This window comes from Medicago sativa, chromosome 6 (genome assembly GCF_051527215.1).
Source record: "Medicago sativa cultivar Bolivia chromosome 6, Bolivia_mono, whole genome shotgun sequence".
NCBI classification, from domain to species: Eukaryota; Viridiplantae; Streptophyta; class Magnoliopsida; order Fabales; family Fabaceae; genus Medicago; species Medicago sativa.
In genome coordinates, this window is record NC_140754.1 from 21,418,014 (window position 1) to 21,490,102 (window position 72,089).

Sequence of the window (72,089 nt, forward strand, 5' to 3'; positions counted from 1 at the left end):
AACTTAGATTGTATATGTTGGCCAAACTTTCACCACACCAGGAATCCTTCCAAAAATGTATGCTAGAACCATCTCCTATAAGCCAGCTGGAGTTATCTTTGATATTATGGAATTCCAATTTCGCACTACTCCAAATTGAAGAGAAGATATGATGGTTAATACAGTTGAAGCCTCTTAGAATTCTACTTAAAATTACTGCCCATTCCTCCTTACTTTGCATCAGATCCCAAAAGAGTTTAAGATTATAGGCTTCATTGAGACAAACTAGAGATTTAGTACCTAAACCTCCCTCTTGATAATCAGAAGAAACCTATTTTCATGCTACTGTGATCAACTTTCTCTTGTTGACATCTCCACTCCAGATGAAATTTTTGATTCATTTCTCAATCTCTCTAAGCAAAGCAGTTGGCCAAGAATATATAGAGATAGTGTGAATAAGCATGCTTTGCACTACTGATTTCACGAATTGAATTCTCCCAGCAATTGAAAGAAGATCAGCTTTCCAATTAGCCAGTTTCAACCTTATTTTGTTAGCAATATGTTGGAAATAAGCAGATTTAGGCTTCCCCTTAAAAATAGGAGCACCTGGATATGTAAATGGTGTGGAACCTTTGGAGAACCCTAGAAGGTCAACCATTTGGTTAAGTCTGTGCTGACTTACTCCCCTATCATGTATAGAAGAGTTGCTAAGATTCATTATTTTTCCTGAACATTATGCATACTTGGTGAATAAATCTTTCAGAGATTCCAATCCAGAGATTTTACCTTTATAATAGACCATTAGATCATCTGCATAGAAGCAATGGGAGGGTATCTGTGAATTTCTAGCTGCAGTGATTAACTCCACCTTGCCATCATGCACAAGCTTTGAAATACCTATACTTAGAACCTCTTCTGCAATGCAAAATAGGAGGGGTGACAGTGGATCACCCTGTCTGACCCCGCTATTGCAAGTGAAGTACCCTAGTTGAACTCCATTGATAGATATAGACATAGTTGCTAAATGAAGAATGGAAGATATCCAAGAGCAGAAAGTGATAAGTGTTTAAAGGTGATATATTTCATATAAGAGTTTAGGCATTTTAGTGACTTGTTTTGCAAGATTCTCTATGGAAAACTCCAAATATTGTGTTAATATGTCATTTATGCTTTTGAGCCTTATTCTACCCTTTTTGTGCAGGAAAATACAAGCAAGGAGCAAGAAAAGTCAAAATTCAAGGAAGCCACGCCATTAGCGTGTCCTACGCTATTAGCGTGAGGAAGAAAAGCCCAAGGTCAGAAGGGTACGCCAATGGCGCACCTGGAGCGTGAATCTGGAGTACTTGTGAAGAACACGCCATTAGCGTAAGCTACGCTATTAGCGTAATCACTCCAGAAAGGTACGCTAATAGCGTACCTGGAGCGTAGCAGGCCATGAAGAACCATGCCATTAGCGTGAGATACGGTATTAGCGTAATGAGTCCAGAAAGCTACGCCATTAGCGTGGCTGGAGCGTAGAAGCAGGGCAAGGCCAACGTGGCAGCAGCCCATTGGCCAGATTATAGGCCGACTTACCACGCTACTAGCGTGGCAGGCGCTATTAGCGTAGGTACAAAAACATAGGCCCATATAAATAGCATTCTTACCTCTCTTTTAGGTCATTCACTATTCCATTGATATTTTTATACATTCTAAGAGAGAGGTCAGAGCTATTTCCAAGAGGGAAACACAAAGTAAGTGATTAAGGAGTAGATTCAACCCTAGATTCATTGAGACATCAAGGATCTTGACATGGAATCTTCATCTTTCCTTCATTCCTTGCATTAGTTTACATGTCTATGTGTAACTACCACATTCTTTGTAGTGTTGAGGTAACAATCAAGCTATTATGTAATCTTTTGATCTTTTAATACATAAGGTTCTAGCTTAATGATTCAATATTGTTGTTATTCTTGCTTTTAATGCTTTCAAAGAGATTCAAGATGATTTGGACACGAACTCTTGAATCTAGAACTAGAATAACAATCTATCTTATGTTATATCACTCTTGACAAGTTTGTAAACCTTTGATAATTACTTTTAATCAAGATTTTAATGCTTTCGGATACTTAATCAGGCTGGACACGGTCGATTAAGTTATCCGATCGACTTTGTTATCGTTTAAGGGATTTGGACACGAATGTTTAAACGCTAACTTAGAAATAACGATGTCGCTTTGGACACGAAGGATGTTGTAGAAATGATTGTAATAATATTGGTTATAAAGCTAGAGTCTGTTAATCGATCGAGAGATTGCTGCTGTTATGCTTGCTCGTTATCTTATACCGCAAGCGAAATAGTTCGATCTCTTCTCGTGTTTACTTTATTGTCATCTATGGATATAGTGTTACAAACAAACATTTTATAAATGATACCTTAATGTGAAATATTGTGAAAACGCTTATGATATAACGCAACTCCCTGTGGAAAACGATCCTATATATACTCACGTGTACATAGTTATATGACATGTAGAAAAACTACATCAAAATGGCGCCGTTGCCGGGGAGTAGCGTATTTTATATTATAAGTTTTGAAACAATTTTGTCATGTTAAGTCAATTTGGCACAAAATTCTTTCATGCATATACTTATACACTTATATCATTCATTATTTTTGATGCTAACCACCTGGTATAGTCTTGGTAAACTTTGTTTATGCGAGGTACCGTTTCTAAAGAAGACCTTCAATTTGATCCAGAAATAGAGAAAACTGCTAGGTTACTTAAGAAGCAAGCAAAGGAAGCTAAGAGATTAGCCAGGCTGGCTCAGCCGGAATCATCTAGTTCTATTCACTCTCCTTCGGGTTCGGTTCAGACACTATCTCCGGGTGGTTCTCTACACACAACTCCACCATCATCACCGGAAAGGGAAACTATTGTAACTATGGCTAATGAAGATAAGAATGCTCTTCCAAGTTGGGTTAGTCCAAGAAGGCTTGCTAACCTTGGTAATCAAAATGCCAAGCAAGTCGAGTTGAAATCGGGGTTGATAAATTTGATAACTCAGAATCAATTCACTGGAATGGATCATGAAGACCCTTACAAGCATCTCACAAATTTCTATGTTACCGCCGGTACTCTTGGTATGAAGGAAGATGAGGAAGAACCAATGTTTTGCAAATTATTTCCTCACTCTTTGATTGGTAAGGCTAAGGAGTGGTACTTAGATCAACCTACTTCTTTGATGAAAGATTGGCCTGCATTGGAGAAAATGTTTCAAGAGAGGTTCTTTCCGGAGGATAGGCATCTTGAAGCTAAAACATCACTCACAACTTTTTCTCAAGGTCAAAGTGAGTCTCTATGTGATGCTTGGGAGCGATACAAATCTTTGCTTAGGAGCTGTCCTAAGCATGGTTATGATAGCCAGATGCAAATCTACCTATTTCGTCAAGGGCTTCAAGACATGTCCAAGACGATGCTAGATGCAAGTGCTGGAGGATCTATTGCTTTGAAAAGTCCAGCTGATGCTGTCAAAATCATTAACCAAATGGCTCTCAACACAAGAAAATCTTCTCACAACCGGAATCCTAATCAAAGGAAAGCCGGTATCCTTGAACTAGAAGCAAACGATGCAGTTTTGGCTCAAAATAAGCTTCTCACTCAACAAATAGAAGCCATGCAAAAGGAGATGAGAGCTATGCCAAAACAAATTCTTGAATCTCTCAAACAAGAAGGAGGAACATCTCAGGTTAATGCTTGTGAGCTTTGCACAGGAGATCATCCCACCGGATTTTGTCCCACACACCCGGTTCTTTCGAAGAAGAGGTAAATTATGTGGGAAACCAACAAAGACCAAACCAACCACAACAAGCCGGAACTTCACAACAAGCTCAAAATCCGGGTACTTCCAATTTCCAAGGAAGATATCCGGCCAACCAAAACCAACAAAGACCTTGGAGAACACCTTACAACAATAACTACCAATATCCGCAATCAAACTTCTACCAACAACCTTACCCTCAATTCCAACAACCATTCAATAATCAATACCAATTCCCACCACCAAATAACCCCCAACAACCTAACAATTCCCAAAGCACCGAAGAAACCTTGAAGCAATTCATGCAAATGTCCATGGCTAACCAGAAAAACACCGACGCGTCCATCAAAGGCCTTGAAACGCAAGCTGGTCAGTTAGCACAACAAATGGCTCAAGGTCCTCCGCAAGTGGGAACTTTCATCGCTAACACTCAACCAAATCCTAAGGAGCATCACAAGGCATAGCAGTCAAAAGCTATAGCTACAAGGAGTGGTAGAGTAGTAGGTAAAGGGGTAGGTGTAGATATTGTTGTTGAAGAGAAGGATGATAAAGTTGTCAATGAGGAGGTAAAAGAGAAGTTCGAAGAGGATTTTGTAGAGATAGAGAAGGAAGTGTATATAAAGAATAATGAAGAATTAGTTGAAAAAGAAAAAAATCAAAAAAGAGAACTAGTGGAACAAGAGGAGATGGAGAGAAAGAAGAAAGATGTGGGGAAAGATAAAGGGAAGAAACAAGAAGTTGAGAAGCAAGTGGTGGCTCAACGCTTACCATACCCACATGCTCCATCGAAGAAAGACAAAGAGCGGCAATATGCAAGGTTTCTTGAACTCTTCAAGAAGTTGCAAATTAATATACCATTCTCAGAAGCCTTGGAGCAAATGCCGGTCTATGCAAAATTCATGAAAGATATCCTTTCCAAGAAAAGAAGAGTCAACGATGAAGAGACAATCCAAATTGATGCCAATTGTAGTGCTATTATTCAAAGAACGTTGCCTAAGAAAGAGCAAGATCCGGGAAGAGTCACTCTACCGGTAGCTATTGGCACAACACATGTAGGTAAAGCACTACTTGATCTTGGATCAAGCATCAATCTCATGCCTTTGTCCGTTGCCAAAAGAGTTGGTGACCTTTGTATAAAGCGGACTAGGATGATGTTGCAATTGGCCGACAAATCCTTTGCAAAACCACTAGGTATGGCCGAAGATGTTCTTGTAAAAGTGGACAAATTTATTTTTCCGGCTGACTTTGTGGTTATGGATGTCGAAGAAGATGAGGATGTGCCTATCTTAATGGGAAGGAATTTCATGCAAACGGCTCGGATGATGATTGATCTTGATGATAATATCATGAAGGTCAAGGTAAATGATGAAGAGGTTACTTTCAACATCCGAGAAGCCTTGAAGTACTCAAAAGACAAGGGTGCATGTTTCAAAATGGATGCAACCGAAGAAGTCATCTTGACTACTCGGAAGCAATTGCACAATAGAACACCCCTTGAGAGTGCTTTGGTGGACGCACTCAATGCTATTGATGAAGACGAAGCAAGTGCCATTGAAGAGTGTTTGAAGGAGCTAGATTCCTTGAAGGAGGTTCTTCCTAATCAAGCCATACTTGAAGATTTGAAAGAAGAATCCAAGGAAGAAGCAAAAGTTGATGACACCAAGGTAGAATTAAATGTTTTACCATCTAATTTGAAATATGTTTTTCTTGAGAAAGATGGTACAAAACCGGTGATCATTAGTAGCTCCTTGTCCATCGATGAAGAAACAAAGTTGGTAAAGGTCCTCAAGGCCAACAAGGAAGCGATAGGGTGGAAATTATCCGACTTGAAAGGGATAAGTCCATCTTATTGTATGCACAAGATTATGATGGAAGAAAACTATAAGCCGGTAGCACAACCACAACGCCGCTTGAATCCAAACATGAAAGAGGTGGTGCGAAAGGAAGTAGTGAAGTTGCTTGAAGCCGGCATGATCTATCCTATCTCGGATAGTGCTTGGGTAAGCCCGGTTCAAGTAGTTCCCAAGAAAGGAGGAATGACGGTGATCACTAATGATAAAGATGAGTTGATCCCAACTAGAACCGTCACCGGATGGAGGATGTGTATAGATTATAGAAGACTCAATCAAGCAACAAGGAATGATCACTTCCCCTTGCCCTTCATGGATCAAATGCTTGAAAGACTCTCCGGTCAATCCTTTTATTGCTTCCTAGATGGTTACTCCGGTTACAATCAAATCGCCGTGAACCCAGATGATCATGAGAAGACGGCTTTCACTTGCCCCTTTGGTATTTTTGCTTATCGAAGAATGCCATTTGGCTTGTGTAATGCATCCGCAACTTTTCAACGGTGTGTTCAAGCAATCTTCTCCAACTTTATTGGTAAATGCATGGAGGTGTTCATGGATGATTTCTCAGTTTTCGGTTCATCATTTGATATGTGTTTGAATAGCTTGGATACCGTGCCGAAGCGGTGTATTGAAACTAGCTTGGTGCTCAATTGGAAGAAATGTCACTTCATGGTTACCGAGGGTATTGTCCTTGGTCATAAGATTTCTGCTAAGGGTATTGAGGTAGACCAAGCAAAGGTTGATGTTATTGGAAAGCTTCCACCACCGGTGAATGTCAAAGGAGTTCGGAGTTTTCTTGGTCATGCCGGATTTTACCGGAGATTCATTAAAGACTTCTCAAAGATAGCAAAGCCTATGAGCAACTTGCTCAACAAAGATAAGTCTTTTATTTTTGATAATGAATGTCTTTTAGCATTTGAAAATTTGAAAGAAAGATTGACCACTGCACCAATAATCATTGTTCCTAATTGGAATTTAAATTTTGAATTAATGTGTGATGCAAGTGATTATGCTGTTGGTGCGGTCTTGGGTCAACGTAAGGACAAAATTTTTCATGCTATTCACTATGCAAGTAAGGTTTTAAATGAGGCACAAATTAATTATGCCACAACTGAAAAAGAGTTACTTGCAATAGTTTATGCAATGGAGAAATTTCGTTCTTACCTTGTAGGTTCCAAAATTGTTGTTTATACTGACCATGTAGCTATCAAGTATCTCCTTACTAAGTTCGACTCAAAGCTAAGGCTCATCCGTTGGATGTTGTTGCTTCAAGAGTTTGACTTAGAGATCAAAGATAAGAAAGGCACGGAGAATCTTGTAGCTGATCACCTTTCAAGATTGACAAACAATGAGGTAACCAAGAATGAACCGGAAGTTCGTGAAGAATTTCCCGACGAAAGGTTGCTTGCAATCAATGTGAGACTGTGGTTTGCCGACATGGTGAACTACAAAGCAACCGGGTTCATTCCGGAAGATTTTGAATGGCAACAACGCAAGAAGTTCCTTCATGATGCTAACCACTATGTGTGGGATGAGCCTTATTTGTTCAAAATTGGAGCGGACAATCTCTTGCGTAGGTGTGTGGATGATGAAGAGGCAAAGAAGATCCTATGGCAATGTCATAATTCGCCCTATGGAGGTCACTTCAACGGGGAGAGAACAGCCGCAAAGGTACTTCAATCCGGGTTCTATTGCCAACTCTTTTCAAAGATGCCAATTTACATTGCAAGCATTGTGATGAATGCCAAAGAACCGGATCAATGTCAAAGAGAAATGAGATGCCTCTACAACTCATCCTTGAAGTGGAAGTGTTTGATTGTTGGGGTATAGATTTTGTTGGCCCTTTTCCTTCATCATATTCAAATGAGTACATCTTGGTAGCTGTTGATTATGTTTCAAAGTGGGTGGAAGCCGTGGCATCGCCTAAAGCCGATAGCAAGACGGTAGTGAAGTTCCTAAAGAAGAATATTTTCACCCGGTTTGGTACACCAAGAGTTCTTATTAGTGATGGAGGGTCACACTTTTGCAACACATAACTTGCCAAGGCCCTAGATCATTATGGAGTCAAGCACAAAGTAGCATCACCGTATCATCCGCAAACAAATGGACAAGCCGAAGTTTCCAACCGGGAGGTCAAACGAATACTTGAGAAGACAGTCTCTACATCTAGGAAGGATTGGTCGGCTAAACTTGATGAAACTTTGTGGGTGATGAAGTAGTTTTGCATCAAACACAAGATAAGTATTTTTGTATCGTCTCCACAGGGAATAGTGCGTTATCAAGGACAGTTTAACATCGACTATCATTCCAAGTATTAAGAGTACTTGTTTGTTTGAATTGAAATGTAACTAACTAAACTAATTGCAAAAAGTAAAAGTTGAGATAAATAAGGATTGAAACTTGTTAGGAGTAGCGTTCCTTAACCAAGCGTCACACGTAACCTAATGATCCATACGAATTCTAGCTTTGCAAACAACATTATCACAATCAATTCTAAACTATCCTTCGTGTCCAAAGTGATATAATTATTTCTAAGTTATCGTTTAAACATTCGTGTCCAAATTCCTTAAACGATAACAAAGTCGATCGGATAACTTAATCGACCGTGTCCAGCCTGATTAAGCATCCGAAAGCATTAAACTCTTGATTATGGTGATTATCACAAGATTAACAAAGTTGTCAAAGAAGTTAACCTAAGATATATTGCTACTCTAGCTCTAGATTCAAGAGTTTGTGTCCAAATCATCTTGAATCTTATTGAAAGCATTAACACAAGAATAACAACAATATTGAATATAAATTGCTAGAATCATATATTGCAAGATCAAAAGGATTACATGTTTAGCAAGATCAAGTACCTCTCATCCTAACAAAGAGTGTTTAGCTACACATCATCATGGAAGCCTTGCAAGGATGGATTGAAAAGGAAGGATTCATTACACTTGTGATGTCTCAACAAAGTATTAAGATCCAACTTCCAAAACCAATCTCACTCAATGAAGAACTACCTTACTTCTCTCTATGAAAATATCTAAACTAAAACCTAAGAGAAGCTAAGAAAATATCAAGCTAAGATATGATAAGATCCTCTCCAAAGAGTAGCAAGTGGCTATATAAAGACTTCTGCCCTGCCTGAACTCGCAGATGCGAGCTACATCACTCGCAGATGCGAGTTGCTTGCCTGGACCAATGATACGCTGCCACGTCATAACTGAGGGGATCAAACCGCCCTAACTCGCAGTTGCGAGTAAGGGAGCTCGCAGTTGCGAGTTGCTCGCATCTGCTACTCGCATGTGCGAGTTTGAGTGCGAGCTGCATCTCTCCTGGATCAGCTTCTGCCCAAATAGTGTTTTTTCATGGTTTTGGTCTTTAAGCTCTGTCTTGAGGCTTATTTCTGCACAAATGGATAGAGTAATGATAAGTAAAGCGTAATAAGGCATTTAACGCTTATTTCTCGGCTTTTCCTTCAATAACTTGTAAAACAAGTAACAAAAAGTGTATGAAATATATCATGAATTTAACACTTTTATGACATTCATCACTCTCCCCAACTTAACTCTTTGTTTGTCCTCAAACAAAGGATTGAAAATCAAACAAGTAAACAACAAGACACAAGTACACAAGGCTTTGAAAACATCTTCAGATGAATGATTTAAAAGTGAATGCGCGGGCAAGTCTAAGTTTCCAACTAATCTAAAATTCTACTACTAACATGAGATGAGTCCTAAGTACAAAGTTCATGTCAAACATTTCAAAACAATAATATATTTATTTACGAACCACACCTAACACATTTCTATGAAAGTAGATAAACAATTGAAATCAAATGAATGAGGGTTATGAACACACATCCGGCAATCAAGTTAACATTCCAATCAAGTTATGTGTCCATCCAAATATCGTTTCAAAAGGCATAAAAACATGAATCAAAAGGTCTTTGAGGGTTATAACTTGGCTTGGCTACAAAAGAAATGTCATATGTGGGGCAATTGAAATCAAAAAGCCTATCAAAGAGGAACATTCCTTGTATCAACCATTAAAATTCACAACCTTCCCTACCAATTATTACAAACCCTTGGTGTTTAAATGAAATACACTTTGATCTTGACAACTTATTCTATTTTTTTGGATTTTTCTTTCTTTTTCTCTTTTTCTATTTTTCTTTTCATGTACACATTGTTTTCTTTTCTTTTTGTATTTACAACAACATGTTGTCTTGATCAAAGATAAAATTACACCATTATACTTGACATAAGATTTACATCTACCTTCTCTCCCCAACTTGAATCAATATACCCTATTTGAATGTTCCTTTACTCTAAGGCAAAAGGGACAATAAAACAATGAAATTTTAGGGTTCAACAATTAAAAACATATCAGAGTCTTAAAGTGCGTCAAAAATGAACTGGATATTGAAAAGTTTTAAAGGCAAATTCATCAAGCATTGTGCTTATGAATTGACAGTTCATAATTGAGGACTCCGATTCATTTGGCTCAAGTGGGTTAGCAAATACTCGCTCTTCTCACAAGGTAGGCTATTTGTGGTCAAGTATGTTTCACTCAATAACAAAAAGGTGCCTTGATCACTTCCATGCCTTCACACAATTTAAAACAATTATTGGATTTAACATAAAACAACCGAGTTAATCTATGAAAGCCGGTCTCCTTGCATATGTACAAACATTTGAGGTTTCCTCACTTTAGGCTAGTACTACGTGGTTCACAAACAAATAAATTATTGTAAAGAACTAAATGAAATGAAATTTACGCAAAGTACTCGTTCCATATTCGAGTAAAAACCTAGAAAAACTGGAAACTTGTACCTTGGCTTTGCGCTTTAATCACAACTATGAATTGTTATCAATCATCTGAGATTTGAAATTAAGCAAGAGTGATACGCAAGAAACTTCCACAATTTTTAAATAAAAACCAAATAAAGTACTTGAAAAACGCTTAACACATTATTATACTACAAAATAAAATTAAACCATACTAATATAAATACGAACATAATAATACTAATTAAAACAAAATAAAAGTTATCATACATCAATATCCAAAATACTTAACAAAGTGCTGATAACATAAAATAAAATATGAGTTCATGTGCTAAAATAAAAACCAACAGAATATTGTTCACAAAGAAACAAAAGAGAAAAGAAATAACAGCTAAGGAAGACAGCAAGAAATGACTGAAAGCTTGATAAAATCACTCTTTGAAGAACTAGCTTTCAATTCTTTTCCTCCTCCTCAAGACTGCATGTCATCATCATCTGACCCATGAGGGGTTGAAGTAGCACTTGGCACATTTGCCGGATCATCATCATCATCTAAACCACCTAAATCTTCCTCCATGTTCAAATCCTCATGACCTCTAAAGTCTCCACCCCCTCCAAAAGGTTTTGGCGTGTCCTCAGGCCAATTTGCATATTCTTGAAAAGCTGGAGGTGCCATGAATTGTGCCATAATCTCCGGAGGGTATCCAGATTGCTGCTGCATAATGTATTGAGATTGCTGAAAGTACAAGTTCTCCCGATGAATGGCCGACATCATGTTATAATTGAGCACATTATTCTCATGTTGCCATTGAACATAGCTAGCAAAATCAAAACCAGCTGCTGGTGGGAATGGAAAAGGTCCATCTTGAGGCTCGGATTGTGAGGGAGGTGCCCTTGAGGATGAGGCTTGCTTACCCTTACCCTTATCTTTCTTTGATTCACCCATGATGTACCGGGTAATGAAGACATCATCAATGGGGTTTTTGATGATTTCATGATAATCAGAGGGCATCCGCATGTGGGTGTCTTTAATCAAACCCATGATCAAACCAGGAAAAGATAGGCGAGTTTTTGGCTCACCATGGCCTTGAAGCACAACCTTTTTTAGCTCCCAAGCAATAGTTCGGGCAATGTCCACCTTAATGCCCTTGAGAATGTAGTAAATCAAGGGACAAACATCTATGGTGCAATCAGCCATATGGCTGTTGGGCTTGACATTGTGGAGGATGAATCGAAAGATAAGTTTGGCCGGTGGTTTCATCAATTTATATTGGGCAATGTGCTCTCTACCAGCATCACTTTTGTCATAAGTTTTCCCCTCTAACATTACAAACTTTTTAATCTCATCATAGGTGTCCTCAAGGAGAAAGTGACCTAGGTTTTGCTTCTTGTGAAAATCATCAATCCCATCCTCAGCCTCAACATCTAGGTCAAAAGGATTTCCTAGGAATGTGTTTATGGCATCACGATCAAACTTGATTTGCCTACCCCTCACAAAGGTTTCAAAAGTGAATGGATCAGTTTGGGGGTTTTGAGGAAGGGCATTGGCATAGAATTCTCTCACCAATTCAGCATTGATTTTTACTATGGGATTGAGAAGTCTGGTCCACCCTTGGTCAAGGAAAAGTTTGTGAAAGTGGCCATATGGTCCCTCAGGTTTGATTTTAACGACCCTCTCCAACCACATGGTTTGTTTGAGCAAGGCATTGTACCTGTTCTGGTGGTACCTAGACCTAAATTTCTCCTGGTCATAGGACTGGTTTTGGGGTGGGGGTTGAGATACGGATGACTTGCCTTGCTTTCTTTTACCGGTGTTAATTCTTTTGGGTGCCATGCCTGCAAAACAACCAGAAAAATACCATACAACATAGAATATACAATTAATACCAGTATGGAACAAAATTACACAAATGCAGGTTGAATCACAGAAACATACAGCAAGTTCTGCTGCAACTCGCAGTTGCGAGCAGAAGCACTCGCAGATACGAGTTATGGTTATCACTCGCAGATGTGAGCTGATTTACTCGCAGATGCGAGTTGCCCAGAAATTGGCAGAACTCAATCCTTTCAAAATTTGTTTCAGTTTCATGATGTTCTAACCCTAAGTACAGCATTTTCGACCCTAGTATTGACAAAGAGAAGAGCAAAATCATGCATTAAGCTTGAAATTCGAATTGATCCACAAAAAACCCTAATTTTATTTGAACTTTTTACAAAAGGGGGTGAATCAAAAATTGTGGGTGCAAGTGCAAGGAAAGTGAATATTTGCATGATTCTTGCTCTTCTCAAACAAATGGGTATCATATTTACAGAGTAAGAATCAACAGAATTCTTCTAACCTAGGGTTTAAAACAATGCAGAGAATGATATCAGAGAAGAAACAAACAAACCTGATTGTTTAGCAAACAAGTGCAGAAATGAAAATGAAATGCAAATGACTTGGATTGACTTGAATGACTCCTTGAAGCTTAAGGGTTTGTGTTTCACGTGAGTTCAACAAAATTGAGAGAAAAAATTTGATTTGTTTGATGAGAGAGAACTAAAACCGAAAAATGGGATAAAAATGATGATAATGGGAGTTTAATGTGAGATAATGGGAGTTGGTGGCCTTGGGTTTCGTAACTGCCCAAAACTGCAGCTACTCGCAGATGCGAGCAGCTTTACTCGCAGATGCGAGTGAATTGGCAGTCAACATGGTCAAAGTCCACCTGCTCGCAGTTGCGAGCTATTTTACTCGCAGTTGCGAGTTCTTTTGGTTCAAACTTTTGCTCTCTGTTTGGATTCTGTTTTTGGATGTTTGGATGCATGCACATGACTCTTGTATCTAATTATGCATTTAAAACAATAAATAGACTCACAAAATTGGGTTGCCTCCGAACAAGCGCTTGTTTAACGTCGTTAGCTCGACGCCTTTTCCGTTAGGGTGGCCAAAATGAAACGGATAGCACATCATCTTTCGAAACCCTACGCTTTGGTAGGAATTCCATGAACTTTAGGAACAAAAGATTTGGAGTCCATGACCTCCCTAGCTTTGGTTTGAACAAGGCGTTAATTTCATCAATGGTTCGATCGATTTCTACCTTGTTCATCTTCTTCCCTCTTGTTACCATTAAATCTTCCTTGATTAGTAACCGTTCTTTTTTCTCAACCACCGTTGCTTCTTCAATATCAACAATTGTAACTACCTCATTTTGAACAACAACTTCTTCAACAATCTCTCCGACTCTCTCAAACATGTTTGGAATATTTTCTTGTTCTCCAAGAGTGGATTGATTGTTGGCTTGGTTATCCATGATTTGTGCTTGAATCAACCCAATTTGAAGTGATAAAGTCTTCAATCTTTGGTTGGTATCTTGCATGTTTATCATGGATTGTTGCATGAAGATATTCAAAGTATTTTCTATCACCTTGTATCTCTCATCTTCATAAGAATGTTGCTGATATTGAGGATAGGATTCATACTCGGGTGGAGTATAGAAGTTGAAGTAACCATGATCAGCCATGATTTTGGCTAGGTGGTGATCCTAAAACGGAACAACTAACAAGAAACTTTTCTTTGTTTATCAACAAGGGGTTAGTACAAACAACTATCAAATAAAGAAAAATATTTACGGATTATATACAAATGCTTAAAACGATAAATCAATCGTTCTATCTATGATAACTAAACACCATTCCCCGGCAACGGCGCCATTTTGATGAAGTAGTTTTGCATCAAACACAAGATAAGTATTTTTGTATCGTCTCCACAGGGAATAGTGCGTTATCAAGGACAGTTTAACATCGACTATCATTCCAAGTATTAAGAGTACTTGTTTGTTTGAATTGAAATGTAACTAACTAAACTAATTGCAAAAAGTAAAAGTTGAGATAAATAAGGATTGAAACTTGTTAGGAGTAGCGTTCCTTAACCAAGCGTCACACGTAACCTAATGATCCATACGAATTCTAGCTTTGCAAACAACATTATCACAATCAATTCTAAACTATCCTTCGTGTCCAAAGTGATATAATTATTTCTAAGTTATCGTTTAAACATTCGTGTCCAAATTCCTTAAACGATAACAAAGTCGATCGGATAACTTAATCGACCGTGTCCAGCCTGATTAAGCATCCGAAAGCATTAAACTCTTGATTATGGTGATTATCACAAGATTAACAAAGTTGTCAAAGAAGTTAACCTAAGATATATTGCTACTCTAGCTCTAGATTCAAGAGTTTGTGTCCAAATCATCTTGAATCTTATTGAAAGCATTAACACAAGAATAACAACAATATTGAATATAAATTGCTAGAATCATATATTGCAAGATCAAAAGGATTACATGTTTAGCAAGATCAAGTACCTCTCATCCTAACAAAGAGTGTTTAGCTACACATCATCATGGAAGCCTTGCAAGGATGGATTGAAAAGGAAGGATTCATTACACTTGTGATGTCTCAACAAAGTATTAAGATCCAACTTCCAAAACCAATCTCACTCAATGAAGAACTACCTTACTTCTCTCTATGAAAATATCTAAACTAAAACCTAAGAGAAGCTAAGAAAATATCAAGCTAAGATATGATAAGATCCTCTCCAAAGAGTGGCAAGTGGCTATATAAAGACTTCTGCCCTGCCTGAACTCGCAGATGCGAGCTACATCACTCGCAGATGCGAGTTGCTTGCCTGGACCAATGATACACTGCCACGTCATAACTGAGGGGATCAAACCGCCCTAACTCGCAGTTGCGAGTAATGGAGCTCGCAGTTGCGAGTTGCTCGCATCTGCTACTCGCATGTGCGAGTTTGAGTGCGAGCTGCATCTCTCCTGGATCAGCTTCTGCCCAAATAGTGTTTTTTCATGGTTTTGGTCTTTAAGCTCTGTCTTGAGGCTTATTTCTGCACAAATGGATAGAGTAATGATAAGTAAAGCGTAATAAGGCATTTAACGCTTATTTCTCGGCTTTTCCTTCAATAACTTGTAAAACAAGTAACAAAAAGTGTATGAAATATATCATGAATTTAACACTTTTATGACATTCATCAGTGGGCATATAGGACTGCATACAAATCTTCTATAGGCCTCACTCCTTTCCAAATGGTCTATGGCAAATCTTGTCACTTACCGGTCGAGCTCGAACATAAAGCATTTTGGGCATTGAAGTTCCTAAACTTTGATCAAGAGAAGGCCGGTGAAAGAAGAAAAGTTCAAATGCATGAGCTTGAAGAATTGAGAAATCAAGCTTATGAATCTTCAAAGCTCTACAAAGAAAGGACCAAGAAGTATCATGACAAGAAGATCATTCTGAGACAATTCATGCCGGGGCAAATGGTGTTACTTTTCAATTCAAGACTAAGACTGTTTCCGGGCAAATTGAAGTCTAAGTGGTCCGGACCTTTCATGGTTAAAGAGGTCAAACCATATGGAGCTGTTGAACTTGAGGATCCAGTCACAAAAGCCAATTGGACTGTGAATGGGCAGAGACTTAAGCCCTACTTCGGTGGTGAAATTGATCGGTGTTTATCGACGATTTCACTAATCGAGCCATGATTTCTTCAAAATGCGTCAAGCTCAGGACGTAAAACAAGCTCTTGCTGGGAGGCACACCCAGTTTTGTAAGTATTTTTTATGTTTATTGCATATAGTAGTAGTACATAAGCATTGAAAACTGAATTGAAACAACAAAGAAAAAAACTGATCCTGAAGCATCACGCTAATAGCGTAAATTTCGCTATTAGCGTGGGAGCTACAGAAAGCTACGCTAATAGCGTAGGTTTGGCGTAGGAGAAAATTTTTTGGTGGGCCCAGGGGATTAACTCCCCTTAACTTCCCACAACCCACTCCTCTTCCCTTTTTACGGTTTCATTCTTTCTTTTTCACTCTCACACACAAAAACTTCTCTCACTCACACACTAACCCTAAAACTCAAAACCCTTTTCTTGTGGTTCAATTGGTTCCAAGCATTCATCCTTGCATCATTCATTCTTGCTTGCATCCAATCACTACACTAACAGGTTTGATTCTCCTTCCTTTCCTTGTTTTTGAATTGAGAAATACATGTTATGACATGATTAGCAATGGTTAGGGTTAGGGTTAGAATTTTGCTTTGTGATTAGAGACTGTTATTCATTGATTATAGTTTGAAAAGGAACAAGAATCATAACCCACATGCAACAAACATTCATCTTTTGATTTTGACCCATTTTGTAAAAATTGAAAAATAAGGGTTTTGAATGATTTGTGTGCCAATGTTGTGATTCTGATTCCTTTTCAAGATTATGTTGTGTTTTAGAGACATAGGATGAAACCTAGGGCTGAAAATTGCTGGTTTGTGCTATGAAATTGCAGGAACAAGAATTTTGAAAATTTGAAAATTGCAGGTACGAAGAAATACGCTAATAGCGAAATTTACGCTAATAGCGAAATTTTTCCAGAAAATTTCGCTATTAGCGTGGCAGGCGCTATTAGCGTGGTTCTTCCTACTTGCCCAGATTTTCAAAATTTTTGATGTTTTTAAATGACCAATTCTAGTTTGTGCTAATATTTTCTATGCAATATGTTGGTTTTTCCTGGTTTTGTTGCAGATGGCACCTAAAAATGTTGAGAAAACTACCGGGACCAAACGTCCAAGAGGCAAAGCTGCCTCGACCTCAACCACACCTGTAACCCCAAACCGTTTTCCCACCCCTGTCCACTCTGCCAGGTTTAAGAAGATGGCTCAATACAAAACCTGGCACGAGAAAACTTTTGACATTCACCCCGATGGTGAACATTGTGACCTCCTCTACATTTTCACTGATCGTAAGTGGCATAAACTCCTTTTTCCTACAACTGAGATTAACACTGATTTAGTAAAGGAGTTCTATTGCAATGCTACACCTGATGCTTCACCCACTACCCTGACTGATGCCTTTTCTTGGACTTCATATGTGAGAGGGAAGCAAATCCCTTTTGATAGGGATTCAATCACTCCTTCCACCTTCAGAAGATCCAACTGTCCCTCCTTTGTGTACTTATGCTAAGAGAAATGCTCAAGGAAACTGGACCTATGAGCAAATTGAGCGGGACATCATGAACAAGGGTAGGTTCTTTGTGAAGAATGATAAGGGAGAGATCAGGCATGCTCTCACAAAAGAGATGAATGCTAAGGCCTGCTTAGTGTTCCAATTTCTTGTCCACAATGCTTTACCTCGAGCCCATACATCCGATGCCCCAAAAGCTGTCCTACCACTCATCTGGTGTATTATGAACAAAGTCAAGGTTGATATTGCTCGCATAATAGCCAATGAGTTGAAGGCTGTGGCGTTAAAGGTTGCCACCGGTGCTAAGAAGGTTGCACTATTCTATCCCGGACTTATCATGGCCTTGCTTAAGGCCCATGGAGTACCCATTACTGGACCCTTTGATGAAGACATTGAGGGGACCATTACTGATACTTCTATCTGCACCTGGGAGAAGAGAGAGCAGCGATGTTCCCAAAGCCACTTTGATGATGATGAGGGTGGCCCATCTGAGGGCCCTGGTTCCTTTGATTTTTCAGGTTTGCAGACTTTCATGCTGGAGCAGCAGATGCATAACCAGTACGTGAGGGACCAGAATAGCTTCTTAATGGATCAGAATGAGGCAATTTGGAGGAGCAACATGGGCATACACCAGGACCTCTACAATGCTCACATGTATCCGGGAAATGCTGATTACCCGGTCATGACACCTGACCAGTACCAGAGCTATGTTCATTGGCCTGAGGGCAGGCCAGGTCCTTATGTGGGGGTGGCAGATGCAGTTGACGATGAGGCTACACCTAAGCCTGAAAATGCTGGAGGTGAAGATGATGATGTGGAGGAGGATCTAGAGATGGATGATGCTGATGCTGATGATGATCAGTGATGTGATCATGGCTTCTTAGTGATGTTTTTTCTTTTCGCTTTCGAACTTTTGCTTTCCTTATTTCATGTTGGAACTTATTTAATTGGTTGTATTTTGCACTTTGGTTATATTTTGTACTCTTCGAGCACTGTGGTTTTTAGTGCTCGACCTGATACTTTAGTACTTTATATTATTATGGTTTAATAACTTAGCTTGTGGATTTTAACTTATGTTTTGGATGAATTTTTTGTTTACATCTTGCTTGTGTCTCTCAAAAGAAAATTGCTCATGAACAATAAATTTTAAAGTGCTCCATGGAGCCATGTTTGAGCAAAATCAGGTGAGTGATAATGATATTACTTGTGAGAAAGCGTAAGGCCAAGGTATTGGTTTCCTGTTATTCTAGGTTTTTAATAAGAATTTGAAACTTGTACTTTGCACAAAACATATATCATTTAATTCTTTTCATAAACATAAATATTTTTGAACCACTTAGTACTTAACATAAATGTGAGGTAGCTTCAATCTGTTGTATATATGCTGGAGACCGATAATCACCGTCTAACTTGTTTTAGTTATGTTAAATCTGATAATCATTTTGAATTGTTTGAAAGCATGGAAAGGATCAAGGCACTTTTTGAATTGAGAGTAACCTACTTGACCACATAAAGCCTACCTGTGAGAAGAGCGAGTATTTGATACCCCAATCTGAGCCTAATGAATCAAGTCCTCAAACATGAACTGTCAATATTCATAAGCACAATGCTTAGTGAATTTGTCTAAAATTTTTCATAAATCCAGTTCATGCTTGTCTCTGAAAGGACTTTGATAATTTTTAATTTGTTGAACCCTTAACCTCTTTGTACTTTGTCCCTTGCCTTAGGATAGAGGAACATTCAATTAGAGTTTTGTTGTATTCAAGTTGGGGAGAAAAGGAGGCATTATATGTCAAGTTTATGGTGAAATTGTTAAAATAACCTGACAACATTGAATCAAAGAAAAAATTGTACATTTGAAAAAGAAAAGAAAAGAAAAAGATAGAGAAAAATCAAAAATAGAATAAATTGTCAAGGTTATAAGTTTGATTGTTAACCACCAAAGGTTGTAATTCTTGGTAGGGAAGTATATGGATTTCAAGTTGTGATACAAAAAAATGTTCCTCTTTGATAGGCTTTCTGATCAATTGCCCCACATATGACATTTCTTTTGTAGCCCGGCCAAGTTATAACCCTTGCAAGACCTTTTGATCCATGCTTTTATGCTTTTTGAGACGATATTTGGATGGACACCTAACTTAAATAGGATGTTAGCATGATTGTTGGATGTGTGTTCATTACCTCACTTATTGTTATCATATCATTGCATTTACTTTTAAAGAAGTGTGTTAGGTGTGGTTCATAGATAGATATGTTTATGTTTTGACGTTTATGATGTATAGTTTGTGCTTAGGACATTTTTCGCATTCTTAGTTTGAATCTAGAGTAGCGGAGGACTTCATGCTTGTCCACGCGATCTTATTTGAATCACCATTTGTTTATTTTTGTTTTGAATTGTTTGACACCATGTTGAAAACCTTGTCCAAAGCCTTGTTAGTTTCCTTTTCAATTGATTTGTTTGAGGACAAACAAAAAGCCAAGTTGGGGAGAGTTTGATAAGTGTTTAAAGGTGATATATTTCATATAGGAGTTTAGGCATTTTAGTGACTTGTTTTGCAAGATTCTCTATGGAAAACTCCAAATATTGTGTTAATATGTCATTTATGCTTTTGAGCCTTATTCTACCCTTTTTGTGCAGGAAAATACAAGCAAGGAGCAAGAAAAGTCAAAATTCAAGGAAGCCACGCCATTAGCGTGTCCTACGCTATTAGCGTGAGGAAGAAAAGCCCAAGGTCAGAAGGGTACGCCAATGGCGCACCTGGAGCGTGAATCTGGAGTACTTGTGAAGAACCCACCATTAGCGTAAGCTACGCTATTAGCGTAATCACTCCAGAAAGGTACGCTAATAGCGTACCTGGAGCGTAGCAGGCCATGAAGAACCACGCCATTAGCGTGAGATACGGTATTAGCGAAATGAGTCCAGAAAGCTACGCCATTAGCGTGGCTGGAGCGTAGAAGCAGGGCAAGGCCAACGTGGCAGCAGCCCATTGGCCAGATTATAGGCCGACTTACCACGCTATTAGCGTGGCAGGCGCTATTAGCGTAGGTACAAAAACATAGGCCCATATAAATAGCATTCTTACCTCTCTTTTAGGTCATTCACTATTCCATTGATATTTTTATACATTCTAAGAGAGAGGTCAGAGCTATTTCCAAGAGAGAAACACAAAGCAAGTGATTAAGGAGTAGATTCAACCCTAGATTCATTGAGACATCAAGGATCTTGGCATGGAATCTTCATCTTTCCTTCATTCCTTGCATTAGTTTACATGTCTATGTGTAACTACCACATTCTTTGTAGTGTTGAGGTAACAATCAAGCTATTATGTAATCTTTTGATCTTTTAATACATAAGGTTCTAGCTTAATGATTCAATATTGTTGTTATTCTTGCATTTAATGCTTTCAAAGAGATTCAAGATGATTTGGACACGAACTCTTGAATCTAGAACTAGAATAACAATCTATCTTATGTTATATCACTCTTGACAAGTTTGTAAACCTTTGATAATTACTTTTAATCAAGATTTTAATGCTTTCAGATACTTAATCAGGCTGGACACGGTCGATTAAGTTATCCGATCGACTTTGTTATCGTTTAAGGGATTTGGACATGAATGTTTAAACGCTAACTTAGAAATAACGATGTCGCTTTGGACACGAAGGATGTTGTAGAAATGATTGTAATAATATTGGTTATAAAGCTAGAGTCTGTTAATCGATCGAGAGATTGCTGCTGTTATGCTTGCTCGTTATCTTATACCGCAAGCGAAATAGTTCGATCTCTTCTCGTGTTTACTTTATTGTCATCTATGGATATAGTGTTACAAACAAACATTTTATAAATGATACCTTAATGTGAAAGATTGTGAAAACGCTTATGATATAACGCAACTCCCTGTGGAAAACGATCCTATATATACTCACGTGTACATAGTTATATGACATGTAGAAAAACTACATCAGAAAGTGTCATTGAAACCAAAAGCTTGCAGGACTTTAATGAGAAAATCCCAATTTAGAGTATCAAAAGCTTTTGATACATCTATTTTCAAAGCTAGATTCCCACCAAAACTTCTTTTGTCCAGGACATTGATAGCTTCAGATGCAAGTGCAATACAATCCTTAATGTTTCTCCCTCTGATAAATCCTCTTTACTCAACAGAAATAATGTTTGGAAGAATTCTTGCAAGTCTATCAGCCAAAACTTTAGAGATGATTTTAAATTTGAAATTAGCTAAAGATATTGGCCGATATTGCTCTGTGGTATCTGCTTAGAAGTTTTAGTAATCAGGATGAGAGTGTTTGCATTATAGTTAGAAGCTAACCAACCGAACTGAAAGAACTCTATGACAGCATTTGAAACTTCTTTGTGCATAATCTCCCAGTATGTTTGAAAAAAACAAGCACCAAAACCATCTGGACCAGGTGCTCCATCATAGTTCAGATCAAATATTGCACTTTTGATTTCTTCCTTAGAGGGTATCATGGTGAGAATCTGATTGGTAGGCTCATCAATTAGCTTAGGGATGACTTCTTCCACAAGAGCTAAATCCTGCAAAACAATGTTAGAAGAAAAATGAGTTTTATAATAATTGACAATGTGATAAGATATTCTTTCAGAGTCATAAATGATTTCATCACCATTACTGATTAATGAAATCAGTTTTGTTCTGTTTTTGATTTTTGTGAGTCTATGAAAATATTTGGAATTTCTATCACCATTATGCCAGCTAATTATAGCTTTTTCCTTCCAAAAGATCTCTTATCTGGCTAAGGCTTCATCAAGGTTGGTTTGAGCTAATCTTTCTTCATTCATGAGGGAATCAGAGTGACCTAAGGTTTAAATTTGGGCTTGGATAGTGAATAGTTTAAGTTCTACATCAGTAACATAACTGTGAACATTACCAAAAAAATTCCTTGTTCCATATCTTCAATTTTGATTTCAGGTGTTTCAACTTGGTACTGAGGATATGCATATGGCTACCAACAACTCTTTCATTCCAATTATCACTAATGAACTGTTTGTAATCTTTGTGGATAGTCCACATCTTCAGAAATTTAAAATTGCTGGCAAACTGTATATTATCAGTTTTAAAATCCAACAAAAGAGGATAATGATCAGACCTGTCTTTCACAAGAGTAGTGCTTGCTATAGTGGAACAAAAATCAATCCAAGATTGATTACAAACAACTCTATCAAGTCTCCTTTTAGTGTGTCTTCTGCCAGACCTTCTGTTGTCCCATGTGACGAAAGCTCCTCTAGTGGGGAGATGCAGAAGATCAAAGTTATTTATCTAGTTATGAAAGGGTTGAGATGCAAAGAACATATACACCATAGATTAGGTATAAGATTTCTTCTTTCATTGAAGGAAAAAATCTTAAAATCTAGTCTATGCAGCCATTGTTATCAAAAACCCGACTTAAGTCTCAAAATCCTGGTTTTTGCGACTTTGCGTAGCTTCAACGACTCAAATCCATAGCAAAGTCCCAAAAACAGGCAAAATCCTATCAAAATCGCACAAAATCGTGAAATCCATTCAAAATCGCAGGATTTTTATGGATTTTGAAGGATTTTGTTCATTTTTTTTATAAGGGTCAATTTTTGACCTGATTCGTAAATTGACCCGATTTGAATCCATGATCCGTTCTATAAATACCCGAAAGGCCAAAAATTTTCATTCCTTCACTTCTCCCACATTTATGTATATGTATTTTGTGGACTTTGAACTTTAGACATTTATGACCATATACAATATTTATAACATATATTTAACATTATTTTTGTTTTGGTAGAATCCTCGATTTTGATTGCGATTTTACGAGTCCCGACTTTGCTATCCTACATTGATTCTACAAAAGTCCTTGAGTAAAATCCTTCGATTTTGATTGCGATTTTACGAGTCCCAATTTTGCTACTCCCTTTCGACTTGAAGTAAAGTCCCGATTTTGATAACCTTGTATGCAGCCAAGATGGAAGGAAAGCAGCAAAATCCATCCCGGGCTCAGAAATGAAAACAAAATCAGGACAATGTGTAAGAAGTAATCTTTTGAGAACCAATGATTTTGCAGAACCGAAATTAAATGACTCATTAAAAAGTACACGTGATAACCTATTTTTCTAATCTTTTAGTTTTCAGTTTTTTTGGTTCTCTTTTTCTTTCCTTGTAATATCTTTCTTCTTCACACAAGTCTCACATTCATGAAATTTAAGTGTTCTTATTCATTGTATAAATAAATGTTCAAATAGTTTCGGTTTTACTATACACTAAATAATATATAAATAGCAATGACATATGGTATGAAACATATAAGTTGAAAAAGTGACAAAAGCCTCAAAGGATCCAATTATTTGTTAAGATACTATGCATATAAAATTAAATACAAAATCACCAATTACATTGTGAAGGGTCTTTATCCATGAATATTTTAGAACTGATATATTAATTTTAAAAACAAACAAAAATCATTATTGAAAACATCTACATTTATATACCTTGGTTTCTTATGCTGCAAGTTCGGGAGCTCCACTAGCCACTTTAGATTAAATACATTCACTTATACACATATACATTAATTTATACTAATTATTTATGTATTTGTCACATTATTATTAAGAAAAAAACACGAGAGCAAATAACAAACAACGCTCTTTGTGCTGGGAAAAAAGAGATCCATATTAAAATATCATTATAGGTGGGTCATCCTTTCCCTAGGTTGAAAGAAAAGGTTAGTGAACTTCTTTCATTGATTATATTTTAATTTTAATCAAATATTGATGATAAATTTTTTTCATTTTTTGAGATAAAAACAATATTTTAAAAACTGAACTGAACCAATTAATTCAATTGATGAGCCAAAACTAATTTTTTGTTCACAAATTAAACTAATTAGTTCAGACAAAGTTTTTAAATATTATTTTTATCCCAAAAAATGAATTTTTTTATCATTAATATTTAATTAAAATTAAATTATCATCAGCGAAAGAAGTTTACTAACCTTTTCTTTCAGCCTAGAATTCTCCTTGCTCATCGTTTTCATGTGAAGTTCATGCTCTTGTATTATGGAAGAAGGAAACCACACAAGTTTCACAAAGTATGATATTCAACAATGTTACAAAGATATTTTCAGTTTGAAGCTCTTTTTTCTCTGGACAAAGAGTTTTGTTGTCTTTTTCTTAATAATAATGTAACAAATACATAAATAATTAGTAGATGTAAATGTATGTGTGCATAAGTGAATGTATGTGTAAGTGAATCTGGAAAATGATATATATACTTACAAGAGTATATTGGTTTCTATCGAATTTAAAAGAATGAAAATGATTTATTTTGTTTTTCCTATTTCGGAAACCCTAACTGTTTCGCCAATGGGTTTAACTTCCTTCAATGGCAGCTGCTCATATTCTTTCTCCTTATTCTTGGCGATGCAATCATCTTCTTCTTCTTGGAGTTTCATCAGCCTCTTCCTTTTGCGGAAGTGAAGGAGAAGGTGAATCGTCGCTACTGATTGCTACCATTTTTGTTCACTTCACCGAGTTGCATCATCGCAGTTTCAAAAACTAATAAAGGAAAAGAAAAGAGTAATGCACCGCTTTTGATTCTTGGAGTAAGAATATGGTATGACTTAAAAACATTACATCAAGATTTTAAGTCATACCATATTCCTACTCCAAGAATCAAAATTGGTGCATTACACTTTTCTTTTACTTTTTAGGTTTTTGAATCTTCGACGGCGCGATGCGACGCGGTGAAGTGAACAACAATGGTAGCAATCAGTAGCGACGACTCACCTTCTCCTTCTCACCATGCAAACAAAAGAGGCTCATGAAACTTCAAGAAGAAGAAGAAGATGACTACGTCAACGAGAAGAAGGAGAAAGAAGAAGAGGAGCCACCATTGGAGGATGCTAAACCCATTGACGAACCGTTTAGGAATTCCGAAGAGGAAAAAACAAAATAAATCATTTTCATTCCTTTGAATTTGATGGAAACCAACACACACTTGTAAGTATATATATCAACTTTTCTTTTTCTCCGCATTCGGAGCCAAACTTCTGAACATACATTCCAAAAATGATACATATACTTACAAGTGAGAGAGGAGATTTCAAGCTCATTTTCAAAGTTATTCATCTACAATTGTATTCATTATATGTTTACAATTGCAAAAAATATGAACTGTTTAAAATATCATCAACGAAAGAAGTTTACTAACCTTATCTTTCAGCCTAGCATTCTCCTTTCTCAAAGAGCTTTGTTATATGTGAAGTTCATACTCTTGTATTGGGAAAGGAGGAACCGCACAAGTTTCACAATCCCTTCAGAATTTAGCCGTAAATTCTGAAGCAGACTGGATCGTTGTTAGTTCCTTCAGATACTTCCTCATTAGATTTAATCAATTATTTTTATCACCGTTGCAAATATTAATTAAATATTTTTTGTTAGTTAATCGCAACATTTTGGTAACAAGTTTATATTGGAACTTGTGTATTTTATAGAAAATATAAATTTTTAATAGGTTGGGGTCTATAGAGCCGTTGGAAATTGTAATATCACAAACATAGAATGGTCCAATTAAGAGTAGTACAGTAGACGTTTAGAAACAAAATAAAATAGGAGATATTAGTCAAACATGTTTCACCAAAAAATTAATTTTTTTTCTTTGCTTTGACACTCTAAAAAAGTTAAACATGTATTGAAACAATGTTATCAATGAAGAATTAAAGATATTAATTTTAATTAGAATATTTTTAATTTTTTAAATAATAAATCGATAATTTAAAATAAAATTTCCTGCAAAACCACCTTGTTTTATGGTTAACTTGTATCAAAATTAAATGTTAAATTAAGAGATAAAACTTCAATACTAATTAAATATTTTATGTTACTAATTAATTATTTTTAACAACGATGCAAAATCCAAATTAATATCAATTAATTATTTTATGTTATTAATCAATTATTTTTATCACCGTTGCAAATATTAATTAAATATTTTTTGTTAGTTCCTCTTTGCAGGAAATTGAAGGTTAAATTAAGAGATAAAACTTCAATACTAATTAAATATTTTATGTTACTAATTAATTATTTTTAACAACGATGCAAAATCCAAATTAATATCAATTAATTATTTTCTGTTATTAATCAATTATTTTTATCACCGTTGCAAATATTAATTAAATATTTTTTGTTAGTTCCACTTTGCAGGAAATTGAAGGTTAAATTAAGAGATAAAATTTCAATACTAATTAAATATTTTATGTTACTAATTAATTATTTTTAACAACGATGCAAAATCCAAATTAATATCAATTAATTATTTTCTGTTATTAATCAATTATTTTTATCACCGTTGCAAATATTAATTAAATATTTTTTGTTAGTTAATCGCAACATTTTGGTAACAAGTTTATATTGGAACTTGTGTATTTTATAGCAAATATAAATTTTAAATAGGTTGGGGTCTATAGAGCCGTTGGAAATTGTATCCTTAATCTCTTCGTCTCTCTCGACTTCTTGGCTTCTTGAAATGGTTAGTTTTCTTTTCTCTTTGCAATTTCTTGTCATTTGCATGAATGATGATACTACTGCCTTTCACTTCTGAACCATTGTACTTTACTTTTTTGGGGAATATGAATGAATTTGTTACCAAGCATTTGTTTGTGTTTCACTGTTCCGTATTTATGATTATGTGGTCCTCAAATTTCTATTATTGTTATGATGATTAGTAGTGATAAGCCAACTCGTAAAACAAGGGCATAAGCACCCGAATATCTTTAGTGCATTGAAAGTTTTTATTTGGAAAAGCATTTGTGAAAACATCACATGGGGTTTTAAAATTCAAGATTTTGCTAGGTATTCTATTCATCAATTATGTTGGAGTAAGGATTGCTTCACCCCAAAGATACTTTGGAGCCTTACTTTAAAACAATAATGCCCTATCAACTTCAAGAAAATGATTTTTTTTTTCCGTTCAGCCACTTTATTTTGTTGTTGAGTGTCGACACAAGAACTTTGATGAATAATGCCTTGTTGGAGTAAAACCTCATTGAATTGTTTATTAAAATATTCTCTTCATCATCACTATGGAGAATCTTAATTTTCACTTGAAATTGGGGCAATATCATTTGATTATTTTTTTAAAGATGTTTTCAACTTCAAATTTTGTTTTCATTATGTAAACTCAAGTTATATGAGTGTGTTCATCTGTAAATGTCAACATTTACATAATGACTGGGTTGACTTTGAAAATTCATTCATTGAAATTGAATTGGTTGGGTGGTACCAAGAAAATCGATCGTTAACTTACATTTCTTATTAAATATTAATTAACCCACACACCAAAGGTAATTTCATAGAAATCACGTAGAGCAATTAAATATTGAATGCTCATAATAAATGGAGTAAGAGAGATAAACACAACAATTAAATATTGAATGCTCATATTAAATGGTCCCACCATCATTAATTATTTTCAACCTTTTTCAATATTTTCTGTGTGTTTATCTTTCCAAACTGAGAGAATGGAGAGAATGTTAAAATCTAACTCTTAGTATACCAACTTTTTCTTAAGATTGGAAAAGACTATTTATTGTTATGGGAACTAAAAAGTCACACATTACACATTGCTAATCACTGCTGCTTCAGCGATCCAGTCTGCTTCAGCGTTCCCTCTTTTGCCCACAAAACAAGATTCAAACATTCAAGGTGGGCTAGTTTTTTATTTCTAGTTTTTTTAAAATAAAGAATTCTGTATCTATCTATTGATTGTCCTTAATAGCTAAAAATTTGTAGAGAAAATAGATTTTTTTCCTGCATTTTTCTCTTAAAATAATTTGTTAATAATGGAAGTGGTTCTGAAACAAAAGTTGTAGTAGAAAACACTGAACTCTGGACGTTGAAGGTAAAGAGTTCATTCTGCTCTACTTTTATTCACCACTGCCTAATACACATTGCATATATTGAGAAGACACTTGGTTTGGAACTTCCTCCGCTTGCATTTTTTGGTTAATTTGTCTTGGTGGTATCTGAATGTGTGGTTTTCTTGTAAGTTTTCAAACATTTTAAAGATATTTGCACTGATGATGGTATCTGCATTTTGCATTTTAGGTCTTGGAAGCAATGACCGCAAATTCATGCAAGGAGACCTTTCATTATGAGTCACTAGAGACACTTGGAGATTCTTTTTTAAAATATGATGTTAGCCAACAACTTTTTAATATATATCAAAATCAGCACGAGGGTCTTCTTAGTGTGAAGAGGGAGAAGATCATTTGTAATGCTGCGCTCTCTAAGTTAGGTTGCGATTTTAGACTTCCGGTATTCTTTCTTTCCCCCTCTTTCATATGTTATTCTTCAATCTTTTATGCTTTACATCTCTTATGATGCTATCTTTTCAGCATTTTTCATATTTTATTTGATGTTATTTCATAGAACGTCCACCTGTATATAAATAGAATATTTGATTGGGATATTATGTCCCTTATTTTCTTCAATGTAAATATATTGTTAATTTCCATGTATATATATATATCTCTGATGTGATTAGTTAGGTATAAGGCCACATTTAATCTCTATAATCATGGGATTCTCTCTATACAATTTTTTGTAAATGCCAAATGTTGAGAGCTATTCTTTCAACTATTTAGCACCAAAAACATCATTCTCAACTAGTTGGTGGCAGTTTGTAAAAGATTATAATTAGAATTAGAATTTGGAACCTGTACAATACTTACCATACCAAGTAACGTGTTCTCGAACTGTAATGCTTATAAAATGAGGATTATGTTGAATCATTTGGCTATTCATTCTGCCTTATTATCTTGAAACTGAACTTGTGGATAATAATATTAGTTATGTTATTGATTATCTATTCTTTTGAGTTACAGGGCTTCATACGGAATTACCCTTTTGATCCGAAGACCTGGATCATTCCTGGATCTAAATCAGGAAGTTTTAAATTAGAAGAGACAGTTTTGAATGGGAGAAAAAATATATACCCGCGGAGATAGAGAATTGAAACGGAAAGTTGTTGCTGATGTTGTCGAAGCACTAATTGGTGCATTCCTTAGCGCTGGTGGTGAGATGGCTGCATTGTTGTTTATGGATTGGATTGGGATCAAAGTCAATTTTAATATTAAACCCTATGAGAGGGAATTCATTGCTTGTCCTGACAATCTAGTTAATGTCAGATTTCTAGAATCCCTATTGAAGTATTCGTTCAGGGATCGTTCTCTATTAGTAGAAGCTTTGACATATGGCTCTTACATGCTTCCTGACGTGCCTAGATGCTATCAGGTACGTACTATTGTTATTATTCTTAATATGGAAACAAGACATTAGCTGATATGTATCAATGTAAGACAAAAAAAATTTCAACTTAATACTGATTAGCTTACATTTTTTCAAGTCGTGATGGTCAATTTTAAATATTAATCATTTACAATCTTCATGATTAATCATGTTTTCCTCTTAGGGTCAGTTCGGATTGGTTTATATGAGCATATCTACTGGCAAAAACACTTTTAAGATTGTTTAGGAGAGCTTATGGAAACAGCTTATGACATGTCCATAAGTTTTTTTCAGCTTATTTGCATAAGCTCTCCATGATAGCGCTCTCCATGATAGCTTATGAAAGAAGCTAGTTTAACTTTATTATATCTTTTGTTATAGAGTTAATTGCATAAGCTCTCCAGGATAGCTTATGAAAGCAGCTTATAGCATATACATAAATAGTTTAACTTTATTATATCTTTTGTTATAGAAATAGTTTGTACACAAGCACTTATATGATAAAAGCTTATGATGTAAGCGCTTAATTAAGTTGTTTATCTAAATGTGGCCTTTATTCGTGTTACTTATGTTTTTCTTTTGTCTCACTTTTTGTATGATATATTCCTTTTCCTACAACGACTTGAATACTTGGGAGACTCGGTGCTGGACTATCTCATCATCATGCATTTGTATCGAGTATATCCTGGCATGTCACCTGGGCAGTTAACAGACATGAGGTCTGCCTCGGTGAATAATGACTGTTATGCAATGTCTGCCATTAAGGTTCAATTGCATAAGCATGTCCTTTATGCCTCTCAAGAGCAACATAAACATATTGTAGCTACGCTTGATAAATTTGACGGTCAGTCTTCATCAAGTTTTGGATGGGAATCCGACGCTACATTCCATAAGGTTAGTTTATCAAAATCATTGAATAATGCTATTACTGTCAAATTAGTGTTTTAACACTACTTCAAAGTGAGGTTTTCAATAAAATGTACAAATTAATTTTTATTCTTAAATTGTGTGCATCCTTAGAGAAGATACCACCGCTAAGACATGAACGAATGGAACACAAACTGCATTTATGCTTTTGTTTTTAGTTTGATCTGTGCTATTTGGTATCAATATAAACCTCATGCATTCCTACAACATTAACGGTCTTCAGTTTAAGTAGACGATGCAAACTCAAAGATTTCATAATCCATATAGAGCTCCACAATGGAAACTACTTCAAAGGCAGCGAATATTTGAATGTCCACGAGTACATGGTTTACATTATTAGCAGCATCAAGCATGAGGAATAGAAGGGATTCATGTTAGAAAGACAGGAGCACACCCAAGAAAGTAGTGTTGCTGTTGTTTATGCATCACAACCTTCAGTTTCCCGAAAGATTCACAAATGTTATCATAAATGGTCTTTGCCCAATTAACCTCTTCAAAGGCATTCATGTCTTCGACCATTCCCCAAGAAGATACACGTGTCTTCTGGGGATCGGGGGAGCACAACAAAAATCGCTCAATCAAAAAATAAGAAAGAAGTTGTTTGAAATTAGATTGACTTTGCTCGTCGTCTATCGTCATTTTTTCCAAAAATATCTTAATACTTTTTGTTTTTATTTGTCTAGAACCGTCATGATCAAAATTTTCTTTCAACTCATAAACAAACTCCGAAAATCTTTCTGCAGCAGTGTATTCTAAATTATTCCCGGTATTTTTAATACCGAGGACTTCAGCAACCTCTTCAGCACAGAAAGAAAAGGACACGTTATTGTTGAACACAAAGCTTTTTTTTACCGGGTCATAGACTTCACAAAAAAGGGAAATTAAAGAGGCAGAGCTCTCTCTTCTATAGGTAACTTGTAACAAATTGTAGAAAACAGATTATTTCATTAACACCTTTTTTTCACAATCTAACTGAAGGTCCACGAGTGCTTTTAAACTTGAGGCTACTTTAAGAGGCTGCTTTAAACTTGCAGGCTGCTTCTCTTTTTTATCCTAGAAAATAAAATTAACAAAATTAACACTAAAACTTAAAAAAAGAGTTAAAATCACTAAACAAAATTGGGGTTTATTTCTGGATCTAGTGACTTTATTTCATCCATAGTTGATGCAATATTAACCACTTATGCACACTGAAATTTCTACATTAAACAAATCCTAAATTTGAGCAAATGAATAAATTTGGGGAGGAGGTTTTCACTAGCAACTTTTTGACCATGAATATTAGTAAGTGTTTTTAAGAGGGAAAATCCACTTTGTATAGCCTACAAATTTTCTGAAGTAGAGAAGTAATTGTTAAACGACAGTGAAAACTTCGTACTTATAATATGATAATTTTAAAAAAATTGTTTTTAGAATCTTGTTTTCTAAAATTGAGTCGAGCCTAACTACATTTTAATATGATAAATACAGAGTTATCAAAGATTCATTTAGTCACATATAACACACTTAGATCACACTTCTAATATTGTGTTATAAGTGTGAATTGAACAGTGTTGTTAAATATTCGGTATAGTGCCGGTATACCAGTATAGCGTATTGGAATTTTGGCTATCAAGCATGATACCGGATATTTAACAACACTGTTCAATTCACACTTATCGAGGACCGGCTTTCATATCGGATAGCCAAAATTCCAATACGTTATACTGGTATGCCGGCACTATACCAGATATTTAACAACACTGTTCAATTCACACTTATAAAACAATATTAGAAGTGTGATCTTAGTGTGTTATATGTGACTAAATGAATCTTTGATAACTCTATATTTATCATATTAAAATGTGGTTAGGCTCGACTCGATTTTAGAAAACAAGATTCTAAAAACAATTTTTTTAAAATTATCATATTATAAGTACGAAGTTTTCACTGTCGTTTAACAATTACTTCTCTACTTCAGAAAATTTGTAGGCTATACAAAGTGGATTTTCCCTCTTAAAAACATTTACTAATATATATGGTCAAAAAGTTGCTAGTGAAAATCTCCTCCCCAAATTTATTCATTTGCTCAAATTTAGGATTTGTTTAATGTAGAAATTTCAGTGTGCATAAGTGGTTAATATTGCATCAACTATGGATGAAATAAAGTCACTTTGTTTAGTGATTTTAACTCTTTTTTTTAAGTTTTAGTGTTAATTTTGTTAATTTTATTTTCTAGGATAAAAAAGAGAAGCAGCCTGCAAGTTTAAAGCAGCCTCTTAAAGTTGCCTCAAGTTTAAAAGCACTCGTGGACCTTCAGTTAGATTGTGAAAAAAAGGTGTTAATGAAATAATCTGTTTTCTACAATTTGTTACAAGTTACATATAGAAGAGAGAGCTCTGCCTCTTTAATTTCCCTTTTTGTGAATTCTATGACCCGGTAAAAAAAAGCTTTGTGTTCAACAATAACGTGTCCTTTTCTTTCTGTGCTGAAGAGGTTGCTGAAGTCCTCGGTATTAAAAATACCGGGAATAGTTTAGAATACACTGCTGCAGAAAGATTTCCGGAGTTTGTTTATGAGTTGAAAGAAAATTTTGATCCTGACGGTTCTGGACAAATAAAAACAAAAAGTATTAAGATATTTTTGGAAAAAATGACGATAAACGACGAGCAAAGTCGATCTGAATTTCAAACAACTTCTTTCTTATTTTTTGATTGAGCGATTTTTGTTGTGCTCCCCCGATCCCCAGAAGACATGTGTATCTTCTTAGGGAATGGTCGAAGACATGAATGCCTTTGAAGAGGTGAATTGGGCAAAGACCATTTATGATAACATTTGTGAATCTTTCGGGAAACTGAAGGTTGTGATGCATAAGCAACAGCAACACTACTTTCTTGGGTGTGCTCCTGTCTTTCTAACATGAATCCCTTCTATTCCTCATGCTTGATGCTGCTAATTTTGTCTTTCTTTACAGAATTTTGCCATGTCTGGATTGCGTTGCAAGTCTACGCCTGAAAAGGATACTCCTAGAAAGGGTGAGTTTTTTTTTTTTTGGAATTTTGTTAAGGGTGAGGTAATTAATTGGAATGTTGGTTGGACCTATTAAGCATTTCCATAATTGATTTGTGTTGTTTACTTGCAGAAAGTTTTTCACACTATGTTGTTTGGAATTGTAGAAAACCTCGAATTTACAGCCCCTGGAATGAATGTAACAAACAAGTGTCAGGATTTAAATACAATTCATTTAAAGGGTTTCATTCATTGGAAGATGCCGATGCTGCTTTCTATGGTACAGAGAGCGGTCCTCTTTTTAATGTAAGATTCAATTTTTTTGTTTTTTTTTAAAAATTTGGTTTGTGATTATTGAACACTAATTACTATTCCTCAGATTGCCTTTGAAGATTCTTCCTCAGAGAGGTGCCCAAACTGCGAGAATCTTTCTTTGAAAATTAAGTTATTGCAAATTGAATTGGCCCGCTGCAAAGAGTAGCAGCATCAGTTACCTGATACCTCATCTGATGTTTCTAACCTTTTGGGAGAGCTGGGCCAAATGCTTGAAAAAAAAAAGCAAAGTTGGATCACTGAACTTTTGGGATGTCTTTCCAGCCTATGGATCAGGACCCTTCTTGTAACACCCCATTTTCCCAACATAAAAATTTCACATAAATCAGAGTATTTAATTCATAAAAGGGATGTCACATACTGCTTGAAAGTCATAAGTTAGATAATAATAATTATCCTTCAAAATTTTAACATCATAAAATCTGAAACTACGCAGCGGAAATAGTTCAACATGATAAAAGTCTTGGCACGCAGGCCTTATTAGGAAATCTCATAAACTTTGGTTCAACATTTATTCATGAAAAGACACGTAAGGAATAGATAAGAAAGCAAGCCCCATCCCGTTACGTGTCATAGCACCTAGACACAATGAGGAGTCCACTCACGAATGCCTCTAGTCTTTGTTACCTGCAAGTTACCCATACGAAGGGCAACATTTTCAAGCAGAAGGGGGTGAGATTTCACAGTCAATAAATTAAGCATATAATTCATCAAAATGCATTTAACAACATAAAACATAATTAACATATCAAACATTTATCACTTAGCATTATATCAATTCATAAACAAACATCATCATCAGAGCATCATAAACATCAACAACAATAATCATTTATCATCTTATAATCATCATAAGACATCATGTTCAACTTAGCACTTGACTCGACCACACGACTCAACTTGACAATGCGACTCTTAACAACTTAACAACTTAAACCATCGTGAAACTTCTTGATATGCAAATGCATGTGGTACCATTCAACAACATATATGAGCGTAATTAGGCTCTTCATCAAGTGAGCATAAAGTTGTCGGGCTTAAAGCCCCCAACGTAATTTGAGCATAAAGCTGCCGGGCCTAAAGCCCCCAACGTAATTTGAGCATAAAGCTGCCGGGCCTAAAGCCCCCAACGTAATTTGAGCATAAAGTCGTCGGGCCTAAAGCCCCCATCTTTAATGAGTATGCAATGGACTCAATCTTCCTACAACTTAGACAACAACGTGAACATCTTAAACAATCCCATAATCATGGACAACTTCTTAATTCTTACAACTTAGACCGACTCATGCAATTTTAAGACTTTAAAGGTCAGCAGCAATGAACAGCAACAGATTTACAACATATAACAGTGCTGGGATGTCTCAACATCATTTAAGGAATGAATTACATCAACATAAATATCATAAAACATCATAACATTGTTCATGCAACATTACTACTCATCTCAGTCCTATAAACAGACTTCTGTAACATCTGGAAACATCCTAAACAACCCTCATTCTTACTTCCAAGATCAACTCAGGACTACACGTGCGAAAGGATCGCATCGGAACAATGTTGGGCAACTAACAGCCCAACTCGCAGTGGCGAGTGACTTTGCTCGCAGTGGCGAGTACCTGGTTCAGCTCACAGTGGCGAGCGATCTTACTCGCAGTTGCGAGTGATTGGGTTCCTAGCTCGCAATTGCGAGTGTTACTGCTCGCAGTTGCGAGCGATGAATGTTAGTACGGCCAGAAACCTAAAAATCACAAGTTTTCACCTATCCTCATAGTTCTTTCATCCAAATAGCATCTAATTATCACCCTAGGTAATATCTAAGGTCTGTACACAGGTTTTGCATCAATCTAACATTTTTTCATGGTTCAATCATCAAAATCGATCATAACCTAAATTCCCAATTCTCCCAAAATCTCAACCTAATCATGTTAAATTCATTCTACAGAATTATACCCTTGATAATATTGAAAGTTAGTCTCACCCTTACCTGGTTATTGCAGAAAATCGTAGCCCTCCCCTTGTTCTCCTCTTGTTCTGACTTTTCTCCCTTTTTCTCCAAAAACGCACGTACTCTGTTTCTAACTTATGTCTGCCCTATTTATATTTCCACATTACTCTACTCACCTCTAAACTTACTCATCTCACCTCACAGCCCAACTTCTAATATTTTTATTTTATTTTCATATCTTATTTTATTTAATAATAAAATAAGTCTCAACACCTCATAACATCTCTAAAAATCATAACATCGCATATATCACATAATTTTCAGATAAATCATATATCTCTCATAAAATCACGTAAACCTCATAAATCACTTAAATTCATAAATCATATAAATATACATATAAATATATTTCTAAATAATTAAATAATTTACGACGGGCGTTACAACTCTCCCCAACTTAAAGAATTTTCGTCCTCGAAAATTTACCTCAAGCAAACAACTCTGGATAAGACTCCATCATCTTACTCTCTAGCTCCCACATTACGCTCTCACCAGTTACTCCACTCCAAACAACTCTCACTAGAGGTATCTCCTTGTCTCTCAACGTTTTCACCTTGCGATCATCAATCCTCAAAGGTAAGGTCTCCACCGTAAGGTTGTCTCTAACTTGTACATCATCTCTCTGAATCACATGGGACGGGTCCGGAACATACTTCCTCAGCTGCGACACATGAAACACATCATGTAAATTCGATAAATGCGGTGGTAAACCCACTCGGTACGCCATCGTCCTGACTCTTTCCGATATCTGATACGGACCAATAAACTTTGGAGTCAACTTCTTTGACTTCAATGCATGACCAACACCGGTCGTTGGAGTAACCCTCAAGAACACATGGTCTCCCTCTTGAAACTCAAGGTCTTTCCTACGCTTATCATGGTAACTCTTTTGTCGACTCTGGGACGCTTTCATCTTTTCTTGAATCATTTTCACCTTCTCAGTAGTCTGTTGAACAATTTCTGGTCCTAAAACCACACTTTCACCTGTTTCAAACCAACACAACGGAGTCCTACACCTCCGACCATACAAGGCCTCGAAAGGTGCCTGATGAGTCATAGAATAGTCTAATTTAATGCATTATTTAGTTTAGTTTTAAATAAGATTTGATTTAATTATATTGCATTTTATTTCCTTTTAGAATATTTTACTTTAAATTGTCTTTTATTTTATTTTAGGAATGAATATATGGTGGAAGGTGCCTTGGAGCGAAAGAAAGAGGACTGGAGCAAATACAGCGCAAGAATACGAAGATACGGGACAAAAATATGTTCCCCCATACTCAGAAGCTTGGCACGGCCCGTGCCAACATGTGGCACTGCCGTGCCCGTCCCCAGATTCACTTTTGCTGCTTTTTCTTCGGGCCCAAGTTACCCTATTGCTGCTTTACCGTTTTATCCTTTTAGTTGCTTAGTTTTTAAGTCAATTGTAAAGCTATAAATAGAGTAGCTCTCCACCATAAACATTCACCTTTACTTTGAATATTTCAAGTCTTTATTTCAATAAAAGTTCTTTATTTACTTTCTTCTTTGTAATTTACTTTTATCGCATTGTCTCTTCTTCCCCCATGTCTACGATGAACATGAGTGAGTAGACTTCTTTGTCTTGGGATCGTCGGATAAGTCTAATGATGTAATCCGGATCAAGCCAAGCCTTAAACCCTAATTATTTGTTACCTTAATTCCTAATCTAAATTCACCGTTTTAACATGAATTAATTATTATCAAACTGTGGAAGCGAACGCGGAGGGTTTGATAATGGTTAATTCATCATCACAGATATCAATTCATAAAGCGAACGCGGAGCTTTGATATCCGATCAAGTGAATTTAGACAAGGTTTGCGAAACATGAGAATAGTCTAGCAAACCTTGGGACACATAAAGTTTCGATCTTCAAGGGCCCCAAAGGCAATCACCCTTGAGAATAGGTGTGGTTGTTGGAGGGATACACTCACTGACTTCGAGAGGAGCTGTGATATGCTAAAGAGAAACTTGTCCTTAGTAATTACGATTAACATATAATTATAAGTTTAAGGCTTGCTTGTGAAAAGATTCGTTATTATGATGAACCAATGATCCCGAGGCTTTATAATATTATTGTTATTTACTCTCAAAAACTGCACTCTTCAACTTCTTATTTCTTTCTCCTCTAATCATTTTCATAAATATTTATGCTACTAAGTTAGTTTATAAACATGGATGTGTCCGATGATGCATCGTTACCTAGTCAGGTTGTTGACACTATATCAGCAGCCAGTGAAACTAGTAATCAACCTCCTATGATAGTGGACACTGCATCAGTTACAAGCAAAGCTGTTATTGCGCTTCCCATCAAGCCCGTCGATAATTCAGCCGCCACCAATCAACCGAGTAATCAACTTTCCATTATGGTTGTAGACACTGTTAACGAACTGCCCATTGACACTTCATCCACCACCAGCCAACCAAGTAATCCACCTTCCATCTAGGTTGTAGGCACTGCAACCAATGAAATTAACAACCAAGTTCCCATCAAGGCTATTATAGAGACTGTATCAGCAGAAAATGGATATGGTAATCAACTTCTTATCTTGCTAATTAATTAGATTTAATTTTGAAGCATAACTTGAGCATCTTATATACTACTGTCATCCCTCTTGCAGAAACTCCTCAGACAAAGTCCTCACAACCTGTTGAAAAGCTTTGTCACAAGAGTCGTAGACCTTGCCGTGGTTGGATTTCTGATGATGACGATGAGGAGGAGGGGAAGGTTGTAGGCACTGTATCAGCAACCAATGAAATTAACAACCATGTTCCCATCAAGGCTATTATAGAGACTCTATCAGCAGAAAATGGATATGGTAATCAACTTCTTATCTTGCTAATTAATTTTATTTAATTTTGAAGCATAACTTGAGCATCCTGTATACTACTGTCATCCCTCTTGCAGAAACTCCTCAGACAAAGTCCTCACAACCTGTTGAAAAGCTTTGTCACAAGAGGCGTAGATCTTTCCGTGGTTGGATTTCTAATGATGACGATGAGGAGAAGGGGAAGGCTGTAGGCACTGTATCTGCAACCAATGAAATCAACAACCAAGTTCCCATCAAGGCTATTATAGAGACTCTATCAGCAGAAAATGGACATGGTAATCAACTTCTTATCTTGCTAATTAATTTTTTTAATTTTGAAGCATAACTTGAGCATCTTGTATATTATTGTCATCCCTCTTGCAGAAACTCCTCAGATAAAGTCCTCACAACCTGTTCAGAAGCTTTGTCACAAGAGGCGTAGACCTTGCTATGGTTGGATTTCTGATGATGACGATGAGGATGAGGGGCAGGTTGTAGGAACTGTATCAGAAACCAATGAAAATAACAACCAAGTTCCCATCAAGGCTATTATAGAGACTATATCAATAGAAATAGGATATGGTAATCAACTTCTTATCTTGCTAATTAATTTTATTTAATTTTGAAGCATAACTTGAGCATCTTGTATACTACTGTCATCCCTCTTGCAGAAACTCCTCAGACAAAGTCTTCACAACCTGTTGAGAAGCTTTTTCACAAGAGGCATACTCCTTGCCATGGTTGGATTTCTGATGATGACGATGAGGAGGAGGAGGAGGAGGAGGAGCTAATAGAACTACCTGCATTGTATAAGCTAGTGAATGGGAAGCCCGTAAAAAAAAGCTAGTGAATGGGGTCAAGTAGTGTAAACAGAGCAGGATATTGCATGACTTTCTATTACTAGACTTTCGTCAAACCATCATATGGTTCAACAACAATACTTGTTTTGGCGAGTTAAGTTTTACTATATAAACCTTTTTGGTTTCTTAATTATAAATCTTATTTAATTATAAATGTTACATTCTTTCTTCTTCCTCTTCAAGTTTTCTTGCGTACTCCATTGTTATCGTGATTTATTTCTCACAAGTTGTAATGTTTGGTTTGATTTCAAAACTCCTATACTGTACAAGCTCAATAGTGGTGAGGTTTTTGTTAACCATTACTCTTTATGAACAGACTAATCATCACAACGGAGACATTCATTTTTCGGTACTGAAATGAATTTCACATGTAAACATCACTCATTCATAAAATTCAAAACCCTTACCATTTTACGCATCTAAAATCATATTTTTTTAAAGAATATCAAAAACCATTTATTAAGGTAAAAAAAAATCTATAAATATTTATTGAATTTTACGTTTAATATCCTAATACTTTTTTTTAGGCCCTATTTATAGTTTTAATATTTTAACAATACAAATGTTAATAATGAAGTTTGGTCCCGGCTGTCTATTTTTGCTAATTTGGCAAACTTTCAACCAAACTCAATCAAAAAGTGTTTATATGGATGTTTAATGTTTAGTTGGTTTGTCCTAATTCATTGCTCTCAAAACTAAAAGAACAAAATGTGTTTAAGTAATCATGTTTGATGTCACGCATTTTTGGACCTACCATCTTAATGTTAAATGGTCTATAAACAATTTTAACAAAGTTGGCTGAAAAGAGGGATGACAATGTCGAATTGATATTTCCTTTTGCTAAATATTAGTTCGACTTTTTTTAATTAAGAAAATATAAAAAAAAAAAACGAATAGAGTCGAAACAACTTATTTTAAATCTTTTGAATCGAGCCTTTGCACCATCCAACCTGTCAGAAATCCAGACTCTATCCCAACGTTGGGATGCAAACAATAATTAATTAATTCTTAAAAATACAATCCCAACTTTGGGATGCTAACGATCTTTCTTTCTAAATCTTGTTTGGTCAAGCTATAACTTAACCTAATTTTTTCCCTCCAATGATCAAGCATTAATTTCACTTGAGTGCTTGTAACACCCATACTAGAAATTATCTAGGATATCTAGCATGCACGTTAAACTTGATAATGGATACATTAAAATTACAATAATAAAATTTTCTGAAAATAGTATAGAATTACTCGTCTTATTTCTCTGAAAATAGTACCATTGACGAGTACTAAATACATACATATGATAAGTCATATACTGATGCGAGAGAGTAATTATAAGTTGTCCAACTTCTTCTGCTACTTCATCACGAACTATCCTGCTTACGCGCCACATGTGCATCTGAAGGGAGAGGGAGGGAGCCGTAAGGGAGTTAGAGAGAGGGAGAAAAAAAAATCAGATTTTTGTTTAGAGAGAGAAGGAAGTAGGAAAAATGAAAGAAAAATGTGTTTTGTCTTATATACACCACTTAAGGGGAAATTCCAATTTTGCCCTTTTCTACCTTCTTCTAATGCTCCATTAATCGATAAAAAGGCGTAAAAGTTTTAAGCAGAATAATGTCCCTTTTGTTTTCCAAACATGCCAATTCAGATCCCTATGCAGATTAAAACTCCACCCCTTTCCCATGTCCATACTTGCACTATATATATGTGTATTTAGTTAGCAGGTTCATTTGCGTTTTTCCAAACAAGATCCTCACAAAACAGAAACTTCACTTCCCTGTCTCAAGCATGGCTGATCGTCCTCTCACTGCATTGCTCTCCTACCATTGCCTCACTGGTATGTATATATATATATATATATATATATATATATATATATATATATATATATATCTACCATCATATTTTGCTTTGCCTTTTATCGTTTCGACTTTGCAGCATGTTGTATCGTTTCGACTTCTAAACACCCTGTAGTTAACACATCTAAAAAATTTCACCCATTACTTATATGTAAATGGGGGGTGCTTTGTTACAGTGCCACCCAACACCCATTACTTATTATGGGAATAAATTGTGATTTTTCAATGAAAGTTGTGATTTTTTTATATATTTATATCATAGACTATAATTTTTATTTCTTACATTGTTGAGATTATTAATTGTTATATGTGCCTGTGTGTGTCTGTATATATTTATATATGACATTCCTCTTCCTCTACTTTTTTCTATTTGGTCAATGGCCCATAATATAATTATGCATATGGGACCAAATTCTCATTGTGTTTAATATTTATTATTCACTTTTTTATTTGTTGCATTACTTTTATGAGAAATTCTTAGGTGAACTCTCATCCAACATGTTATCCTTACGCCCATCCAATTAAAACACAACACCTCATCAAAATAATAATAAAATAAAATAAATAGAAATTTCCTTGCTTTCACCATTGTTGGAGAGAGAAATTAAACCGAAAAAAAATCATGGGAAGAGTGGGAGAAGATAGAAGTGTTTTAATTGGATGGGTGTAAGGATGACATGTTGGGTGAGAGTTCACCTAAGAATTTCTCTACTTTTATTATGGACTTATTCCACAATGTTTCAAAAACTCTTGCAATCTTTAAAGCTTTCTTATACTTTTTAATGCCCAATGTTGCTTGAAAGGTTCACTACTTCATTTTTACATTACTTATAATGGACTCGGTGTTCTGAAACATTCTTGCAATTTTCAAACATTTCTTATACGTTTTACTGTTTAATATTGCTTGAAATATTTAGTGGTAATATTTTTTCAATCTTGTAGGGCATTAAAGAGATAGAAACTCAAGGCCATATTGGTGTGAAGAGAATGGTGGAACCCTATCTTAATATATAATACCAAGGTTCACAATGCATGCTCATTGTGAAACCCTAAACCTAAACCTAATCCTGCCTTTTTTGAGTTAAAAAATCTTTCTGAAAAAAGTCTCTGTTGAAACCCTAAACCTAAACCTAATCCTGCCTTTTTTGAGTTAAAAAATCTTTCTGAAAAAAGTCTCTGCAGGGAGTTGAACTCGCAACCCATAGCCTCCATCCAAGCAATTTAACCACTTGACCAGTGGGTGTTTTGGTGTTGTAATTTCGCTTCCACTAATGCTTATCTTGTACATCTAATGCCCTAACCCTAGATTCCCTTGCGGTAATTCCCTCACCCTAATCCATTTAATTCTGATTTTTGAGTCCTTTGGTTTTCTCCATTATGCAATGAATGCCTTGCGGTTACAAAGGCTATGATTGAAATGCACACAGCCACAGTCCTTTGGTTTTCTCCATTCTACAATGAATGCCTTGCGGTTACAAAGGCTGGTTTCTATCAGTTGAGAGTTTTGCTCTCCTTTGCTACAACACAACGTATTGATTAAGAATTTGGTTCCAAACAAAAAACAACAAACACAGACCTTGGTTCTTCTTCTTATTTTCTGAAAGGATGTATTGCATCTTTCCAACACACTCCGCTCTGATTCCTCTCCATAATTCCAACCCCGTACTTGCATCAGCCGAAGACGGAGAAGACCTTTACAATGGTGGTTTTCAAAATCAACTCAAATAAAAATAAAATTGGAGGTATTAAATTCGTTCTTTGTCAATTTCATATTTGATTTTTTTCTTTCTCATTTCGATTTCGGTTAATGATTTCATTCACGATTTTCATATTTGTTTTGTTTTGCAGTTACTTATTCACAGCGTTTCGGAGAACTCATTTATTCTGCATGCCGCTTTCTCAAATGATTATTAGTGTTTTAGATGCGTTTCTTTTAATTAAAAAAATTGATGATTTCACCGGCGATTCCGTTGTTGGTTATACTATCTCAATTCGATTTTAGTTGATGATTCCTTTGATGATTTTGATTTTTGATTCGTTTCTACTTTAGGGTTTATAATAGATCGCATCTCACATGGTGTTGAAATGGACGGGAAGATCAACGCTGGAAGTTACAATTGTGAGTTTTTTGTTCATTTTTGTAGAATTATTATTATTATTATTATTATTATTATTATTATTATTATTATTATTATTATTATTATTATTCCATTCTTCCTTTAAAAAAATTATTCCATGAGTTAACATTGAATTGCTTAATTTTTTGTATTTTTTTCTAATGTGTAAACGATAATGTTGTCCAGAATTTCCAGTGACAAAAAGAATGGTGGGTTCCGGTCTAATCAGGATAAGTTGCTAAGTGACTTTGAAACTATGAATAAAGCTAAGTGTGTTTGAACATAACACTTGAAGGAATTCAATTTCTGATTCGAATTCTAAGAAGAACGATTTTGACTCGAGTTGGCAATGGAAGAATCGCATAGGTAACAAATAACAAGTAGCAGACATGAATACCGATACTCATTATTCTGTGCCATGTTATTTTTCTGTCGTGTTTTAATCGTTTTTATGGTTTTTTTAGCTAAATTTAAAAACAACAATCTATTTAGGCATTACAGTTTCAATGGTTTTTGTGTCCAAATCAAGTTTTTCATCTTACCTAATAAAAGGCACTTTAATATAATGTATTGTTATTAGTTCTTCATCTATTTATTATTGTACTACTGCTATTATAATTCATCTTCTTCTGTGTTTATTTGCGGTTGCTTATGATGCTATCTTAGGAGGCGAAGGAGCGTCGAAAGGAGCGCGTGTCAGAGCCGGAGCGCCTACTGTATCAGATTCTGCAGGTCAGGCGACGGAATAAACCTGCTCTGCTCTTGATGGACGTGGTTGTTGTGCTGCTGGTGTCACTGCTGTAGCAGATGTGTCTCACAAGCCTCCGGTCAGGTCAATGGTTGAGATTGAAGATCACCATGGCCTGTGAGTGCGATACTTTGATGATAATGAAGAACACATTTAACTTCTTTCTCTGTTGAAGTGAAATTTGTAGTTAATTAGGTCACTCTTATCCATGGAGATAATTAACTCTGCTAATGTGTTGACTGTTCAAAGCTACCAACTTGAATGAAGAGACCTACTCTTGCCAGGTAATTCCAGCTTTTTATCCATTACTATGCTTATATGATTTTTTATTGTTTAATCAACCTTTTTAGTTTGCATATTCTAAAAGTTGTTTGCTAAAAAATCAAGCTCATTGTATATGCATGCTTCAATGTCCATGTTCATAGGGTCCCATGCATTCCCCATTGATCAATTCATTTATTGTCCTTATTGTTCACACTCTTCTTTTATTCTTGCAGCAAACTCCTGTTCATGGTTCTGATATCAGCTAGATTTATGGTCAAAGAAGGATTTTGTGGGCTCTATTTTGTGTTGGCACATTTGTTGATACCAATATGTTTTGATCCACATGGGGAATACATTTGCTGCCTTCAGTTGTTGGAAGAACAGACGGTATCCATTATTTTTTGAATCCATTTGTCTATTTGAGTTTTGATTATGTCATAATTCTTTTATTCTTGGTCTTATTTAATCTAGAGATTCTATTCAAAGAATGTAGTGGAGCTGGATTTTCAACGTTCAGTCATTGAATTTTTTTCCTTACTATTTGGAAAGATAATTACCCGAACTTCATTTTATTTTCATTTAAAGCCATTTTTCCGATGAGACTGTTGAAGAAACACTTAATAATGAAGATCATATGACATTGATTGCTTGGCTACTTCACTTAAATATGGTATACTTGAAGATGCTCTCTTATATATTTTTTAATTTTTGTTCTCATTTGCTGCGTGTGAATGTTAAGTTATGGCTCCTTTTTCATAGTTGATGATACCAAGCTATTTTTTTATTTTTTTTTTACGAAACCAAGCTATTTTTCTTGATGAATTATGTTTCATGAACAAATCAACAAATGGAATATGGTTATCGGTGGATATTGATTAACATGTAAGTAAAATAAAGTCTTCTAATAGTATGTTATGATGAAATTTATATGTTCTTTGTTGACTTAGTTTTAATTTCATTTTTGTATTCTTTAAATTCTTTGTCAAATGAGGAAAAACTGGAAAAATAAATTCTGAAGGGATGTTACTTGAATAACTGTTGAAAGCTTTTGGCAAAAAACTATAAAAGACAAAATCAATGTAACTTTTAGTTGTCATTGACTTAGCAGTAGTTTTTCTTTTGGTCTTTCATAGGTGTTGTAACGAGGTCTTTTTTTTTCTCATTTTCTATACATATCATATGCGTAGAAATTTATCATATGCGTAGAAATTTACAAAAGTATGCTATTTTTTTTCTTTCTTTGTCTCATCTCATATGGTTTTAGAGGTTTGGTAATGTGTTTTGGCTTTTAAGATATGGGTAATTGAGGAGTCATTTGTTAATTACTATTAGTAACTATTTTTTTGAGCTGTGTATGTAATATGTCAATTTCTTTTTGAATGTGAATGTAAAACTTGCCACGATGGGGCTTGCATCAACAATACTTTAAATCTCGGTTACAAAGAAGTTTTTCGCAATTTATCATGAATTGAATTTTGTTGTGCCCCAATTGTATTAACTCACTTATAAACTTTGTGTTTCAAGGTTTGATACTTACTATTAAAATTGGCTTTTAGGATTTACACATATGCAATTTGTATGACCCGTGCGGCAGCACGGGTGCAGGGACTAGTTGGTCTGAAACTATATATACGTGTGTTTAGTTAGCAGGTTCATTTGCGTTTTTCCAAACAAGATCCTCACAAAACAGAAACTTCACTTCCCTGTCTGAAGCATGGCCAATCGTCCTCTCACCGCATTTCTCTCCTACCATTACATCACTGGTATATATATTTCTACCATCATATTTTGCTTTGCCTTTTATCGTTTCAGCTTTGCAGCATGTTGTATCGTTTCAGCTTCTAACATGAAGTTTTTCTTTTTTGCTTGTAGGACCTTTGATCCGTAGCCCATCCACAGAGATTGACAAGACGATCAACAAACTTCGTTTGAAGTATAGGACGTACACGATAGATTACGAAGTTGATTGTGTAGTTTTACATGTGTGACTATTTTAATTTTCTATTGATGTTTTATGGTTGTTCTAGCGACGATGTAAATGTATATATGCAGGGTGCTGTGATGATATCCCATAGTTTTGGGTCGGAGTTTGGCGACCAGATTAACAGATACGTTGTTTTGATTGATAAGAATCACAACGAATTTGATGTTAGGGTTGAGAGAATCAATGGAAACATTTTTTTCACAAGGGGTTGGGCTGCTCTACGTGATTTCTATGAAATTACCTTTGGTGCGTGGGTTACGGTTGTTTTCTTGGGGTTAGGAAGGTTTCAAATAAAAAAAAGGCTTAATAGCAGTTTTTGCCCTCTAACTTTCCCAAAGTTGCGATTTTGGCCCCCTAAGAAAAAAAACCGCAAAACTGCCCCCAAGTTTTGCATTTGTGGCAACTTTGGCTCCCAAGATCAATTTTGACTCGATCTACGCTGACGTGGCACCCTAAGTGAGGTGCCACGTGTTATTTTTTATTTTTTTTTTACTAAAAATTGGTCTTGGGGGGCCAAAACTGCTAAAATTGCAAAACTTAGGGGGCGGTTTTGTAGTTTTTTTTCTTAGGGGGGAAAAATCGCAACTTCGTGAAAGTTAGGGGGCGAAACTACTATTAAGCCTAAAAAAAAAAATCAAGCGCAGGGTTAAGAGAAAAATTAACTTTCCTACTTTTGTCCTTCCCATTAGATTCTCAATTGATAGAAATGTCGTTCCTCATCTTGTCCATGGTGTTTTTCCTGCCTCCGTTTACGAGTTGACATTCCGTCTTGAACCTTCGATATTTGAAATATCATGTGAGAAGCATTTGTTTGAATATGACGTAAATTCTGGGTTTTTGGTAAGCATCGTCTTTTATCAATTTTGAAACATGTTCAATAAATTAATTGCAATTTTACTGACATTTATTAATCATAATATTTCAGAAGCTGGAGGATAAGGGTTTTGCTTAGGAGGCCTTGAAGAAGAAAACTCATATATGATGGCAGTTATAGATAACTGTGGCAACAAGTGGGAATGTATCGTTGTGTGTGAATCCGTGCCTGAGAAACAACTCGTAATTGGTGGTCAGTGGAAACGGATGGTTGATGCGCGAAGGATTCAGCAGGGTGATTATATAAAGATTGGTGCTCCACTTCTCGGATACAACAAGACTCTCTATTTTAGCCGTAGACGTGTTTAATGAAGACATTAAGAATTAGCGAAAATCTGTGAACTTTGTGATTCAAGTTTTGTTTTTAGTTCAGTTAAAATCTGATATGTCACTGCTATGAGCTTTTTTAGTTTTAAGCTTTATTTATTTTTAATTAGACTTATGTATCAAACTTGGGAAGAATTACATGTTTTGTTTATATTTCATGAAAGATCTACCCAGGAGTATAATCATTGTCTTTTGTTTATTGGGTTATTAATTCTCCCTTTTGTTCGTTTCATTGGGTGGTATTGAGAGCAAATTTCCATCAACATTAATTACATATGAAACCAACTTTTTGTCAATAACTACACATCTTCATTGTTTTAAATACGTGCGCCTGGTAAGTCCGTTCAATACTTCTCAATTATAGCATTTTTAATTACAGATAATATTCCTTAGATGATGAAAGAATAAACGGATAAAACCTGTATGCTTTTATAACATCCTTACCGTAAAACATTTTTTTTATATGACTGCATTTTTCACTATGCATTTTGTTGGGTATTTTAGTATTGACCTCATTGTTGCTAAAACAAATACTCATGTATGATGTTGGATACGATGTTCCAACATCTTGGCACGGTTCAATGTGTCCTGTTTATGTGCCTTGGTTTACGCACGCTTTATCTTATTAAGGAAACCACGCTTTATCTCTTGTTGGCCATGTAGCGTGCTTTTTGTTCAGAATCAGCAGGGTGATTTGTTCCTAAAGTATAGACAAATATTTTAGGAATCTTTGGAGGTATTTTGGTAGTTCCTAAAGATGCTCCGACTTTTTAGGAGTTTCTTTATTTGTTAATGATTTGTGTGAAGTGGATCAACTTGAGGATCTACATTGTTCTGAAGCTCATCAAGACTATTTAGCCTATATTGCTTCAGTATATATACAAGACTAAAAGACGTAATTTACTCATTCAAGCCGTCATTGAAGAAATAGCTTTTTAGGGTTTTAAGTCATTGTTATTTGTGAGCCTTTCTTGTATCACCTTGATACATGGTAAGGATTGTTTTTATTGAGTTGTAAGTTGTACTACTCCTAAGCTTTGAAGCACGGAGGTAGTTTGTGCTTGAAGGAAACTTCATCTTATTGAGTTGTAATCTGATAATCATAGGGGCTGTGATTGATTGAGAGGAAGTGAGATGGGATCTTAGATCTAGGAGTTCCTAGGTTGAAGTCAATACGGGTAGCTCCTAGGTCTAGAGTTGTAAACTTGTAGTTTGCTGAGAACTTAGAATAAGGACTAGACTCCTGGATTTCCTTCGTGGCTTGGTAGCCCCTAAAGTAGGAGTGTTTGTCACCGAACTGGGTTAACAACTCTCTTGTGCCTTTTACTTTCTTGTCTTTTACTTTTGCATCTTTTTTCTTATTACTATTAACATGATGTTCTAAACATTACATTCAATATTCATATTTTGTGACTGGTGTTGAAACATCTTATAGAACATCTGAAAGCTAACGTGCCAGAATTTCAAATTTCTCAAGTGATTGAGTTGATTGAAGGAAATCTCAATCATTACACAATACTTGCATTTTACACGATTTAAGCATGAGGCTGATGCAATAGTTAAATAGTTAATCTCTTTTGCAAAACATGTTGCTTATTAAGTACTGATACACGAAATTTTACGGTTCAAGGATGAATCTTACTGCAGATTATAAGCAAATCAAACTGATATGCCAAATGACCAATTCAAATTGATATTCATTATAAGGACTGGTGCATATTACTTCGATGTATATTTAAATTCTGAAATGAAACATACTAATTGCAATGCAAAATTGAGAGTCTGCTATATGGACAAGAGTTATTCTTTAGAGAAACCAAACAAAATTTATTATAAAAAGGACTTTGCCGAAGTAATGTACCATCACCAATAATATTCATAGAAAATAACAGTTGCTGAACATACCATGCCTTTGTTTTGACACATTAGCTGAGCACCATACTTTCTGTGATTTTCCTTCAATCATTTCTGCACTCATTATCTGTGCAGAAGTTATATAATGTTATCACCAACATACCATGCAGAATTTATCTCATGTGATTTCCTTCAATCATTTCTATTTTGTGACATTATTTATATTTTATTTACTTCTGGTTATTTATACTTTCTGTTTATAATTAAATATGTATTTCAGATTTGGTATTAAACGATGATCAATTGAAGGCGTACGCTCTAGCATAAATTGAAATGTTGTTACAAAGTTGTGGGAAGAGTTTATCTAAATATGCACCAATGCCAACAGCCGATCAATCATTAGTTTCCGGCGTGCAAAATAAACTGATACAAGATGAAATGAGCTATAACAGGCCTGCATTAGCCGGTGAACACAAAATAATGATGTCAACCATGACTGCAGAACAACGAACAGTATATGATCGAATCATGACAAGGGTTGGTGAGGGTAAGCCTAGTCATTCTTTCTTTATGAGCGAACAGTATATGATCGAACAGTATATGAGGTGGCACGGGAAAAACATTCATTTGGAGGGCTATGTGTGCTGCATTGAGATCTCAAGGTGATATTGTTTTGGCGGTTGCATCGAGTGGAATAGCAGCATTGTTGATACCAGGTGGAAGAACCGCGCATTCTAGGTTTTGTATTCCTTTCAGTGTTGACGAGTGTTCAACATGTACCATTGAACCAAATTCACCATTGGCGATATTGATATCTAAGGCAAAGCTCATAATCTGGGATGAAGAACCGATGATGCACAAATATTGTTTTGAGGCAGTTGATCGGTCTTTTAGAGATATTCTTAAATTGGTTGACGGGCGAAATAAGCACATTCCATTCGGTGGTAAAGTTGTGGTTTTTGGCGGTGACTTCAGACAGATATTACCAGTAATACCAAGAGGTACCAGACCAGAGGTTGTACATGCGACAATTAATTCTTCATATATTTGGAGGTTTTATGAGGTTCTCACTCTTACCAAAAATATGAGAATTCTACATGGTGCATCTGAATCAGATATTGAAGAAAGAAAGCAATTTTCTGATTGGGTATTGAGTATCGGTGATGGTACAGTTGGGGAAATCAATGATATGGATATCTCTGTTACTATTCCACCTGACTTACTTATTAAAACCTCAGGTGATCCTCTTGCTTCTATTGTTTCTAACACTTACCCAAATCTTTTAGAAGATATGAGTAATATAGATTACTTCCAAAATAGAGCTATATTAGCATCTAAAAATTCAATTGTTGATCGGATAAACGAGTATGTGTTGGACTTACATCCATGAGAAGAAAGAATATATTTGAGTTATGATAGCACATTAGAAAATAAAACAGGTATGGATGCAGTGAACGATGTTCACACGTCTGAGTTTCTCAACACAATAGTTGCTTCGGGACTTTCAAATCACAAGTTGCGCTTAAAGGTAGGAGTTCCAGTGGTGTTAAGAAACATAGATAAGAGTTTAGGATTATGAAACGGTACGAGGTTGGTCATTAAGAGGATGGGTAAGTTTGTGCTTGAAGGAAAAGTAATATCCGGCTCTAATATAGGTGATAAAGTTTTTATTCCAAGATTATCTTTGACACGTCTGATACTAGAATCCCTTTCAAGTTTCAATGAAAGCAATTTCCGTTGATCGTTTCTTTTGCAATGACTATCAACAAAAGCCAAGGTCAGTCTCTAAAACTTGTTTGCGTATATTTGCCATCACCTATCTTTTCTCATGGTCAATTGTACGTGACATTATCAAGGGTTACTTTAAGAGAAGGTTTGAAGATATTAATATTTGATGATGATGGTGAAGACACAAATGTAACGTCTAATGTTGTTTATCACGAAGTTTTTCGCAATATATCCTAAATTGTGTGCTTTGTATGACGAAGTTTTTCGCAATGTATCCTAAATTGTGTACTTTGTATGATTGAACGGAATTACTGTTCTTTTATTTCTATTATTTATGACTTGGTATGTATACTAAATTGTGTCCTTTCAATGATTTAACTGAATTAAAGTTATTCTATTTGTATGATTTATGGCTTGGAATTTATCCTAAATTGTGTACTTTATATGATTGAACATAATTAAATTTCTTCTATTTGTATGATTTATGACTTCTCACCTATTCTACCATAGTCTAATACATGCTTATATTACATTGTTAATTTCTACATTCTATAAGACCTGTGCGTCAGCACGGGTCAGAGTTCTAGTTACTAATTAATTTTAAAAAACCCAAAGTTAAGGGTGAAATTTCAGTTCGACTTAAAAGACTCTATCCCAAAGTTGGGATGCAAACGAATATTCATAAATTCTAAAAAATACTATCCCAAAGTTGGGATACTAACGATAAATAATTAATTATAAAATATAGTATCCAAACGTTGGATTACTAATTAACGATTATTAATTAATTTTAAAAAACACTATCATAAGGTTGAGTTTATAAGGATTATTATATAATAAATTTCAAGTTGATGGCTGAATATCAGTTCGACTTTTTTTATATAAGGAAATATCAATTCGACTTGTATCTTTCCAGGCGCTTCCTGTCCTTGAAAAATCCGCAGTTCCAAACACAGTGATAAGCTTCTCCCCAACAATCTCCTTTTCCATTTCAAAACCATAAACACACCACGACCATTTTCGCCACCCATTGATTCTATTGTCACTCTATTAAGGAAGGAACTTCATGCCTTGTTTTGTTGACACACTATCGCAGTTACGTCTGCACCGCCGTCTCTACAAAAGATTGAGGGTTTAGGGTTTATAATTGTTTGTCAAAACTTACCTGGAGCAAACGGTTGTCAGGAGATGGTGAAACTTGATGATTGTATTGTCGCAGCAGGGTTAGAGTTTAAGGTTTACAACCAGACAAAGGACATCAAGCTTATAGGGTTTAGGATCTAGGGTAGGGTTTAGGAGAGATGGTGATATTGATGGTGATTGTATTGTCGCAGCTGCAGTTCTGCACCGCCGTCTCTACAAGAAGACCATATCAAGGATTTAAGCTTGGTCAATGAGTTTCAACCCAACAACTAAATTTGCCTAACATCTTGTCTTAGGGTTTAGGGTTTAAGGTTTAGGGTTTAGGATTGAGGGTTTAGGGTTTAGGGTTTATGAACGTTTGTCAAAACTTACCTGGAGCAAACGGTTGTCAGGAGATGGTGAAACTTATATCACAATAAGTAATTATTGGTCAATGAGTTTCAACCCAACATTCAAAGTTGGTTGAAAAGTCAATGATGCAGGATCGTGATAAACAGGTTTTTTCTACATTACCCTCTCTTGTTTAAAGCTTTACACCATCATTGCATAAAGAATGATTTTTTTTTTAAGGAACATAAAGAATGTTTTTATTCGTAACGATTTTTTTATCCATCGACTAAATGTAAGTGGAGGCATATGAGACATATTTGGTTTATTATTAAATTGAGAAGCACCAATTTAGTTCTTAAGAATAGTTTTCATCCCTCTTCTCTCTTTTGCGGCAGTCACCAAAACCCTAGTTTCAACTCCTTCATCCACCAAAGAGGGGTGATTTAGGGTCAATTTATTTGACCCAAAATCACCCCTCTAACTCGTTTTTCTATTTCCCTTTTATTGAAATAAGTGATTTTCACATCTATTTCGATTTTTCTTTTGTGATTTCGTCGTCTTAGTGCGACGTTGTTTTGTTCGTCGTCTTTGTGTGACGTTGTTTGTCTTTCTTGTTTCGTTCAGGTATTTGTTCGATTCAGATTGTCAGATCAGCTTCGATCCAGTGCAGATCAAATCAATGACTTTGGAGTTGTCAACGTTGCAGATCCGGATACATGGGTATTCCGGAGACTTAAATATAGTCATATGTGTAGGCTTTAGGACTTTGCTGTTTTATGCTATTAACATAGATGCTGTGAGTTTGTTCACATATTCATCCTTTTTGTTTTTTGCGAATTTTCATTGTATCGATGGACTCTATCAATTTGAATGAATGAATATCGTTTATTTGTGTCAAAAAAAAAAATTTAGTTCTTAAGAATGTCAAATGTATCATTTAAGTTCTATTAGAGATTAATTTGACACACATTATTTGTCATTTTTAAGGATGAAATTGGTACTTTTTATTTCTCAATTTAGTTCTTAAGAATGTCAAATGTATCAGGTAGGTCTTAGTGTGTATGGCTAAAATACTTAAGAGAAATGATATTTGAACAACCATTTTATAACAACTTTTGTGACAACTTTCTCTCTCATACTCACATTACATTTTCACTTTCTCTCTCTATTACTTTGGTTTTCATGCCAATACATAATTTTCTTTGTAACAATATGGTTGTCCATTTGGTTGTCAAACAAATGGATGTTCATATAACACTACTCAATACTTAAATTGGTTGTGGTACAATGTGCCGATATGTATTTGGTGTCTGATAAATGTCAAATGTGTCCTTTTTCGTATAATTTTTAGTGGCATTTTAGTTCTATTAGGGACTAATTTGACAACTTAATCAAATTGATTTCTCATGATCAAACGGGCTTTTTGTGTTATTTGTCGGGATCTACGTGGATATTTACTCTAATTAATGCATTTGGTTTTAGAACATAAATTGTGATTATAGAATTGTGGTTGTTCATGTTATTCATAGAATTATTTGCTTTGTCTGTTTTGATGGTTTTATTTCTATTTTATTGAGGGAACCTGTTATTGTTGATTCATATTGTTTGGTCTGCTTTCTCTTTTAAAGTAAATCTGTTACTTTTTTGTTTCAATATTTTTAAAAATTGTTTGCGACACTTTGTAGTTCAAAGTGAAAATAACAGTCAAAGTTTTAATTATTGATAACATTGATAAGAAAAATTGACCGAGCTGGCCTCAATCGCTGTCGGCAAATTAATGAGATATCATGTTTGATTGAAAGGGAAGTGGTGGGATCTTACTTATTTCTAATACTGATAACAATGTTAAGAAAATGTGTCAACCTTAATCCTAACGATTTTGGCGCCAATGTATGGTGGCTGTTGATTTCAATCTATGCTAATCGCCGTTCTTTTGTTATCGTGGCAGTTGTGCTATGTGGGAGCGACTGGAGCTGATGTGGGATACTTCAACCTAGCATCGTCTTTATATAGTAAGATTTGATGATTTTTTTCTAATTTTTTTATGGGTTTTCAGTAGGATTTGATGAATTTTTTCTAGGCACCTCTTTTTATCGCGATGGAGATTCTCCGGCGCCGGCAGAGATAAAGAATTGGAACCTGATAGAGATTCTTCAGCGATTAACGGAAGCATCAGGTTTACTTAATCTGTTTATTATATGATGTTATTAATATCCGACTGTGAATTGTTGTTGGTCCACTTATCTTTATTAATGTTCAATTACGCAAATGTGGAATTATTATGTAAAAAATTTTGAATTCGAATTCATGCTTATGTTTGTTTTTTGGAAATAAAACAATGGTCTTAACTGATACAGATTTCCAACGTTTGTGAATTCTATTATCAAGTGTATTTTATCTTCATGCACCTATACTGTTTTGATTCTCAAGTATTCTATTTTTAGTAAATAATTTTGCTTTTTGAATGTATGTTATTCTTATTGTATTACTCTTAATCTGATAATTATAATCTTTATAATTAGGAAAAGGGGAAGCTACCTGCCTGTTTTGCAAGAATGTTTGGATTACAAGTTGCTCCTTATGTTATCCTCTGTGATCCAAGCCAAAATGAGTTTGAGGTTGTTGTGGAAAAGAAAAATAGGAAAGTTTATTTTACAGATAGTTTGGATGGATTGAAAAATTTCTACAATATGTTGGCTGGTTCGTGGATGACTACCTTGATATTTTGTGTTTGATGATTACCTTGCTTCGTTGCTTCTAATTTATTCCTGATATGTTTAGTTGGAAATGTTTATTGAAATTCAGCTTGACTAAAGATATGACCTGCAATCTTTCTGGTGAGTGGCTGGAAGTTTGCAAGGAATGTTAGTTCAAAGAAGGTGAATGGATCAAGCTTGGAGTAACAGCTGAAGCTAACAACACTGATATATCTTATGGCACCTCCAATGTTGGTTATTTGAACAAAACTACCTCCATCAGCAAGCAATGGTGCACCTACTCATTTTTACAATGTGGAGCAATGTTTCTAGAAAATTAACCATGTTTGTTTCACTATTTTCTGATAGTTTGTGTCAGTTTTGAGTATTGATGTGTTTGAACTTCAAATTATGGTTTAGTAGTATTTTGAATTATCGTACTTTTTCTTAGAGATCATCAAAGGCATATTAGGCGAAATGTTGTTTTGTTTGTTCTACTTGATATCTTGGCTTTGATGTTTGTTCTATCTTAAAACTTTATCAATTTTATCTGTATTGCTTACATCCAATGTTCCCTTGAAGAAAGTAGTACAATTCACTCTTGATTAATTTGGAGGCTATGTTATATGTGACTATGACTCTATATGTTATATGTGACTATGACTCTAAATGTGGCACGTTTTCTTGACATAAATCATACACAATGATACTTCATTTATTAATGTAGATAGATGTGTGCCTTGCAAATTTCATTGGAGAAGAAAATTCATCAATATTAGCTATAACTGCCTATAGGTAATCTTGCATGTTTATTTAGGAGCATGTTCAAGAGGAAATTAATTATGCTTATCTTTATGAGATGAAGGTCAAATTTAGAACACTTGCAGCTAACAAGGTACTCCCTCCGTCTCACAATATTGGTCGTTTAAGGTTTGTGCACGAGTATTAAGGAAATGATTAATTGTGTTGATTTCAATGGTAAAATTAGTGGCATTTACTAAAACACCCTTTTTAATTGTAGTTAGTGGAGTAGTTATGTTTGATGAAATTCAATAAATGAGGGTATAATAGTGGAAAAAAATAATAAATGCAGCATTGGTATTGTAAAGTGACAATTATTTTGAGAAAAAGAAAAAATGCTAAAAAGACAATAATTGTGAGACGGAGGGAGTAAATCCAATTGACTATCAGTGTTTTGCACTCTCCTTGATTATTCTTTATTGAATCATGATTTGAATGCTTCAGCTCATTGCAAAATAATTTTCTAATGATTCAGAATGCATTAAGTTTATGTTAAGTAGTCTTGACTACCCCATTGCACACCCTAGCATTAAGTTTACTATAATGAATTGAAATGTTTTTACAAATATATTCATTCAATTAATCATGATTTATGAAAAGGTAGATTTAGAAAGTGAATAAGTCAATTGAAATTACATTGGGGTGCATTCAGTTGTTTTTAGTTAATTGATTATACTAACTCACTAATTTGTTTCTCTTTATTAACATTAGTTTGTTGTGTACTTTGCTTCTGGTTATGTTGAAGTCTCAACATAAATCTTTCATTTATATTTTGTGTTTGGTGATTACCTTGCTCCGTTGCTTCTAATTTATTCCACATTACTTTTGTTATTTTTCCTATTTATAACATTATTTGCTTAGGTACATATGTGACAATTCCTCTTTCAAAACTTAGTTTTCAAACGGAGCATCTCCAATCTGCACAAGCGAGTAGCAGAGTAATACTATAATATTGGTTGCAATATGTTGTTAGCTTCTTTCAATATGCAGTCGGTATCTGTTTGGTTGCAGGTCTGTTTTTTTGGCTGGTTCCGGTGAGTTTGGCTGTTTTGGTGCGGTTGTTAGCCGTGTGTATGCTGCTGTCAGCAGCTGTTTCTGTGCTGGCAGGCTGATGTGATCTGCAGTTTTCGGGTTTGGACGGTCTGTTTTTGCTGTTTTTTGGGTGAGCAGTTTAGTGAGAAGTCTGGGTGGTTTACAAGCTCCATTTGTTCTGCTGCTGTTCTGTTTTTTTGGCCTCTTTCGGGGCTCAGAAAATTGGTTTCCGGTTAAATTTTTAGGGTGGTTGGTTTTTAGGTTCCTCAGGTATACGGAATTTTTTGCTATACAAGGAAGTATTCCAAAATGTATAAATATCTAAAAACTATATAAGAGCCTTTGAGCTTATTTTATACTTGACTTTCTCCGACATCTACAGATAATATGTCATATTCTCCTTTATTTTATTAGACACTATATATCAGAGCCTTGGAGCTTATTTTGTACTTGACTTTCTCCGACATCTACAGATATTATATGTTATATTCTGCTTTCTTTTATTACACACTATAAATGCTCGTGCGTCAGCACGGGTAGGGGATCTAGTTTTAATAAAGGGAAATACTAAATTATATATTAAACCCTAATAACATTATCAGGACCAATTTGAGTATTTACACAATGAATTAAAACAATTGTCATGTCTTTTTTTTGAGAGAACAATTGTCATGTTTTAAAAGGTTAAAAAAAATAAAAAAAAATATGCGCGCATCTAATCTAATCATACTATGATGTCAATTACTACAGTAAATCTTAAAATATCTCTACATAGATCTACTAATAAAAGATATAATCGGATGCATATGTAGAAAAGTTATTGAATATAAATTAAATCCTCAAACGAGTGAAGAAAGTGAAAACGCATAAACAATAACGGCATGTGCTGAAATGACAGCAATGACATGTGCTGAGACATACCTGGAGAAAATGACAAAATCGAAGCGGAAAGAGAAGGTTGAGTAAAGAAAAGAGATTAGGATGTAAAGGAGCTGAAATTAGGGTTTTGTTGATAGAAATGATTAAATGCGGACATAGAAGCATTGTTTTTGGATGATTTGATGGATTTTGAAACAGAAAGACAAAGTTGAGGAGAAGAATTGAGATTAGGAACCAATTGAGCTGAAACAAGGTTTTGTCGAGAGAAGTGATCAGATGCAGACATGACAGCGTTGTTTTGAGATGATTTGACGGTTTGTGAAGCAGAAAGACAAGGTTGGGGATAAGAATCGAGGTTAGGAAGAAAATGAGCTGAAATAGGGTTTTGTTGAGATAAGTGATTAGATGTGGACATAGCGGCATTGTTTTGGGATAATTGGACGGATTCTGAAGCAGCAAGACATGGTTGAGGATAATAATCGAAATTCGGAAGAAAAAGGAATTTGTTCACCTTTGTTTTTGGAAGATCTGACGGTTTGTGAAGCGAAAAGACAAGGTTGAGGAAAAAGAAATGCAGTAGGGATTTGTTCATAGAAGTGATTAGACACAGACATTGCAGCATTGTTTTTGGATGATTTTGATGGTTTGTGAAGGTTTCATAATGGTTATATACAAATATTATAGTATTATTATTATTTCATGTTACAAGAGAATGATCACTCACAACCCTCGTTTTTCATCTACCTTCGGCAACGGAGCTTGAAAGGTTTGTGTGAGGTGGCTAATTTTCTTAATGTATATACTATATAAGTATATATACTTTTTGTGTGAGGTGGCTAATTTTCTTAACGTATATACTATATAAGTATATATACTTTTCCATGAATTTGAGTAGATGATTATGGAAAAGTTAATCGAACCATGTTCACTGAGCAAAAGTTAATAGCAATAGCCACAAAACCACGAGTATCACCTACTCAAATATATGGAAAAGTATATATACTTGTATAGTATATACATTAATAAAATTATCCACCTCACACAAACCTTTTAAGCTCCGCTGCCGACGGTAGATGAAAAACGAGGGTTATGCATGATCATTCTCTTGTAACATGAAATAATAATAATAATATAATATGTGTATATAACCATTAAAACACCTTCACAAACCATCAAATCATCCCAAAACAGTGTTGCAATGTCTGCATCTAATCACTTCTCTAAACAAAACCCTATTGCTTCTCCTTTTCCTCAATTTTGTCTTTCCGCTTCACAAACCATCAAATCATCCCAAAACAATGCTGAAAAAAATTCATTTTCTTCCTAATTTCGATTCTTATCTTCAACCTTGTCTTCCTGCTTCAGAATCCGTCCAATTATCCCAAACTAATGTTGTTATGTCCTCATCTAATCACTTCTCTCAACAAAACCCTATTTCAACTCCTTTTCTTCCTAACCTCGATTCTTATCCTCAACCTTGTCTTTCCGCTTCACAACCCGCCAAATCATCCCAAAACAACACTGCCATGTCTGCATCTGATCACTTCTCTCAACAAAACCCTCTTTAAGCTCAATTGGTTCCTAATCTCAATTCTTCTCCTCAACTTTGTCTTTTTGCTTCAAAATCTGTCAAATCATCCAAAAACAACGCTTCTATGTCCGCATTTGATAATTTCTCTCAACAAAACCTTATTTCAGCTCCTTTACATCCTAATCTCTCTTCTTTTCCTCAACCTAATCTTTTTACTTCGATTTTGTCATTTCCTCCAGGTACGTCTATGCACATGTCATTGTTGTCATTTCAGCACATGACGTTGTTGTTTCTGCATTTTTAGTTTCTTCACTCTTTTGAGGATTTAATTTATATTCAAGAATTTTTCTACATATGCATCTAATTATATCTTTTATTACTATATCTATGTACATATATTTTAAGATGTACGATAATATATTGACATCACAGTATGATTTGATTAGATGCGCGCATACATTTTTTTTTACACTTTGAAGACATAACAATTGTTTTAGTTCATTGTGTAACTACTTAAATTGGTCATGATAATCTTGAAGTGTGGTTTTTCATGATTCCCAAAATTATTTGTTGTTCTGAGGTTTTTATATTTGATGTGAAGAGGAATTATACATATATGGATAACTCCAGATAAATCCTCTTAACATGACCTGTGAAAGTTCCTATCATATTTGGCTAACACCGGACTTCTCTTGTCGTCGTGCGAACCATCCTTACGGAAAGTGTTCCATCCCATTGATGTAAGTCCCCGTGTCCCACTGGTATGGACAACAAGAGACATGACTTATACATATACTTAATATTCTTAAAACTGATAATTAGGACGTAGTGATCCCGTCTTACATGTAATTAATTTCTTGTGTCATTGATCTACACATACCTAATCATTTATGATATAAAAAAATACATACACTCGGATACAACGCAATGATAAAACCCATGTTCCTACTTTCCTTACACTTAAATAAGCTTCCTGGAATTGCAGATAGGTCCCTGGCTATAAACTGATCATTTTAGAAAAAATGTGGTATATGGTATCTCGCTTAGCAAGTCCATATATACTTCGCCAAGCGAGGAGACTCAATGGCAAAAATGTGTCATGCTTGCTTAGGGAGAACCAGCTCGCTTAGCGAGCATGACAATACAACAAAAACGTCCAAAAATCATGTTTTTGGCCAATTGAGGAATACCTAGGCATCCAAAACGTATCTACAGCAGTTCCAGAGAGATTTTAATTGATAAAAATTTAGTATGTAAAGCAAGCATTAAGAAAGTTATCAATCATTGACAATGGGAAACTAAATTCAACAAAATAACCTAAAATTTGTCAATTTTCACATGATTCAAGTTACCCAAGGTGGGATTTCTAAACTAATTAAGGGAACTCACCTCTTATTTCTGGATACTTTCAAAATCCAGCTCCAAGTGCTACTACCCTAGCTTTGAGTTTTTGCTCCAATTCTTGTTCCTAATATCCAAACAATCCACCAAACTTTAGTTTCATTACATGCAACCCTTATTCCACGCTTGCAATAGAATTTCCCAAAATACACAAAGATGGGAGTAGTTCGATTTAGGCTAAATAGAGAGAGGGAAAGTGATTTGAAGCTTGTCTCTAGGTTAATTCTTTATGAGGAATCTGAAAATGTACTTGCATGTTTAATCCATGGTGTTTGGAGTATGGTTTGATGATGTTAGAGTGAGGGAAAGTGAAGGCTGAGAGTGTTAGAGAGACTATAGAGGGAGATAATAGTCTGATTATTGTGAGAGGAAAAACAAGAGAAAATGAAAGAAAAATGCGATCTTGGCACTAAGAATAAGAATATCTTAATTATTTATTGTATGCTAGTTTATGATTTAGATTGAGAAGATGAAGTTTCAATTCAAGGTAGGGAAAGTCTTTGGACTCGATGAGAATTTAGAGACCTATAATTTCTTAATGTTCACAAAAGTTTTTTTTAACGCATTTTTTAGGAAAGTGTTTATTCTTTAATTTGACTTGACTTTTTTCATTGAGAATTAAAAACCTATAATTTTTAGGTAATTTTTTTTAAGAAAATAACTAATTTTATATGAATAAAGGATTGATATGCATGAATTTTATGTAAATTGAATGTACATTTTGAACAAAAATACAAAAAAAATAAACTTTTCAAAGTCAAGTACCAGCTATAGAATTAGTTTTTTTTAGGCAGTTGTATAATTGATTTATTATTGTAAAACAATTAATGAATATTAACCAATGTTTTTTTGACAAATTATTGAATATTAGTCAATGTTATTGATTCTCTTTTTGACTAAATTAATTGTTATTGATTCTTCTTTTCTGACAAAAATCAATGTTTTTTTTTTTAGTGGAAGAAATTTAGTTCAGTTCATTGATGATAATTCTATGAAAACAATTGGTGAAAATGTTTTTTTTTAAAAAAAACATATTTGAAAATGTTATTGATTTATATGATTAATTTTAACAATACAAATCATTGAGGGTTAAAAAAACAATAAAAATCATTATGTAAACTAGTGAAAAGACAGACACTCATATTTCCGTCTTTCGCTCTTTTTATTGCATTAGCGTTTGAAAATTATGAACGGCGTTTTTTTTAGAAATTTTAATTTGACTAAAAGTAAAAAAATAATTTTTTTTTGCTTTCAAATTATAACAAATCAAACTAACCATGATTATTTATTTTAAAAAATGGTTATTTATTTCAATGACATCAACAATATAACAAAAAAAATATAATCTAAATTCTTTTTTTAAAATATAATCTAAATTCTTATTTTTTTTTTTTAAATGACACCAACAACAATCTTTATTATAGACCCATTTGGATTGCCCTAGTGGTATTGGCCTGGGACTTGGGAGTGAGCTCGAGGTCTCAGGTTCGATTCTCTCTAGTGCCAATTTAGGTAGGGCTAATTTAGCTTCTTCGAAAAAAAAATCTTTATGATAGACAAAGTTGCTTAAGGGTTGGAATAGTGAAAAAGTAGGTCTCAGGTTCGATTCTCTCTAGTGCCAATTTAGGTGGGACTAATTTAGCTTCTTCAAAAAAAAAATCTTTATTATAGACAAAGTTGCTTAAGGGTTGGAATAGTGAAAAAGTAAGTATAGATAGTCTGTTATATCTTTTAAAGGATAAAGGAAACAAAACTGGACACACACACACACACACACACACACACACACACACACACATATATATATATTCATATCATGTTTGTTACACTTAATAATTTGAATTTACTCTTATCTATTTGTTATATGTGTTATTTGTATTGAAAGTTGAGGGTAATTTTGAAAAGAGAAAAAGTTTACCCTAAAGAGGCAAAACAATCTATTTTCTTTATACTAGAACGCAGACCCGTGCGCCGCACGGGTCTTATGAGTTAGAATAATTTGATATATAATAGACCGAGATATAGTGGAATGAAATTTAAATAATTAAACTACATAAATGAAATTTATCGCCAAACAAAAGCTACAATATCGATAAATATTGTATTGCCAACCAAACATGTTACACCAAAGAAATAAACGGTTTTTAATGACAACATAGCATATATTATGGAATATTACACATTTCGAAATACTTTTCCGTACACAACATTAGACGTCACATCAATATCTTCACCATCTTCATTGGTTATCGCCCTCCTCTGGATGTAACTCTCGAGACAACAACATATAATTGTCAATGTGAAAATACTGGCGTTGAGAAATATAATCCAACATGTCACAGTAATTGCCCTTGGCTCTCGTTAATTGTCACGAAAAATGAGACAACTAAAAGAAACTGTCGTCTTTGAAACTTGAAAGATCACGATTGATGCACAGGTCTTTGTGATGCACACGTGAAATGTTTGTAAAACATGTGTAAAATGTATAGTTGCTTCTATTTTTTTTTTTTGTTACAAAAATAAATAGAAAGAAAAGTGGTGTAATTTTTTGGAAGAAAAGATGGTATAATTATTACTTGACAAAATACACAATTATTTTTAACCCAATTTTTCATTTTATGGATCATTGAAGCAATTGTTAGAAAGACGCTTAAAAATAGTAGCAATCACATAAATGATTTGCTATGTCATTTAATCATTCATTCATATTAGCAAAAAATAATAAATAATCATTCATTCAATAGCTTTTTCAAATGGACAATGGTTTCAATATCATAGTTTTTTATAGTGATTTCAATATCATTGAATCATGCATTCATACTGTTAACATCAGTGAAAAAATGCTTTACTTTAAGGGAATAAGGATCAACAAAAAAATTACAAAAGATATTACTAAGTATAAAAAAAAACTAAAAAAAATTGAAGCTTCAAATGTGCACTAATATAATCAAACACTAAGTATAGCCAAAAAAATATCAATGTGAAAAGGATCTTAAGTGGCAATAAGTTTTTTTTGAATCAGCAAAATATTATGGATAACCAAAACACTCGCAAGACGCTAAGAGACGGTGGAAAATAAAAACAAAGAGGCCGCATATATGCGTAACATCCACCCAAACAACCAAAACTATAATCCCACACAAATTCATAACAGCCCCACTAACGAAACGAAGCGAAATAGCGTAAGATATGACACTGAAATCCAATAATAACCACCGGAATTCAGACCCATAACTATGCCACAACCTGCGGAAATCGCAACACTAAAAACCGGAACCCCCCAAGCACCTGAAGCAGAGAGATCAGTCAAAAAACAGCAGCAGAAACAGGTGCCGAACCAGAAAAAAAAACAGGTGAAACAGGTGCTGCACTGTCATGACAGCAACAGAGCCACTGCCCACCTACATGCAATAAGTAAGAGCACATCATGATGTTCACCCCTCATTTTTAGTACAATCCACTATCAAAGCAACATAACAGAAAATTTCATTATGTACACTAATTATATGGAAGACTTAAACATTTGCCCACTTTTCCAACCCACTTTGAGAGTCTTGTATACTTATCCTTTATGGGAGCCTAGCTTCAACACAGGTACCAAAAAAACTATCCTCATTTGTGCTTGCACCTTTAATATAATTGATAAAGGTTCATCTTCACAAACCTGCAATGCAATTTCATAAAAATAACAATAATTTCAGATGAAGTCGACCCCTTTGCTTGAACTCAGCCATATCATAGAAGTATTCCCTATTAATTTCTTCATTTCTGCACAAAACTCCATCAACATCACTTGATCAATACTACACTTCATCACATCACAACTACTCAATTTCACTACTAAAAATAGTCACATCTCGAATCGAGTTCATGATACTTCAGAGATTGAAATCAATATATGATGAATTTTATATAAAAACACTATAGTTGACATAAAAGTTTTAAGACTAAAGATTTAGGAACTTTACCTGAAGTTTTACAAAACAATCACAGGAAGTGATAATCATGATTATCCAAAATGGTAGTGGCTTATGTATGGGGGAATGCAGCCGCCCTTCAAGGGAAATCAAACCATGCCAACACCTTCACATGTATTTAGAGAAATGATGAGTACTTATCTCATTGATAACATAAACTTGTGCAAGAGAAATCGTGATTGCTTAAATAAATAAAAAACTATGACAACATAGAATAGAGTGCACTAATTACATAATATGTGGTAAAACGTGCAAGCAAGTCCATTGTGTCATTTTAACAAATTGTGCAAATATCCTTCTGATAGCCTATAGCTCACATCCAATTGAAATCATAATGAATGGATTTAATTGACAGGCATCCTTATAAACACACTCAGATTGATAACCTTGCTATATAAGAGCTTGCTTGTAGATGGTAAAACCTTAACCTAATTTCCAAAAAAAATGTGACAAAAAAAAGGCTCAGGTATATCAGCCATTTTTATGGACATCTCGTTTAACCATGACACTATGGAACCTACAATATACATGATTTGCGCATCCTCATGTATCCATTTCTGCATCATTCACATCAGAACATGAATGACCCTCACTCATCCAATCATTAAATTTAATGATACAACAGATAAGGACTTAATGTGATTGAAGGGTTTCCATGAATTTGTTTTGAAGAGTTTTTGTTCATAACATCTGGTATAAACTAATGAAACTAAACTTTTTTCAATGTCCTTTTCATGTATACTAGTGCTGTACCCGTGCATACGCACGGGTTGCGCCGTTGGCGCATATTTTTTTGCCAATTTTTATAATTTTATTCAGGAGAGTAATAATAAAAGTAATTTTTTTTGTAGATGGACAAACATTTTTCAAAAAATCACCATTTTCAGGAATTTATAAATAGGAACTTCGTTATAGTGATATCATGTTTTTTACATATATATAAAATAATATACTCTTCATTGAATATTATATAACGTATCGATGAAAAAATTATTTTCTGAATGACCACTTAACAATAATTATTTTATCAATGACAATTTGTCTTTTTTATTCGAGTTAATTTTATTTGTGATAACTTATCCCATGCATTTGAGTTATTTCTAAGATTTTATAAGTGACAATTAGTCTAGCATATTTGCTCCTTAAAAAACTTGTCTTATGTATGACATTTAACTTTATTAATGACAACTTGTCACTTTTTTTATGCATTTTAGTTAAAGAGAGTTTGATATCCTTATATAATAAAAGTTATGGTATAATAATAGGAACTACGTTATAGTGATATCATGTTTCTTACATATATATAAAATAATATACTTTTCATTGAATATTATATAACGTATCGATGTAAAATATTATTTTTTGAATGACCACTTAACAATAATTATTTTTATCAATGACAACTTGTCTTTTTTATTCGAGTTAATTTAATTTGTGAGAACTTATCCCGTGCATTTGAGTTATTTCTAAGATTTTATATGTGACAATTTGTCGAGCATATTTGCTCCTTAAAAAACTTGTTTTATGTATAACATTTAACTTTATTAATGACAACTAATCACTTTTTTTAATGCATTTTAGTTAAAGAGAGTTTAATATCCTTATGTAAGTTATGGTATAATAATAAGAACTTCATTATAGTGATATCATGTTTTTTACATATATATATAAACTACTATACTCTTCATTGAATATTATATAACGTATTGATGAAAAAATTATTTTCTGAATGACCACTTAACAATAATTACTTTTATCAATGACAACTTGTCTTTTTTATTCGAGTTAATTTAATTTGTGAGAACTTATCCTGTGCATTTGAGTTATTTCTAAGATTTTATAAGTGAAAATTAGTCTGACATATTTGCTCCTTAAAAAACTTGTCTTATGTATAACATTTAACTTTATTAATGACAACTTATCACTTTTTTTAATGCATTCTAGTTAAAGAGAGTTTAATATCCTTATATAAGTTATGGTATAATAATAAGAACTTCATTATAGTGATATCATGTTTTTTTTTTTTTTGGTACAAATGATATCATGTTTTTTACATATATATATAAACTACTATACTCTTCATTGAATATTATATAACGTATTGATGAAAAAATTATTTTTTGAATGACCACTTAACAATAATTATTTTATCAATGACAATTTGTCTTTTTTATTCGAGTTAATTTTATTTGTGAGAACTTATCCCGTGCATTTGAGTTATTTCTAAGACTTTATAAGTGACAATTAGTCTAGCATATTTGCTCCTTAAAAAACTTGACTTTTGTATGACATTTAACTTTATTAATGACAACTTATCACTTTTTTTATGCATTTTTGTTAAAGATGAGTTTGATATCCTTATATAAAAAAAGTTATGGTATAATAATAGGAACTGCGTTATAGTGATATTATGTTTTTTACATATATATATATATATAATAAGATACTCTTCATTAAATATTATATAAAGTATCGATGAAAAATATTATTTTCTGAATGACCACTTAACAATAATTATTTTTATCAATGACGACTTGTCTTTTTTATTTGAGTTAATTTAATTTGTGAGAACTTATCCCGTGCATTTGAGTTATTTCTAAGATTTTATAGGTGACAATTTGTCTAGCATATTTGCTCCTTAAAAAACTTGTCTTATGTAAAACATTTAACTTTATTAATGACAACTAATCATTTTTTTTAATGCATTTTAGTTAAAGAAAGTTTAATATCCTTATATAATAAAAGCTATGGTATAATAATAGGAACTTCGTTATAGTGATATCATGTTTTTTACATATATATAAAATAATATACTCTTCATTGAATATTATATAACGTATCGATGAAAAAATTATTTTCTGAATGACCACTTAACAATAATTATTTTATCAATGACAATTTGTCTTTTTTATTCGAGTTAATTTTATTTGTGATAACTTATCCCATGCATTTGAGTTATTTCTAAAATTTTATAAGTGACAATTAGTCTAGCATATTTGCTCCTTAAAAAACTTGACTTTTGTATGACATTTAACTTTATTAATGACAACTTATCACTTTTTTTACGCATTTTTGTTAAAGATGAGTTTGATATCCTTATATAATAAAAGTTATGGTATAATAATAGGAACTGCGTTATAGTGATATTATGTATTTTACTATATATATATATATATATATATATATATATATATATATAAATAAGATACTCTTCATTGAATATTATATAAAGTATCGATGAAAAATATTATTTTCTGAATGACCACTTAACAATAATTATTTTTATCAATGACGACTTGTCTTTTTTATTTGAGTTAATTTAATTTGTGAGAACTTATCCCGTGCATTTGAGTTATTTCTAAGATTTTATAGGTGACAATTTGTCTAGCATATTTGCTCCTTAAAAAACTTGTCTTATGTATAACATTTAACTTTATTAATGACAACTAATCACTTTTTTTAATGCATTTTAGTTAAAGAGAGTTTAATATCCTTATATAATAAAAGCTATGGTATAATAATAGGAACTTCGTTATAGTGATATCATGTTTTTTACATATATATAAAATAATATACTCTTCATTGAATATTATATAACGTATCGATGAAAAAATTATTTTCTGAATGACCACTTAACAATAATTATTTTATCAATGACAATTTGTCTTTTTTATTCGAGTTAATTTTATTTGTGATAACTTATCCCATGCATTTGAGTTATTTCTAAGATTTTATAAGTGACAATTAGTCTAGCATATTTGCTCCTTAAAAAACTTGTCTTATGTATGACATTTAACTTTATTAATGACAACTTGTCACTTTTTTTATGCATTTTAGTTAAAGAGAGTTTGATATCCTTATATAATAAAAGTTATGGTATAATAATAGGAACTACGTTATAGTGATATCATGTTTCTTACATATATATAAAATAATATACTTTTCATTGAATATTATATAACGTATCGATGTAAAATATTATTTTTTGAATGACCACTTAACAATAATTATTTTTATCAATGACAACTTGTCTTTTTTATTCGAGTTAATTTAATTTGTGAGAACTTATCCCGTGCATTTGAGTTATTTCTAAGATTTTATATGTGACAATTTGTCGAGCATATTTGCTCCTTAAAAAACTTGTTTTATGTATAACATTTAACTTTATTAATGACAACTAATCACTTTTTTTAATGCATTTTAGTTAAAGAGAGTTTAATATCCTTATGTAAGTTATGGTATAATAATAAGAACTTCATTATAGTGATATCATGTTTTTTACATATATATATAAACTACTATACTCTTCATTGAATATTATATAACGTATTGATGAAAAAATTATTTTCTGAATGACCACTTAACAATAATTATTTTATCAATGACAATTTGTCTTTTTTATTCGAGTTAATTTTATTTGTGATAACTTATCCCGTGCATTTGAGTTATTTCTAAGACTTTATAAGTGACAATTAGTCTAGCATATTTGCTCCTTAAAAAACTTGACTTTTGTATGACATTTAACTTTATTAATGACAACTTATCACTTTTTTTATGCATTTTTGTTAAAGATGAGTTTGATATCCTTATATAATAAAAGTTATGGTATAATAATAGGAACTGCGTTATAGTGATATTATGTATTTTACATATATATATATATACATATATATATATATATATATATATATATATATAAAAAAAATAAGATACTCTTCATTAAATATTATATAAAGTATCGATGAAAAATATTATTTTCTGAATGACCACTTAACAATAATTATTTTTATCAATGACGACTTGTCTTTTTTATTTGAGTTAATTTAATTTGTGAGAACTTATCCCGTGCATTTGAGTTATTTCTAAGATTTTATAGGTGACAATTTGTCTAGCATATTTGCTCCTTAAAAAACTTGTCTTATGTATAACATTTAACTTTATTAATGACAACTAATCACTTTTTTTAATGCATTTTAGTTAAAGAGAGTTTAATATCCTTATATAATAAAAGCTATGGTATAATAATAGGAACTTCGTTATAGTGATATCATGTTTTTTACATATATATAAAATAATATACTCTTCATTGAATATTATATAACGTATCGATGAAAAAATTATTTTCTGAATGACCACTTAACAATAATTATTTTATCAATGACAATTTGTCTTTTTTATTCGAGTTAATTTTATTTGTGATAACTTATCCCATGCATTTGAGTTATTTCTAAGATTTTATAAGTGACAATTAGTCTAGCATATTTGCTCCTTAAAAAACTTGTCTTATGTATGACATTTAACTTTATTAATGACAACTTGTCACTTTTTTTATGCATTTTAGTTAAAGAGAGTTTGATATCCTTATATAATAAAAGTTATGGTATAATAATAGGAACTACGTTATAGTGATATCATGTTTCTTACATATATATAAAATAATATACTTTTCATTGAATATTATATAACGTATCGATGTAAAATATTATTTTTTGAATGACCACTTAACAATAATTATTTTTATCAATGACAACTTGTCTTTTTTATTCGAGTTAATTTAATTTGTGAGAACTTATCCCGTGCATTTGAGTTATTTCTAAGATTTTATATGTGACAATTTGTCGAGCATATTTGCTCCTTAAAAAACTTGTTTTATGTATAACATTTAACTTTATTAATGACAACTAATCACTTTTTTTAATGCATTTTAGTTAAAGAGAGTTTAATATCGTTATGTAAGTTATGGTATAATAATAAGAACTTCATTATAGTGATATCATGTTTTTTACATATATATATAAACTACTATACTCTTCATTGAATATTATATAACGTATTGATGAAAAAATTATTTTCTGAATGACCACTTAACAATAATTATTTTATCAATGACAATTTGTCTTTTTTATTCGAGTTAATTTTATTTGTGATAACTTATCCCGTGCATTTGAGTTATTTCTAAGACTTTATAAGTGACAATTAGTCTAGCATATTTGCTCCTTAAAAAACTTGACTTTTGTATGACATTTAACTTTATTAATGACAACTTATCACTTTTTTTATGCATTTTTGTTAAAGATGAGTTTGATATCCTTATATAATAAAAGTTATGGTATAATAATAGGAACTGCGTTATAGTGATATTATGTATTTTACATATATATATATATATATATATATATATATATATATAAAATAAGATACTCTTCATTAAATATTATATAAAGTATCGATGAAAAATATTATTTTCTGAATGACCACTTAACAATAATTATTTTTATCAATGACGACTTGTCTTTTTTATTTGAGTTAATTTAATTTGTGAGAACTTATCCCGTGCATTTGAGTTATTTCTAAGATTTTATAGGTGACAATTTGTCTAGCATATTTGGTCCTTAAAAAACTTGTCTTATGTATAACATTTAACTTTATTAATGACAACTAATCACTTTTTTTAATACATTTTAGTTAAAGAGAGTTTAATATCCTTATATAATAAAAGCTATGGTATAATAATAGGAACTTCGTTATAGTGATATCATGTTTTTTACATATATATAAAATAATATACTCTTCATTGAATATTATATAACGTATCGATGAAAAAATTATTTTCTGAATGACCACTTAACAATAATTATTTTATCAATGACAATTTGTCTTTTTTATTCGAGTTAATTTTATTTGTGATAACTTATCCCATGCATTTGAGTTATTTCTAAGATTTTATAAGTGACAATTAGTCTAGCATATTTGCTCCTTAAAAAACTTGTCTTATGTATGACATCTAACTTTATTAATGACAACTTGTCACTTTTTTTATGCATTTTAGTTAAAGAGAGTTTGATATCCTTATATAATAAAAGTTATGGTATAATAATAGGAACTACGTTATAGTGATATCATGT

General features: G+C 33.9%; 2 protein-coding genes and 2 long non-coding RNA genes across 5 annotated transcripts; 3 read left to right on the plus strand and 1 right to left on the minus strand.

Annotated features, from left to right (window-relative positions):
- The first annotated feature begins 28,257 nt into the window (after positions 1-28,257).
- LOC146913652 (endoribonuclease Dicer homolog 2-like) lies at positions 28,258-34,100 on the plus strand. Its single transcript, XM_085720966.1, has 9 exons — positions 28,258-28,266; positions 28,523-28,732; positions 29,302-29,404; positions 29,436-29,709; positions 30,316-30,598; positions 32,850-32,948; positions 33,585-33,645; positions 33,753-33,925; positions 33,999-34,100. Exons 1-9 carry the CDS (start codon positions 28,258-28,260, stop codon positions 34,098-34,100), a joined length of 1,314 nt encoding a protein of 437 aa, XP_085577092.1.
- Positions 34,101-46,342: 12,242 nt separating this feature from the next.
- On the plus strand, positions 46,343-47,564 carry LOC146913653 (uncharacterized). Its single transcript, XM_085720967.1, has 5 exons — positions 46,343-46,391; positions 46,501-46,570; positions 46,656-46,895; positions 47,302-47,452; positions 47,538-47,564. Exons 1-5 carry the CDS (start codon positions 46,343-46,345, stop codon positions 47,562-47,564), a joined length of 537 nt encoding a protein of 178 aa, XP_085577093.1.
- A 7,248-nt stretch (positions 47,565-54,812) lies between these two features.
- Positions 54,813-56,028, plus strand: LOC146913654 (uncharacterized). 2 transcript variants are annotated; one of them, XR_015013758.1, is made up of 3 exons: positions 54,813-55,043; positions 55,390-55,567; positions 55,649-56,028. It is a non-coding gene; the product is annotated as an uncharacterized LOC146913654 (long non-coding RNA). The 2 variants fall into 2 exon arrangements; XR_015013757.1 differs by having other exon boundaries at positions 54,815-55,043; positions 55,673-56,028.
- An 8,098-nt stretch (positions 56,029-64,126) lies between these two features.
- LOC146913655 (uncharacterized) lies at positions 64,127-65,618 on the minus strand. Its single transcript, XR_015013742.1, has 2 exons — positions 65,176-65,618; positions 64,127-64,975 (listed from the first exon to the last, which is right to left on the minus strand). It is a non-coding gene; the product is annotated as an uncharacterized LOC146913655 (long non-coding RNA).
- Between the last annotated feature and the right edge of the window lie 6,471 nt (positions 65,619-72,089).

Bases quoted from the DNA above. Each gene is read 5' to 3' on its own strand.
- LOC146913653 (XM_085720967.1), top strand. From the start codon at position 46,343: ATGGCCAATCGTCCTCTCACCGCATTTCTCTCCTACCATTACATCACT. The intron at 46,896-47,301 runs GTTTCAAATAAA...CCTTCCCATTAG, and splicing joins GTTTTCTTGGGGTTAGGAAG to ATTCTCAATTGATAGAAATG. The intron at 47,453-47,537 runs GTAAGCATCGTC...ATAATATTTCAG, and splicing joins ACGTAAATTCTGGGTTTTTG to AAGCTGGAGGATAAGGGTTT.
- LOC146913652 (XM_085720966.1), top strand. The intron at 29,405-29,435 runs ATATATACCCGC...GAGAATTGAAAC, and splicing joins AGTTTTGAATGGGAGAAAAA to GGAAAGTTGTTGCTGATGTT. The intron at 33,926-33,998 runs GTAAGATTCAAT...ACTATTCCTCAG, and splicing joins AGAGCGGTCCTCTTTTTAAT to ATTGCCTTTGAAGATTCTTC.